Source organism: Bombina bombina, chromosome 11 (genome assembly GCF_027579735.1).
Source record: "Bombina bombina isolate aBomBom1 chromosome 11, aBomBom1.pri, whole genome shotgun sequence".
Classification (NCBI taxonomy): domain Eukaryota; kingdom Metazoa; phylum Chordata; class Amphibia; order Anura; family Bombinatoridae; genus Bombina; species Bombina bombina.
This window is the reverse complement of record NC_069509.1, coordinates 130,329,100-130,401,188: the sequence shown is the minus strand read 5'-3', so window position 1 is coordinate 130,401,188 and position 72,089 is coordinate 130,329,100.

Sequence of the window (72,089 nt, the reverse complement as noted above, 5' to 3'; positions counted from 1 at the left end):
GCCGCCTCTCATCTGAAAGCATTTTGACAGTTTTTCACCACTAGAGGACGTTAGTTCATGTGTTTCACATAGATAACATTGAGCTCAGGCACGTGAAGCTCCTGGAAGTCAGCACTGATTGGCTAAAAATGCAAGTCTGTCAAAAGAACTGAAATAAGGGGGCAGTTTGCTGAGGCTTAGATACAAGGTAATCACAGAGGTAAAAAGTATATTATTATAATTGTGTTGGTTATGTAAAACTGGGGAATGGACAATAAAGGGATTATCTACATTTTTAAACAACAAAAATTCTGGTGTTTAATGTCCCTTTAAGTATTGCGCAATGCTCATGGAAGATATAATTGCGCAGAGACGTGAACATGGGTTTGAGGTTACAGTGGCTTTACTTTAGACATGTTGATCAAATGTATACATTTGTATAAATGTTAAGGATACAGTATGCTGATTTTCAATATTAAAAATAAAATGATCTATACTATCAATCTAATTTTTTAAATGACAGATCAATGTATAACAATTGATGACAATGCAAGAATACATAATATGACTCAAAGGGACAGTCAACATAAAAGCTTTAAAATAAACATATATGATCTGTTTATTTATAAATATATTTTATAAAACAAAGAACTCACATGAATAATAAAATGTTTTACTTTGTCAAATTTAAAAAGAATGTATGATTGTTTGTGTGAAAGTTATAAATTTTAATAATGATATCCAATCCTGATTTAATTTTTACAGATATGGATGTTGGTGCTGGACCCTCAAACTCAGGTTTGTCCCAGTCTGGTATGTCTCATTATACTTCACTTTTGGATTACAAATTTGGACATAACATTGCCTAATACATTCACATTAATCTATATTAACATGTATAACATGTATTTAAAAAGAAAATTCATGATTTAGAGATCAAATTCCATTGTAATCAAAATCTGAATTTAATAGTATTCGAAGATATTCCTCAGAATCTTGCTATCTATAGTTAAATGTTCTTATGGTCTGGCATATTTTGGATTCAGCATCTGGGTAGTGCTCGACAGATGGTGGCTACATTTAGACAACAATTAAACATTTTTACACAGGTGCTGAATATCAAAAGAAACATCTGATATGCTTAGATATTTTATTCTTATAATTAAGATAGAAGGAGAATTAAATATTCATTATGAAAGGAGAAAATTATATATTAGATTGAAATTGCATTCTCTATCCGATTCATTACATTAACATATGGAATAGACTATTCCTTTAGAGGGACAGTCTCAAATATTGATATTGTATTTATCTAAAGATACAAAATATCTTTCAAACCCATTACACTGTTTTGATGAAACAATATTGTGATTTAAATAACATCTTTCCCTCTAGGATTACCTTTATATATAAGCATATTCTAACAGCACCATGATGACATATTTTTTAATATATCTTATGTCTTGCATTATGATCAATATGTGTTGTGTTAGAAACCAAAATACTGTACATTGCACAAACTTATCTACAGGGAGTGCAGAATTATTAGGCAAATGAGTATTTTGACCACATCATCCTCTTTATGCATGTTGTCTTACTCCAAGCTGTATAGGCTCGAAAGCCGACTACCAATTAAGCATATTAGGTGATGTGCATCTCTGTAATGAGAAGGGGTGTGGTCTAATGACATCAACACCCTATATCAGGTGTGCATAATTATTAGGCAACTTCCTTTCCTTTGGCAAAATGGGTCAAAAGAAGGACTTGACAGGCTCAGAAAAGTCAAAAATAGTGAGATATCTTGCAGAGGGATGCAGCACTCTTAAAATTGCAAAGCTTCTGAAGCGTGATCATCGAACAATCAAGCGTTTCATTCAAAATAGTCAACAGGGTCGCAAGAAGTGTGTGGAAAAACCAAGGCGCAAAATAACCGCCCACGAACTGAGAAAAGTCAAGCGTGCAGCTGCCAAGATGCCACTTGCCACCAGTTTGGCCATATTTCAGAGCTGCAACATCACTGGAGTGCCCAAAAGCACAAGGTGTGCAATACTCAGAGACATGGCCAAGGTAAGAAAGGCTGAAAGACGACCACCACTGAACAAGACACACAAGCTGAAACGTCAAGACTGGGCCAAGAAATATCTCAAGACTGATTTTTCTAAGGTTTTATGGACTGATGAAATGAGAGTGAGTCTTGATGGGCCAGATGGATGGGCCCGTGGCTGGATTGGTAAAGGGCAGAGAGCTCCAGTCCGACTCAGACGCCAGCAAGGTGGAGGTGGAGTACTGGTTTGGGCTGGTATCATCAAAGATGAGCTTGTGGGGCCTTTTCGGGTTGAGGATGGAGTCAAGCTCAACTCCCAGTCCTACTGCCAGTTTCTGGAAGACACCTTCTTCAAGCAGTGGTACAGGAAGAAGTCTGCATCCTTCAAGAAAAACATGATTTTCATGCAGGACAATGCTCCATCACACGCGTCCAAGTACTCCACAGCGTGGCTGGCAAGAAAGGGTATAAAAGAAGAAAATCTAATGACATGGCCTCCTTGTTCACCTGATCTGAACCCCATTGAGAACCTGTGGTCCATCATCAAATGTGAGATTTACAAGGAGGGAAAACAGTACACCTCTCTGAACAGTGTCTGGGAGGCTGTGGTTGCTGCTGCACGCAATGTTGATGGTGAACAGATCAAAACACTGACAGAATCCATGGATGGCAGGCTTTTGAGTGTCCTTGCAAAGAAAGGTGGCTATATTGGTCACTAATTTGTTTTTGTTTTGTTTTTGAATGTGAGAAATGTATATTTGTGAATGTTGAGATGTTATATTGGTTTCACTGGTAAAAATAAATAATTGAAATGGGTATATATTTGTTTTTTGTTAAGTTGCCTAATAATTATGCACAGTAATAGTCACCTGCACACACAGATATCCCCCTAAAATAGCTATAACTAAAAACAAACTAAAAACTACTTCCAAAACTATTCAGCTTTGATATTAATGAGTTTTTTGGGTTCATTGAGAACATGGTTGTTGCTCAATGATAAAACTAATCCTCAAAAATACAACTTGCCAAATAATTCTGCACTCCCTGTATATGTGCCAAATGTATTATGCTCTAGTTGTCACCAGTTGTTATTCAAAGTGTTAATTGTCTGTCTGGATTTATTTTGAAACAGGGACCGAGAGATATTTTCAGATTTGCAATAAATGAATATGATAAGAATCGGAAGTCTAATATTTTAAGAAATAGTACATCTGTGAAAGATATCATTTTATTTCCACTCACCTTGATGAACTAATGAATTGAATTGTCATATTAGTGGTCTGGTCTTCAAATTTGGAAAGATATTATTTTAAATTGTTTAGAATACGTATTTATTCATGCCAAATATGTTGTGTTAAAGCAGATGTACAAACTGTGTTACATAAGATTTTATTTATATCATTAATAGTTGAAGTTAATATGACAAGCCCGGAGGGTTCCATCACCAATCCAGACCTGCCTTTGCAGGATGATGGTAAGTCAATTTAAAAGTGTATTAACAAACATTTTTCAGATCATGATTATGATGGAACATTCCATTTAAGAAAAACTTATAATGCACTCCACTAATTATAAATATTTTTTTGTATTAGTTTAATAGTAAAATCTACACCTTTGTGCTTCCGAACATGGATAGCACATGGTGATATTTTGTATAAATGTAGACAACAATCATCAAGCGATACATGACATGATAAGCATTAAATGTTCTTTGTGGTATACTTTTTCATGATATACAAAATTCAGACAATTACATTTAAATATTAATCATCGAGAAATATATATTTGATTTCAATTGCATGCTCCATATAAATTATGAAATGCATTACTTTTGTTCAGTATCTCTTTAATGCAACATTGATGTGTGTCCCTGAGCACCAAACAAACATGTTTTAAGATTTTATTTTAACGTGTACACAACATATTATGTTTTACAGATCTGGATGTTATATATGTGACAGAGGAGAATGATGTTCCTTTGGAGTCTGATGGTAAGTCAAAAAAATATAACAAACAACATGTATATAACGTGTTTTTGTTCAGAATCATATTTTGGAATACAAAGAAAGTCTACAGCTTGGTCATGTTAAAAAATATTATCCCATTAAGTTTCAAATACACTATTGCCCCCCTTTCAATATCATGCAGCATGAACATAGAAATTAAGAATTTATTTGCTAATTTATGTCTAAATTGTCATGAATGACATCATGATGTCACATGCATATTACATCCAATCACACAATAATCATCTTATAATTGTACAGACAGTCATTGCTATTCATCTGAGTGCCTAGATGCAGACCATCTCATTATCTCATCATTGTTCTGAGCTTATCAGCCATTTCTAAGTATACATAGAATATAATCATGTTGAAATTCCATGATTTGATTTCATGATGTATGATCTGTAAAGGGATGTTAACATGATTTATGTGTAGACTGTCCATTTCACTCAAACATTAATATTCCTCTAACCTAAAAAGTTAAATTCTGAATGTGTCTATTAATATTGTGATGACATACATTTAATACTAATGTGTCAGGGTGCCAGGAATCAGACTGAGACGAGAAGTGCAAAAAAAATCACACCTTTATTAATAGCAAAAAATAATTAAAAGTCCACAAGTCAAATAACAAGCCAGGAATCAAAACCAGAGCTGGTAGTCAGACGAGCCGAGTCAGGAGCCAAAGTGAATAGTCAGACGAGCCGGAATCAAAAACAAGGAAAACAGCAGAGTCAGGAACAAGCCAGGGATCAGAAACCAGGAAGGACGTCAGGCAGCCAGGTAAAACACAGGAACTCTCACAAACAGGTCTGAGACAACGCAAAGGCAAAGCATACTGAACAGAGGCCCTTTAAATAATAAGTGATGACATCACAATTCTGAGACTGCATCCTGTCTCACATGGATGATGCACACCAGTCTGGCCATAAAAGGAAGTGCAGGAATTGAGCAGCATCCCCCACAATGCACCATAGTCAGGAAGAGAGGTGAGTAAAATGGCTGCCAGCAGCACATGGCAAACACAACAGGGAAAAAACCCTGACAGTACACTCCCCTCAACGACCCCTCCCCCGCGGGAGGACAAAAGGCTTATTGGGGAAACGGGCATGGAAGGCACGGAGGAGGGCGGGAGCATGAACATCAGAGGAGGGAACCCAAGAGCGCTCCTCCGGACCATAGCCCCTCCAGTGAACCAAATACTGTGCACGGCCCCTGGACATACGAGAGTCCATAATGCTGCTGACCTCATACTCCTCATGGTTGTCAACAAAGATAGGACGGGGACGAGGCAACACAGTGGTAAACCGATTACAAACCAATGGTTTCAAGAGGGAGACATGAAAAACATTGGAGATGCGCATAGCAGGAGGAAGGTCAATAGCGTAGGCCACAGGATTAACCCGTCGGAGTATTCGAAAAGGACCAACATAACAGGGAGCCAATTTATTGGAAGGCACACAAAGGTTCAAGTTGCGGAAGGACAGCCAAACTCTCTCACCAACCTGGTAGGAAGGTGCGGGCAGACGCCTACGGTCAGCCTGGAACTTTTGGCGCTGCATAGAACGATGAAGGCAATCCTGAATCTGCACCCACGTGGAACGGAGTTGCCGGAGATGCTCCTCCAAAGCCGGAATTCCCTGAGACATGAATGAATCGGGCAACAAGGATGGTTGAAACCCATAATTCGCCATGAACGGGGATAACTTGGAGGAAGCATTAATAGCACTATTATGAGCAAACTCTGCCCAAGGTAACAGTTCAGACCAATAATTGTTGTGGTCTGAGAAATAGCAATGGAGGAACTGTTCCAGAGCTTGATTAGACCGTTCCGCAGCCCCAATGGATTGAGGGTGATATGCCAAGGAGAAGGAAAGCTGGATCCCCATTTGAGCACAAAAGGAACGCCAAAATCTGGAGACAAACTGGCTACCCTGGTCCGACACTATCTCCTTGGGTAACCCATGTAAACGGAAGACCTCCCGGGCAAAAATTGAAGCAAGTTCCTGAGCGGTAGGCAGCTTCATCAAGGGAATGCAATGTGACATTTTAGAAAAACGGTCAACCACAATAAGGATAACAGTATTGCCATTGGAAACAGGGAGCTCGACAATGAAGTCCATGGAAAGATGTGTCCAAGGACGCTCACCATTAGCAATAGGTTGAAGAAGACCCACAGGAAGACGTCGAGGAGTCTTATTCTGTGCACAAATTGAGCAGGAGGCAACATACGCAGCAACATCAGAATGAAGACCTGGCCACCAGAATTGTCGAGTGACAGACCAAATAATTTGGTTCTTGCCTGGGTGACCTGCGGCTTTAAGATAGTGGTAAGTGTGCAAAAGTTTAGTTCGAAGATTCTCAGGAACAAAACACTTACCACTAGGTTTCTCAGGAGGTGCATTGGTTTGTGCAGCCAGGATCTCAAATTAGTACGTATGGTAGCCAAAATATGGTCAGGAGGTATAACAGGAGTAGGTACAGACTCCTCCTTGGACAGAGGCGAAAATTGTTGAGAGAGGGCATCAGCCCTAACATTCTTACTACCAGGCAGGTAGGAGACCACATAATTAAATCAAGACAAAAATAGCGCACATCTGGCCTGTCGGGGCGACAAACATTTTGCTTCAGATAGATAAGTTAAATTCTTGTGGTCAGTAAGAATGAGCACTGGCACGCTAGTACCCTCGAGAAGATGCCTCCATTCCTTAAGTGCCAAAATTATGGCCAGTAATTCCCTGTAGCCAATTTCTTAATTGCACTCCGCTGGAGACAATTTCTTAGAGAAGAAACCACACGGATGCAAGGAACCATCAGGCATAGAACGTTGAGACAAGAGGGCACCTACTCCAGTCTCAGACGCATCGACCTCAAGAACGAAAGGCAGGACAGGGTTAGGATGAGCCAGAACTGGAGCAGCTGCAAAGGCAGTCTTAAGACTATCAAAGGCCTTAATGGCAGTATGTGACCAATGGAGTGGATCATTCTCTTTACGGGTCATGTCTGTGATAGGTTTGAAAAAGGAAGAAAAGTTTTTAATAAACTTTCTATAGTAATTGGCGAACCCCAAAAAACGTTGAATAGACTGAAGAACAACTGGGCGAGGCCACTGCAGAACTGCAGATAACTTGTCAGGATCCATGAAGAACCCTGCAACAGAGATAACATAACCTAGGAAGGTTACTTGAGTCTGATGGAACTCACATTTCTTGAGTTTACAAAACAGGCCGTTCTCACGTAGTCTCTGAAGAACCTGTGTAACATCAGAGTGATGAGCCTCAAGTGTGGGTGAGTGTATGAGGATGTCGTCTAAGTGCACCACAACACACTGTTGCAACATATTTCGTAGGACATCATTAATAAATTCCTGAAAAACAGCAGGAGCATTACATAGGCCAAAGGGCATTACAAGATACTCATAATGCCCGCTCCTGGTGTTAAATGCTGTTTTCCATTTGTGGCCCTCCTTTATCCTAACAAGATTGTACGCTCCTCTCAAATCAAGTTTAGTAAAGACCGTAGCTCCCTTGAGGCGGTAAAAGAGTTCCGTAATAAGCGAAATAGGGTAAGCATTCTTAATGGTAAGATGATTAAGACCATATCATCGATACATGGTCTTAACTCGCCACCCTTTTTCTTCACAAAGAAGAAGCCAGCCCCTGCAGGAGAGCAGGGTTTGCGGATGATCCCCCGCGACAGAGAATCTGCAACATACTCCTCCATAGCACAATTCTCTGCAACAGACAGAGGGTACACCCGGCCCCGAGGAGAAATGGCTCCGGGTTGCAGGTCTATGGCACAATCGTAAGACCGGTGAGGAGGCAACGTACTGGCACGCACCTTGTCAAACACATCTAGGAACTCTCGGTACTCCTCCGGCAATTGAGAAACCAAAGAAGAGCACAAGACTTTAACTGGTTTCTGAAGACAAGTGGAAATACATTGCGGGGACCACGACAAAATTTCGGAACAGCGCCAGTCAAGACTGGGATTGTGCTTTTGGAGCCAGGGATAACCCCGAACAACCGGAAAATTCTGAGAGTTTATCACCTGGAACTGGAGGGTTTCGAAATGGAGAGCCCAAACAGCCATGGACAATGGAGCAGTTTTGTGAGTAACGAGTGCGGGCTGAAGTGGTCTGCCATCAATGGCCTCAATAGCAAGCGGAACGGACCGAGTCAAAACAGAAATGGAGTGCTTTGATACAAAAGCACTGTCAATGAAATAGCCCGCAGCACCGGAGTCAACAAGAGCCTGAGTGAATATGGAGGAGTCCACCCAGGAAAGGACAACCGTGACCAAAGGTTTCTCCGTAAGCGGTTCCGGGGACGAGGATAAACCACCCAAGGTCTGTCCAAATTGAGGGTAATTTGAAATCACAGGTTTATTAGTCTCCCACAAGGGATTCACCCAGGCAAGAGCTGTGTCAGAGAGTAACGAGATGAGAAATCCCACCTTAGTTCTGTCAGAGGGAAACTCCTGAGGTAAGATCTCAAAGTAAATGCCCACCGGGTTCAAAAACCCTCTGTACTGAATAGGATCGCCTCCATATCGCTGAGGTAGAGGTGCAGAACCGGACATGCTCCTGGTAGGCATAGGTGCAGCAGCGGAAACAGGAGCAGCCATAACTTGCGGGACACTTTGGTCCAAATGTGCAGTGCGAGTCAGCAGGGTTTGCAGGGCTAGTGCAAATTGATCCAAGCGGTGATCCTGTACATCCATCCTGGAAATGATGGCAGGTAAAGGTGGATTATTAGCACCATCAGGATTCATGGCCTTTGCATAATGTCAGGGTGCCAGGAATTAGACTGAGATGAGAAGTGCAAAAATAATCACACCTTTATTAATAGCAAAAAATAATAAAAAGTCCACAAGTCAAATAACAAGCCAGGAATCAAAACCAGAGCTGGTAGTCAGACGAGCCAAGTCAGGAGCCAAAGCAAATAGTCAGGCGAGCAGGAATCAGGAACAAGGAAACAGCAGAGTCAGGAACAAGCCAGGGATCAGAAACCAGGAAGGACTTCAGACAGCCAGGTAAAACACAGGAACTCTCACAAACAGGTCTGAGACAACGCTAAGGCAAAGCATACTGAACAGAGGCCCTTTAAATAATAAGTGATGACATCACAATTCTGAGACTGCATCCTGTCTCACATGGATGATGCACACCAGTCTGGCCATAAAAAGAAGTGCAGGAATTGAGCATCATCCCCCAGAATGCACCATAGTCAGGAAGAGAGGTGAGTAAAATGGCTGCCAGCAGCACATGGCAAACACATAAGGGAAAAAACCCTGACATAATGTTAAAGATAGATTCATAAAACATACTCTGAAAAAGTAATGTCAGATACCATTCTATTCTTAATAGTTAATCTGAAAGGTTTTATCTACCGTGTATATATTTTGAATAGTAATTGACTGAACCGATAAGAATTTTAAAATTATATTTAAGATTATCAAGGCAATCATCTTAATCTATTTTGTCATCAGTGATTACCTTGTGGATTGGCCATTTATATTAACTCAATCCACAGGCATGTGTCTAAAAGAACTCTATGTTGTTCACATTTAATAATGCACTCGCAATGTGATCCAATGACAAGTACATCACATAAGAGACGGACCTCTATGTCTTTTTGATATCAAATGCATCCATGTGTACTGATATATATTATCAAAAAGAGAAATGTCATATTGTAAAATCATAAAGATTAGCACATAATGTTGACTTTGAAACATGCTTTTAACCCTTTGAGTGCTAATGACAGCTCTGAGCCATCACAGAGTTTCTCACTCTGGTGCTAATGACGGCTCAGAGCCGTCATGAGCACTCTCCCACCTTGAGGGAGATCTAGGGGCTCCTTACTGCTCCTACCCCGGCGATCATGCCTGTAGAGTGACAGGCATAGCTGGGGATTCACGTGATGCGCAGTGACATCATGCGCAATTACGTGATGATGTCACCGCGCAACTTTATTTATACTTAACAATGTTAAGTATAGGAGGAGGGGGCATGCTGCTTAGAAGCCTGTATCTCAGGCATCTAAGCAGATACAGACCCCCAAGATGCATTGTTGGAAAGGTAATCGCTTAACCTTTCCAACAGTGTAAGTATTGAAGGTCTGTAAAAAAAAAAGTTAAAAAAAATGTTTTCAAAAATTTCAAAAATAAAATAAAATATTAACACCCAGGTGGGAAATGGCTTAGCAGCCAAAAGGTTAAATGTATTTATCAAACGTTCCATAATAAAAACCAGTGAGCAAACAGAGTTTCAAGAATAAATGAAAAAAGATTAAAAATTAGACTTGCTTCAAATCAATTAATACCTTTAAACATAGTCATTATTGTGACTTTTTTACAAAATATTCTGAAGCATATACATTTACAGATTTTAAATGATGCTAAATATTAATTTTATATTTAAATTTTAAAAAAATGCATATAATATATGTATTTAAACAATTGTATTATATTTTTCAGATGGACCTTCTACTTCTGAGCATTACCCTGCCACACCTTCCCAACCTCCCCCCCCCCCCCGCTGCTCTTCCCGTCATTCCCGTCCTGAAACCTTACCAAACACACACCCCTCGCCGCTCCCCTTGTCTTGTCCATTCTGTTCCTGCCCCACCTGCACGGGAACCTACTTCCCAGGCCCCACCCTCCCCACCTGAGCAAGTCCCATAACCAGAGCACTGTGATGCACTATGTAACCTTGTCAGATGGCTCCAAAGGGGATGTTGGCCTTTATTTACCCTTGTCAACTCCCTGAAAGGACTGTGATGCACTATGTCACCTTGTCAGATGGCTAGAAATGGGGTTTGTTATCATTCTGACTTATTTGTCCTATTATGTTATTTATTGGCTTATTTGTGTTTTTATGTTTCTTGTTGTGCCTGTTGCACTTTGTTTGCCCTTGTCAGATGTACCCAAAAGGGCTATGTTGGCCTTTGTTTACCCTTGTCATCGCCCTGAAAGGACTGTGATGCAATATGTCACCTTGTCAGATGGCTCCAAAGGGGCTATGTTGGCCTTTGTTTACCCTTGTCAACTCCCTGAAAGGAATGTGATGCAATATGTCACCTTGTCAGATGGCTCCAAAGGGGCTATGTTGGCCTTTGTTTACCCTTGTCAACTCCCTGAAAGGACTGTGATGCACTATGTAACCTTGTCAGATGGCTCGAAAGACGATATGTTGGCCTTTTTTTACCCTTGTCAACTCCCTGAAAGGACTGTGATGCACTATGTCGCCTTGTCAGATGGCTCCAAATGGGGTTTGCTATCATTCTGACTTATTTGTCCTATTATGTTATTTATTGGCTTATTTGTGTTTTTATATTTCTTGTTGTGCCTGTTGCACTTTGTTTACCCTTGTCAGATGTCCCCAAAGGGGCTATGTTGACCTTTGTTTACCCTTGTCATCGCCCTGAAAGGACTGTGATGCAATATGTCACCTTGTCAGATGGCTCCAAAGGGGTTATGTTGGCCTTTGTTTACCCTTGTCAACTCCCTGAAAGGACTGTGATGCAATATGTCACCTTGTCAGATGGCTCCAAAGGGGTTATGTTGGCCTTTGTTTACCCTTGTCAACTCCCTGAGAGGACTGTGATGCACTATGTCACCTTGTCAGATGGCTCCAAAGGGGCTATGTTGGCCTTTTTTTACCCTTGTCAACTCCCTGAAAGCACTGTGATGCACTATGTAACCTTGTCAGATGGCTCCAAAGGGGATATGTTGGCCTTTGTTTACCCTTGTCAACTCCATGAAAGGACTGTGATGCAATATGTCACCTTGTCAGATGGCTCCAAAGGGGCTATGTTGACCTTTGTTTACCCTTGTCAACTACCTGAAAGGACTGTCATACACTATGTCACCTTGTCAGATGGCTCCAAAGGGGCTATGTTGGCCTTTGTTTACCCTTGTCAACTCCCTGAAAGGACTGTGATGCACTATGTAACCTTGTCAGATGGCTCCAAAGGCGATATGTTGGCCTTTGTTTACCCTTGTCAACTCCCTGAAAGGACTGTGATGCACTATGTCACCTTGTCAGATGGCTCCAAATGGGGTTTGTTATCATTCTGACTTATTTGTCCTATTATGTTATTTATTGGCTTATTTGTGTTTTTATGTTTCTTGTTGTGCCTGTTGCACTTTGTTTGCCCTTGTCAGATGTCCCCAAAGGGGCTATGTTGGCCTTTGTTTACCCTTGTCATCACCCAGAAAGGACTGTGATGCAATATGTCACCTTGTCAGATGGCTCCAAAGGGACTATGTTGGCCTTTGTTTACCCTTGTCAACTCCCTGAAAGGACTGTGATGCAATATGTCACCTTGTCAGATGGCTCCAAAGGGGCTATGTTGGCATTTGTTTACCCTTGTCAACTCCCTGAAAGGACTGTGATGCACTATGTCACCTTGTCAGATGGCTCCAAAGGGGTATGTTGGCCTTTGTTTACCTTTGTCAACTCCCTAAAAGGACTGTGATGCACTATGTCACCTTGTCAGATGGCTCCAAAGGTGCTATGTTGGCATTTGTTTACCCTTGTCAACTCCCTGAACGGACTGTGATGCACTATGTCACCTTGTCAGATGGCTCCAAACAGGGTTTGTTATCATTCTGATTTATTTGTCCTATGATGTTATTTATGTCTTATGACCTTCATAAATCATATTTATTATAATAAAATAATAATGTACTTAAAATGTTATATTTATTATTTATTTATTAATGTCATTTCTAATAAAAGTTATTTTATGTTGATAATTCTTAAGTGATGCTGGCAACAGTTATTAATTTATGGATATGCATTCATAAGGTACTTTTTAATATTTTTTATTTTAAAATCAACATACACATATAATATATTTAAAACAGACTATAATCTAAATGTTGACAGCACATATATTCGAATTTTCATTAAATCTTATTGTAGTAGTATAACCTAAGAAATCACTGTGTGTAATGCACACATTTTAGATGATTAATCTCTTTCTATTATTTTTTATTATATTTAATTATCAAACGATATATTGCTATAGGTAACATATAATGTATAAACAATACACATTTCCGTGATGTTAATAGTAGCATTATTTCTATGTTAAACCTTGATGCTTCCTAAATATTTCAGATTCTTACTATTCTAATGAAATATATATTTATTAACAACAATAGATTATATTTCACATATCACAGTATTATGTTATCTAGCGTTACATTATGTGAAGATGTGCATTACATAAAACAAACACGCTTGCTAGTTAACAAAATAACACATGATAATTTTTTAAATAGAAATATATTTGTTATTGACATGCAAAGGTGTAAAATCCATAATTTAATTGGATCACATTGTTCCGCAATATTGGATGCACCATGTTGCTTAAGACGTCACATGCAAAGGTGTTAAATCCGTAATTTGATTGGATTATGTTTTTACGCGATATTGGATTCACCATGTTGCATAAGAAGTCACATGCTTAAGTGTAAAATCCGTAGTTTGATTGGATTACGTTGTTATGCGATATTGGATGCGCCATGTTGGGTAAGACATCACATGCAAAGGTGTTAAATCCGTAATTGGATTGGATTATGTTGTTACGCGATATTGGATGCGCCATGTTGCGTAAGAAGTCACATGCTTAAGTGTAAAATCCGTAGTTTGATTGAATTACGTTGTTACGCGATATTGGATGCGCCATGTTGGGTAAGACGTCACATGCAAAGATGTAAAATCCGTAATTTGATTAGATTATGTTGTTCCATGATATTGGATGTGCCATGTTGCGTAAAACGTCACATGCAAAGGTGTAAAATCCATAATTTTATTGGATTACGTTGTTCCGTGATATTGGATGTGCCATGTTGCATAAAACGTCACATGCAAAGGTGTAAAATCCGTAATTTGATTGGATTACGTTGTTCTGCAATATTGGATGTACCATGTTTGTGAATGAGAACACAAGTTTAAAACCATGATTTTCTAGGTTTATAAATTGTGTCAATCTTGTACATTGTTGAAACATAGATGATAAAAGATCTAAAATATTTCTATTGATTGCTGCCTCATGAAAGAAACGAATAAAGGCAATATGTTGTTGATCCCAAATATATTTTGAGGCAAGTGCTAATCCATGAATGTTCAGCTATAAATATACTCCATCTTCTTTAATATGTTTGTCAACAATATTTTCTTATTAACAAATAATGTATGTGTTGTGTTTAATTGTATACACTGTAATTTCCGAAACATGCAGAATTGGTATTTGAAGTCATTTCTCAATATGCATTCACCTATATCATATGATATATACATGAGATGTATACTTTTTATAGATGTTATGTCCTGATATGTATTCTTAATTTAAATTTTCAATATCGTGTCATGTATCGGTTCAACATTGTTGTTATCCAAATATAGCACTGTGAGCATGAATTTCAAATGTAACTCTTAAAAGGACATGAAACCCTAAATGTATCTTTCATTAGTTATGTTGAACATACAATTTTAACCAAGCTTCCAATTTACTTCTATTAACAAATGTGCTTCATTCTCTTGGTATAATGTGTTGAAGGCGCACCAATACACTACTAGTTTTTAGGTGAACACATGGGTGAGGCAATGACAATCTGTATATATCTGTAGCCACCAATCAACAGATAGAAGCTAGGTTCTTTACTGCTCCTGAGCTTTCCAAGATAAGAGCATTTTCTGCTTTCATGCACCTTTTAAATGAAATAGATATAAAAAATAAGTAAAACACTTTAAGCTAGCTTTAAAAAAATACACTTTATTAAATGTATTCAATGTTGTTAACACATCGAGAGAAATATGGCATACAGGCTTATTAAAAAAAAAACAATATTTGCTTGATTTAACAAGCACATGTAGATATATCAATAAGCCATAATAATTAGTATATGTTAGCATATGTTCTTGTTTAAGCTATGTTGTTTGCATCAACACAGTGATATGCCATCATGTCTAATTGCAAAGGTCGTTGGTTTGTATTAGGAGAACAGGATTGGACATCAGATCACAAAAACCTGCCTCCATGGACCCGGTCCAATAGAAGCCTATTAAATACAAAGTGTGCTCCACAAGTGTAAGAAGACATCATCATCACATACCTATCCTTTACACATTAACTTAAAATTAAAAACAATAATATCTAAACATGATTACTTCTTCCTCCTTCCCTTCTTCCCACGAGACTGATGCTCTGGGGTCGTCTAATTCCTACTCAGACGTGTCCTCATTGGAGATGGTTGGGTAAGAAGGTGAGAAGGAGTACTGTGAATGATTGGGGATTGACCAAGCAGATTAGTAGATGGAGAAGGCACAGGAGCTGATGGTCCAGGAGCTGATGCTCCAGGCTCTTGTGGTCTTCCCATTTCTGGATATGGTCCGCTTGCCACCTCCTGGAGGACCTGAAATATATTATTTAGAACATTGCCAATATTTGTTTGTCCTTCTATCAGGCTGTTCACTGTGATGGTCAGAAACTGTGTGTGTTCCTGTTGTGCCCTCCAGGAGGTCTGCATTTCCTGCAGGAAGACCCTCATCAGCTCCACCTCGAGGATTTTGGGGAGTATGTTCTCCTCAGGGGGAGCTGTTGTACGGGGGGCTGCTGCACGGCGAGCTGCTGCATGGGGGGCTGCTTCTGCATGGGGGGCTGCTGCTGCACGGGGGGTTGGTGCAGGGATATCTTCTGCAGGGGGGCTGTTGCTGCAGGGATATCCTCTGCAGGGGGGCTACTGCTGCACGGGGGGCTGGTGCAGGGATATCTTCTGCAGGGGGGCTGCTGCTGCACGGGGGGCTGGTGCAGGGATATCTTCTGCAGGGATATCCTCCAGTTCTCTCAGAGGTTGTGTGTCACCTTCTGCACCACTCTCATGCCTGGGTGATGGAGGAGCATGTTCCTGCTGTGTTTCCTCCTCACCGGCCTCAGACTTTGTATATTTGAAAATTTAAGAAATAAGAGATATTAGTACAGTTCCAAATAAAGATGTAAATGTTATATTTGAAAGTGTATTAATGAGGGTGCCTTTGTAATTAAATTTTATCCAAAAGCAATCTATACGATTTACGTATTTGCAAACCCATCTTTCGGATATCTAGATGGTCAATATTAATGTATTTTTGTGTGCGTCTTAAATATGTTTAAATGCACACATAATCTGTAGACTAGATACTAATGTGATTTTTTTCAAATCCAATTTTCTCAAGGTAATTCTGAATGCGTTTTCGTAATAATGTTTAAAAAAGCGTAATTGCATTAGTCATTTTTTTGCGTGTGAATGAGTTATGAGGTGGATGTAAAGAGATTATTAAATGTGCTTACCAGCAGATGAGAAGTGCAGGTTCCCGGTATCGATCCCTCCTTCGATCCCGACTAGGGCCACCTCGGAGATGTTGGAAAGCAGCATTTCCTCCCAGCGGCTGTAGACGAATGTCTTATCCGGGCCGCCACCGGTCCAGGTATTGTATTGCCTCTCCCTCAACATTTTTTTTTTAAGCTCGCTTTTGCAGTCCTGGTAGGGGTGCTGTATAGATTTTACATCCCTCCTGAACTCCCCCACTGTATTGATAGCATTTCTGATCTCCAGCCACAACTTTTTCTTCAATGAAGGGGTGGCCTTCTGTGCCTGCAGCCTCATAGCCCTCTCCATATAGGCCGCTATAAGGGCCTCCTTCTCCTCTGTGGTATACCTCTCCTCCCTCTGCCTGGACTTCCCCAGTGATGTGAGCCTCTGTTCAACGGACTGTATTGCGCTCTGTCTGCGCTCCTGACCTGCCGCACTGGGCCCAGCCACTTGTTCATCTTCAACAATGTGGCTTTACCCACCCACCTTGACCTCTACCCCTTCCTCTCTAGTTCCTCTCCCCCTCTCCTGGCTCATCTCCTCCCTAAACTTCTGCCTAAGCTCCTCCATAAGCTCCTCACTAATCTCCTGCCTCTGCTCTTCCCTAGTCCTCCTTCCTGCCATACCCTTTCAGATGGTGAAAGTGCACAAATGAAAGGGGGTCAAAATAATGAAATAAAAGTAAAAAGTGTGAATGGGTTTTATAAAATAGGGTAAGGGGTAGTAATAAACAGACAAACATATAAAAAAGGACTAAATGAGGGTATGTAAACAATAAGTTGGTCTAAAAAGAACAAAATCTAACTATGGGATGGGTATAGGTTTAAAGGGAATATGGTATGGAGTGTATGTGTGTGTGTATGTAGTGTTACTGTTATGTGTATGCATGTATTGAATGTGTTTGCGTGTAAATGTGTTTAACTATATGACAAACAAAGAAGCACTCACACACTCACCCAGACAGATTTGTACACATACTCTCTCTCTCTCTCTCTCTCTCTCTCTCTCTAACGTTTTCTCTCTCACTAACTCTCTCTCTCTCACTAACTCTCTCTCTCACTAACTCTCTCTTTATCTCTGATTATCTCTACCCTCCAACGCCTAGACCTGTACCTGTCTCGAAAAAGCAATACAGTCAAGGAAGCTATGTTTAGAGCGTGCTTATATACCCTGGGTAAATGCTTAATTATGTACCGGTTTGCAAAGTAAATGAGGTCCAGGTGTGCTTTAGTGAAGATTTGTATGTGTGCAACGTGGAGCAGAAGAGTGGAGAGAAGTGATCTCTTGAGAGAGAAATCAGACCACAAGAGAAGTCAATTTAAGGGGGTCACGTTTGTGACCAACTACAGTCAACAATTTGAGTCGATCTGTAAAATTATAAAGAGACACCTTCCTCTTTTGGCAGCAGACGAAGATCTGGCCAAAGTTATATCTAAGGGTTCCAGATTCTCAAATAGAAAAGCAATGACAATAGGTAAATATGCTATCCCCCACTGAACTCCCAAGTAAGAACATAAATTCAGGGTCATTGTTGACCCATAAAGGGGTATATAGATGCAGTAACAGGACTTTTAGAGCCTGTGAGCATCTTGCACCAGGGAACCAATTTAAGAGCGAAGTGAAAGTTAGAACTTTTGAACATAGGGAGGTTTTGAACTGTAGGTCTTGTAATGTTGTCTATCTTTTGACATGTACACAATGTCACGTACAATATACAGGCCTGACTACACGGGAAGTAAGAGAAAGAATATGTGAACATATAACAAACATCAAAGCAAGCAAACTTACAACACACCTAGTCCAACACTTTAAACATTAACATTCCAGTTCCACAGACACCATGAGATGGACATTGATAGAAAAAGTAAGACAGAGACACAGAGGAGGGGATTTGGAATATGCCCTAGCAAAAAGAGAGGTCCTCTGGATTTTTAAATTGGGTACCAGGATGCCCCAGGGACTAAACTCTGAATTTGATTTAGTTAATTTCTGGTATTAAAGTTTTGTTCTGAAACCTAGCTATTAACTACCTAGCTGATTAAGTTAATTCATAATTTTAAATTATTCAAATTAATAAGGCCACTAGTATATGGCAATTAGGTATTCATATCATTGGTCTTTGGAAAATCAATAATTGAAAAAAAAAATATGTGAAGAGTAATGGTATTTAACGTTTTGGCTATAAAGGTTAACCTATTAATTGTATATAGCACTTTGATTCTATGGAGTTATATATAAAGTCTCCTCCTTTCTCCCCTACCTAAGGAATTTTAGCATGATATTATGTACTCAAGCAGAACACTCTGTGTAGGTAATTTTCCTTCTTTATATAATAAACAAATATTATGGTTTAGATTGGAGTTATTCAATTATTACAGCAAAGTTATATGGAGTATGGGATCATGTTCAATAAGCAGTGTGTATCTTCATTTTGTATTAATATTATTGTTACTATTGAAATGAACTAAGAGATTTATTGCATGTTAGAATAATAAGAAATCACTAAGAATTACATTGATATACATCTGTGTCCAGCCTACGATAATAGTAAAACATACTGTGCTGCTGTTCTAATTTAAAGGGACATGAAACACACTTTTTTTCTTTCATGATTTAGAAAGAGCATGCAATTTTAAACAACTTTCTAATTTACTCCCATTATCTAATTTGCTTCATTCTCATGATATCCTTTGCTGAAAAGCATATCTAGATAGGCTCAGTAGCTGCTGATTGCTTGCTGCACATAGATGCCTCATGTGATTGGCTCACCCATGTGCATTGCTATTTCTTAAACAAAGGATATCTAAAGAATAAAGCAAATTAGATAAAATACGTAATTGGAATGTTTAAAATGATATTCTCTATCTGAGTCATGATAGAAAATTTTTAGGCTTAGTGTCCCTTTAAGTTGAGACTGTGTAAGCAGGTTCGGTATTTTGTAATAAGATTGTATCTGTAAGGTGGGCTGGGCTGGCAGCGTCATTATAACTTTTAACCTATCAAAAAGTATAGTGCCGACACTGTTAAAATATAAAAAAGCATATATTTTGCATAGATATTCAACACATAAGTATTAAAAGCATATAGAAGTGTTTGGGATATATGTGAATCTCCAATCTAAAAATAAGCAGCTTCAAAAAATATAATAAATAAAATTCTCGGATATGGCTGTTTGTGGCAGCAGTACCTTAGAAATCGTTAGTAACGATGTGTAGCTGAACAGTCTGTTGAGAGATCGCTGTGATTTGTACAGCTAAGATGTTTCTAATTGTATCAGATTTTATCCGTAGCTTTAATGGAGTTAATGTTCCTCTGTGTTCGGCTAGTAGCCTCTATGCTGATGATGTTAGGAGCTGGGCCGCCATGCGGTTCCAATCAGACTTGTCTGCCAGCGTTGTAGCGATAATCCAAATGTTCATCATGTGCCTTAGTAAGGATGAGGCTATGCTCTCGGGAGGGAACGCGGTGCTTATATCCCGTGATGTCTCCAATGACGTCCGCCTGAGGCTCGGGTATTTTTTATGCATGTATTTTTTCTGCTCGCTCTTTCTTTTGAAACAGTCTTTTAATAATTGTGTTGAATATCTATGCAAAATATATGCTTTTTAATATTTTAACAACTTTTTGATTGTGTTGATATTTTATCCTTAAAGAAATTTGCCATTTTTATCTAAATATAACTGTGCTTTCTACCTAGTGCTTTATAATTCCCTATTGTGCACTACCCCTCCAAAATATATTAGGCTAAATAGCCATGTATATCACAAGTCAGTTTTGCTCTCTAGCAGAGCGCTAACCCACTGCTCCCAACTTTTTTCCTAGTCCTTTACCACACATTTTTTGAGAGATTAGTGTGGTATTTTGGGTTTAGCATATATTCTGACAACGGAGTAGCTCTCATACACACATCCATTTTATAACTTTTAACCTATCGTAGAGGCTTTGTAGATTTTTAAGGTCTGGTCCGGATAGGCAGGTCATACAGCTATGACTATGGCCATTGGCCAAAACGCATCATCTGGCCTGTGACGCTGCCGGCACAATCCGGATACTCTGTGGATCAGTGTGAGATTTGGAGACGCTTTTTCCAGGCGTGTTTTAATGCAACCAAATAAAGGATATTGATTTTATACAAAACGGACTCCCCGGTTGTAGATTTCTTTGCATTGACTCTTTGCCTGCTACCAGGTGGAGTTTAGAAGAGACGGTGGTCTGGGACAAGAGATATCCCTACAATACCGGAGAAGGAATTAGGCTACAACACCTGAGTCTACCCTGAGGAGGGGAGGTGAGCAGTGGACTGTAAACCTCACTTAGATTATTACTCATTCTCTGTGGACCGGGGTTAGACTCATGTATATGTTTGTTTATGGTGACATAGACTTTTTATGTTAACGGTACACTGTGTCAGAGGGCTCTAAGAAACTTTAATTGTATCAAAAGTTTCTATTTGCAAGGGTATACTCCTGGCTTTGCAATGTGGAGTAGTTGTTTTAATTTGCGCATGCTCATATTGAGTTTATAAATCCACATATGTTTTTAGGGAATGTGTACTGTATAATGCAATGATGTCATAGTGATCGTTTTGCATACCATTATCATAATTTAGTATAGCAAAATCCAAATGATGATTTTTGATCGTATCGTATTTGTTAACTGTTCTAAATCTTTATTTTTAAGAATCTTTCTTAATAGCCAATGAGAATGTTTTGTTTGTGTATCAGTGTGTAATTTTTTTTTCTTGTTCTTTTGTTCCATGATGCAGATCCTAACGTATTTTCAGAATCCACTTTTCTTTTCTTTTTTTTAATTCTTTTTATTGAAGAAGCACAGGTACAATTGATCAAATGCATACACCGACATGGAGAGTTACAGCAACATTACAATCGATATTATGGGATAAGCATAACATTTTACATATAGATACAAAATCAACAGTGGTACCATTGCTATCACCAAGTGCAATAAGAGACTGCAGTTTCTTTTCATAGAGCATAGTACACATGTATTCTACACGTTTAAGATTAAAGCCATGATATAATATAGAATAATCCCTGCCATAGAAGTCATAGCAAAATTAGTTGATCATTATCTCACATTGCACCCGTACCTCTTAGTTTTATATTAATACAAACCAAGACTAATAACACAACACATAACAAAACAATAACATATAACATCTAACCTACACAAATAAACTAAACAAAAACAGGACAGAACCCTATTAGATTCAGGAAATATGCGGACAGCTGCTGTAATAGGAGAGAATCCCCAGTTAGATATGTATAGGAAATATCAGTACACTGACTAATCAACCTTAATTAAATTATACTGCCAGGCAAACATCATCTAGTAAACATCAACCTGGAGACTGACTGTGCAAATGACCCAGTATGGAAAGTGAGGCTGCTTTAGTATTGCATGTATGTGGTTACTTAATAGTTGCTTGATAAATATAAGTGGAATATGCATATGCACGAGCTACTTAAAATGATTAAATATGTCTCATTGTAATTCGAAGCAGAAGCTTGTATGTGTGTTGAGACCTCAGGTTGCATAGACTTTTTAGTTCTCAAGGATACAATTAATAAAAGTAATGTTAACAATGACCATATTTTTAGGTGTCAGAATCTAGTGCTAACCAAAGTGCTACTAATAGGCAGCATCTCATTACCTGACAACTCAAATAAACAACACAGAGGCAGAGAGATACGGCATATACCCCTAGAGAGGTTGATATACCTAACAATGAATTAGTTCAGCAGCTGCCCCTAGATGCTTTCAACCTCCGTGTACTATGGTTAGTTATTATGCTTTCCAATAGGTATAGTGAGCCTAGATTAGAATGAGTTGATGTGCCTAGGAGAGCAACATATGTGACAAGCTTTAGTATCTTAGTATTCCCGGGGTAGTGTGCAGACGGATGTAAAGCGCAACAACAAGGGACACGAAATAAAAATAAAAATAAACACATATGAAGCATATCCACCTAAGGAAGGGAACGGTAGAGAGAAATTACAAATACTAGCAAAAGAAAATTAGATTAAACCATTTATAAACCTGAAAAAGGTAAGTGCAGTGTTTATATGTGGCAATTAAGTGATTGTATTTGTTTCTGTAGAGGAAAGAGAAAGCACATACATTAACAGCATAGTAAGGATACAAATACATGCAAAACCATAAAGTTCCAATGTACAACTGACCTTATCTACAGGGATATCCCCAACACAGCAGCCCATTTGTTTTCATGTATATATTAGGAAGAGTACATTCTTGTAATAAGCTGCTGCTAGATCGTTTCACTTTGCTCAAGAACTGAACTTTCCCTTTATATTGGAATGTAATACCACAGTAACCACCAGAGGTCCTCATAGATTAACGATCTTTAACAAAGACCTTCTGCAGCCTCTTCACATAAAAAAAGACTTACCAATATTCAAATAATGAAATGTACTTGTGTGTTAACAAATGATCCAGCCTAATAAATTGATAAATTGATATCCCCCAGGGGGGATGGGGACAACCTTCCCTCTCGACAGTATTAATATATGAAGCCCGGGTGCATAATTAATATAATTGCGATAAGAGAGATGACCAATCAGAGACAGCATATTAGATATCAAATATAGTTGTGCAATATTGAACATTCGCTATCTGCTTATGCCCTGGTTGTTAAAAATTGAGTTGGGGGGTTGGAGGCTCCTGTAAAATGTAAACTTATTGCGAGAACTATTGGAATCCAGGTGTGGTATAAAGCATGCTTTCTTTTTAGAAATACTATTAAAAAATAAAATTAAATTTAAAAAAAACAAAAAACAAACAAACATAATAAAACAACACAAGTGGCCAACAGTGCCAAAGTTGAGAACCTCTATGAAACTTGAACAGTGTACTGTGGCAGGCTTACAGGCTGGTTTCCAGTTACTTTAGTATGAGTCCCAGCGTGCAAGGTCCAAATTAGCCAGTCCGGATTACAATACCATTCTTAGATTAAACACAAATAAATAAAAAATAAAATAAAAAAATATATGAAAAAATAAAAATGCAAACACAGCATAGGCGTTCATCTACTGTAAGGAAATGGGGTGAGAGTATGCCAGAATAAGAGTTCTCCCGAAGTGTCATGTATGCAGGATCATCCAAAATCACTACTTTCGTCTTACTGCAGATTATCAGAGCGGTGACCCAGACTCATCCCACCCCTACTTGCCTACGTTGAGGCTGATAAGATGACTCTCTCAGGTATCCAGCGCTAAGCATGAGAGAATTTTCCCAATGTGTTTCATATCCAGCATTGGGAACCTGCGCCATCAAGTTTCTGAGTAGTGCCAAATCATGGCGATCTTGTAATTTCAAAGTATGGTGCCAAGCAGAATTCAATTCAGGCGAATCTCCTGTTTCCCACTGATGTGCTGTTTGGCTGTGTTGTTCATGAGCTAGACCGGGTATCTCCTTCAACGCAGGGCCAAATCTGCGGTAAGAGTTGTTTTCCAGCAAGATGGGTATACCGGAATTAAAAAGCCACTCTGTGTTATCCCCTAGGTAAGACTCCACGCTGTCCATCCATGCTGCGTCTACGTCCCAGGAGAAGTGGCGCCAAGGTGGGTTTGGGGCTGGAGGGTCTTCCTCAACCTGCATGATCAGTGGTAAATGCAGTCCTTGAAGGGTTTGAATCTCTTCATGAAGCGCCAGGCAGGATTTCATCAGTTTATCCAAGCGCGGTAGAAATGTAGCTTTAAGTTCCTTAATGAGAGAGTCCATCTTGGGTGATAGGAGACACCGTAACTGTGTCCCTTAATTATCTTTCAGAATGCTTTCCGGGGGAGAGTAGGTGTTTATTCCTCTATCCACAAAGGTTCTCAGACACAAAAAAATTGTCAAGAGAGACGTGGATGGTTTAAGATTAAGGCTGCAAAAAGATCGTTTTCAGGGAGCTTCAGTATCTTGCTGCCATCTTGCTGAGCCGCCCACCGGAAGTCCAGAATCCACTTTTAGTGTAAATGTTCTGTAGTATTTGTTGTAAACGATTGTGAATGTTGAATACGAATGTGCTATGTTGTGTGAGCGATTGTTGTTTGTACATTTGACATGATTTTTCCTTGTGTACATTATATTGTATGTTTGATGTGACAGAGCAATGTGTAGTTCTCGCGATAAACATTACGCGTGCTCTAGTTGCGCACAGCCATTACGCAAAACTCGCAATCTAGCCGTTTGTTAGGTGATCATTGCAGTAACAATGGTTACCACCGTGATCATTTAGATAAAATACTTAAATAGATATTTTTCTTTTAAAGAGAAATTAGTTTATTTTAGGGAAATTAATACTGGGGTGTCTAGGCAGTTTTTATTTCTCTTTATTTATGTGCCTTTAGCGAACCCCTTAATAATAGTTTTTTTTTTTTTTTTACATATATTGTTTTATAACTTTCATATCTATTCTCTTTACCCTAAGAGTTACACCATTGGAAATGTTATAAAATTACATTTTCAATGGTGGGTCTTGGGGGTCCATAGCTGCTTAGATGTCTGAGATACAGCCATCTAAGCATCGGCCCATATATTTCTATCACTGGCACAGACTTGACAGACTAAGCTGATGTGTTTCGGCCCCAAGTGGCCTTACTCATAGACACTGTTGTCTCCAACACCTGTAAGGCTTTAAACACCTCCTTACAATCTCATTGGTTGTTTCAAGTCTGTGGCTTTTTCTTTTTTTTATCTTTGTGAGCCATGTTTTAACAATTTTTTTGAATAAAGAAAGCTTTTTCTAATTAAGGTTTTTCTGACCGTCAGAAAAAAGTCCTTATGACCATATGGCTATGACCATTAGTCCTAACACCAGCGGTTTGGGGGTTCATTAGGTGATTATTGATGGTTACCATTTAGCAGGCTTTAATCTAATAACAATCTTCCATACCTGTATGGGGGTTGATTAGATGATTATTAATGGCTACCATTTAGTAGGCTTTTATCTCCTAACCACCCCCCAAACCTGTAAGGGGGTTGATTAGGTGATTATTGATGGTTACCATTTAGTAGGTCTTAATCTCCTAACCACCCCCATACATGTAGATATGTAGGTGATTAGGTTAGGGCATCTTAGAGTTTAATAACATTTCTCTACAATTTTTAAAATATTATACATTCTTATGTATGATGCATATTATTTTAACTATTGTATATAAATTAATATGTACTTGTTGTGTGTTTTTTTATTGTAAACATAAATGTATATTTTAAAATGTATATTATTTTACAAAAGGCATTAGTATTACAATTGTATTATTACAATATGACTTTATTAAATGCCATAATTATAATGTAATTATCTTTTAGAACATAAATATATATTTAAAGGGACAGTCAAGTCCAAAAAAAACTTTCATGTTTCAAATAGGGCATGCAATTTTAAACAACTTTCCAATTTACTTTTATCACCAATTTTGCTTTGTTCTCTTGGTATTCTTAGTTGAAAGCTAAACCTAGGAGGTTCATATGCTAATTTCTTAGACCTTAAAAGCCGCCTCTAATCTAAATGCATTTTGATAGTTTTTCACCACTAGAGGGCATTAGTTCACGTGTTTCATATAGATAACATTGAGCTCATGCACGTAAATTTACCATTGAGACAGCTCTAATTGGCTAAAATGCAAGTCTGTCAAAAGAACTGAAATAAGGGGGCAGTCTGCTGAGGCTTAGATACAAGGTAATTACAGAGGTAAAACGTGTATGATTATAACTGTGTTGGTTATGCAAAACTGGGGAATTGGTAATTAAGGGATTATCTATCATTTAAAACAACAAAAATTCTGGTGTTGACTGTCCCTTTAAAATAATAAACGGATCAAGCAAGAATATCATTTTAATTTATATATCCAATACTTAAACTAATATGCATTATACATGCCCGTGCATTTTATTTCAAACATTGTAGATATCATGTAGTCAGGCCTTGCATTCATATTTAATATTTAAAATGGTATACATGTATATTGTATAGTGTTTTAAGTATTGCATATATATTAAAATGTATTTATGTTAGCTTGTGTTTATTAGTGATAACATAGATATATATGTTAATATATGTTTATGTTATAGTAGTCAGTAGCATTACATTATATTTTTACATAACATAGAACTACAATTGTAATTATACTGTCTTTAATATCAAATAATTAACACAATAAGCAACATTAATTACATTTGAATTTATATGCAAATATTTAAACAATATGTATTCTACATAACAATGCACCATTTTAGATTTTGAATATTTATGTGTATGGCCTTAACTTCTACAGCTAATTTTAGGTTATGATAGTTTAGAGGTCAATGTTTAAATGATATGTATAGTCATGAACAATGCATATTATTTAAAGCATTGTAGGTTTTGCCGGCCCTTACGGAGGTCAGCTGCCTGCATTTTAGCACATCTCTGTGACACATTATTTAAACATTAATTATAATTTTAGTGACATAGCTTAATAGTTATAATGGGGAGGTTTACTGTTTAGTATAGTTTATTATAGTGAGGTATTTTTCTGACAGTAGGAAGAATGTGGAATTTAGCTTGGATGTTCCAGGGGAGTGTAGGATAGACATTTGGAAAGTGTAGGTGGTATAAAGGACCCCATTCCAGGGGTGTGTAGGTTAGTCGTGACATAGGTGCAGGTGGTAAGGGAGTATTAGCTTGGCGGTGCAGGGGGAGTGTAGGTTAGCTCTGATGTATGTGTATGGAGTCGGTGGGAGGTAGCAAGACGGTGCAGAGAGGGTATAGGTTACATGTGACGTAGGTATAGGCATTCAGGGGTTGTTAGCAGGGTGTGCTAGTGGGAGTGACCTGCATTTTGATTTAGGCACATCGACACGAGATAGATATTTTCAAATCAGCAAAGTGCATGTCGTGAGGAGAGTAGCAGCAATGTTTGTCTCTCCAGCTATCAGCTGTCGAGACTACATCGCCCAATGTAGTTAGAGTAGGTGTAATAAAACTTAGGTCCCACAGGCAATATTTGGAGTGTGCCTACACAGAAATTATTTTTAGTTTCAGTGAGCACAATGTCTGAGCTGTGTAGGCCCACTTCAATTAGTGCCCCCTTCGGTCACAGCAAAATGCTGATGTCGTCATCAGCCAATTAAAATGGATATATGTATATTCTGTGAATTCTTGCACATGCTCAGTAAGAGCTGGTGACTCAAAAAGTGTAAATATAAAAAGACTGTGCAAGTTTTGTTAATAGAAGTAAATTGGAAAGTTGTTACTGCTCTATCTGAATCATGAAAGTTTAATTTTGACTTGAGTGTTCCTTTAAGCAATAGATTGTGGTCGACCCCATAGTTATGCATTGGCGCAAACACTGCTGCCATACAGTTCTCATGTCATGTGTACACTACTTAAAGAGACAGTAAACAGCTTGTAATTAGTAGACATTTACATTGTGTTGCTATAGAATAACATAGCAAAGTTTTAATGTTTTTAAAACAAATGAACATCCCTTTTACTGCAATTGAGTTTAAATAGCCAAACTCCACCCAGCTTTTGCCTTATTTCGAGGAGCCATTATGTGCTTTAGTCAGCAGACAATAAGGCTAGCCACTGTCATAAAGTTAATATAAAGTGCATTGTTTTGCCAGATGCACACTCCCTTGCAAGTCCTAGGACTAGCATACTAATTGGCTGCTTAAAGTCCCTTTACAATGGGATGTGCATAGGGAGGAAAATTTGACCATGGGCATTTCATAAATTCCACTAGGTGTCTAGGTTTTGTACACGTTATACTTCATGATGCTGCCCAAGACAAATAGGATAACTTTAGAGACCTTGAGTCATTTGATGATCATCAAACTACTTTAAAAGTTTTTTGCACATAATCGGGCACCATCAGGCTTGAGAAGTCATCAGCTAAGGTAAAAATAATCTGGGTGATGGCTTCAGAATAATTACCTTACTGATTACTTCATAAGCATTAACAGCCAGAGGATGCCTCTAAAGTCATCTCATTTAAAAATGTCAGCCCGGGCATTCTTCAAGATGACTTTTGATGGCTAGTCTGGAGTCATCGATTACTTCAGAATGACTCCAGGAAGAACATCCTTTTTGACTAGGGCATTCAGAAAAGCTGACTTAGAGCGAAGACACTCTGAATTTTGAAGATATTATTGCCTTAAATTGTATCTACTTTGGGCATTTTGAGACCTTTCTTTTCTTCTTTTTTTTTCCTTTAAATTGCAATAATAATCGTAATAATATGGTACATGGTGTGTATTCTTTGGCTCATAAGGACAAGTGCCATAGATGGAGCGTGATAATCATCCCAAACATTAAAAAACAAATAGAAATTAACAAAAAAAAATAACAAACAATTTCTATATATTGGTTCATATCCATGGACATTGCTCATGAGTGAGACCACTCCCCATATCAATAGGGACAGAACAGACCACTCTTATATGTAAAGATATAAATATGACCCCATACCAAGCTGTCTTCCTACTCTGTTATGTCCAGAAAGGTGGACAATATTAGGGGGAAGCCTGTCCAATACTTATAAATGAGATAACTACAAGCAGTGTAGTAAAAATGGGTTGAAGAAAATAATCAAGACAGACTTGAATATGATGGAATATATACGTTTATTTAAGAATGCACAGAAGACAGGACTTTTAGGCAAAATCAGACTGGGCATCATCCAGATGATAATGAGAAATGAAAACATAAGGTAAGTTCCATACACACTATGACATCATCACTGTGGCATTCCACTGACTGCACTTTATGATGACATCCCATTGTAATGCATTGTTATAAATACAGTAACATTTCATAAACAATCATTTTACTCTTCTTCTCTTGAACGAAGACGTCTCTCTGTGCTTTGTGAGTCAAACTTTACAAAACATTGTTCAGCTGGATAATATTAGTGCCAGGTTCGCTATGATGAAGATTATCCTATTCTGTCTCCTGTTTATGAACATCACATCAGGTAACTAAAAGGGCATAACCACTTATAACCAATGTAGTGAATTTAAATTTATGACATTTTAGACTTAGCTTTTTTTTTAAAATTAATTACATTTATTTACATGATATGATAAGAAAGCTTGCTGTCTATACGGGTTTGTGTGCAATTTTGCCAAGAAAACACAGGAAACCAAACTATTTATGGGTTTTGAGCTTTTGAGGTTGAGCTTCAACTTTAAGTTTAATTGTATAGTTGGGAACTGAATCTATTTCTACCTAAGGTTCATTATACAGTATATGTATGTAAATGTAACCCTTTGTTTTTGTGTATGAAAATGTGTTTACATCTATTTCACATCACTGTAACAGATTTTGTAGGGCTGTATGTTTTTTAAACTGTTATTTACAGTTTAGCATTGAGAATTGAGAAATTTAAAAAAATGCTGTATATATGTATGTGTACATACACACACCCCACACACACATATACACACACATACACACACATACGTACACACATACACATGCACACATAAACACACACGTAGACACAATCGTTTTAATAGACAAATAATGAGCAGGAGGATTGATGTCTGGGTAAATGAATAATGTAAATGTTGAGAGTAGAAACCCTGAGGTATTTTTATGAAACTATGAATTAGCTATTATGATACGCACATATTGCATATACACATGCACACTCACATGTCACACACTGTATACATGAAAGCAAGAGAAACCCATATTTTATTCTTATAGATTTCTTAATCTTATTATCAAGGGGAAGATATTTCTGGGAAACATTTATAAGCTGTAACATAAGGAGTAATGGCATTTTTTCCTTCTTCTAGCACTGAAGATACAAACTGTTATCCTGCCAGTGACTGAGATTGAGGTCCAAGTTGGGTCCCCTGTAATCATCCCTTGTACCTTCTACACGGACAACCCGTTTCAGAAGCTGAGACATCTGATTGTTGAGTGGGTGTTTACTCCTGAGGGGAATGACACCTATAGACCTATTCTAAAATTATTTGACAACATATCTGAGCAGCTGGATACCTCTAATGCAAGAGCTGGGGCATTTGTATCACTTCTCCCTGGTGGAAACTGCTCACTGGCCATCAACCCTACCAGCACCAAAGATTCGGGCACGTATAAAGTGTACCTGAATGTTGATGGCGAACCCTATGTCAACTCACCAGCAATCAGTCTCAAAGTCTTTAACGAAGGTAAGATCTAGAACGTCTACTTCTACTTTTATTTGTGATAAAAAAAATTACAAATATAACATTTCATAGGAAATAGATTTACACTGCACATTTATAGGATATCATACTAAATTAAACTATATGAAAAAGCAGTTATTAAATGTATTTTTTTCCTGAAAAAACAGAATTTATGTTTACCTGATAAATTACTTTCTCCAACGGTGTGTCCGGTCCACGGCGTCATCCTTACTTGTGGGATATTCTCTTCCCCAACAGGAAATGGCAAAGAGCCCAGCAAAGCTGGTCACATGATCCCTCCTAGGCTCCGCCTACCCCAGTCATTCGACCGACGTTAAGGAGGAATATTTGCATAGGAGAAACCATATGGTACCGTGGTGACTGTAGTTAAAGAAAATAAATTATCAGACCTGATTAAAAAAACCAGGGCGGGCCGTGGACCGGACACACCGTTGGAGAAAGTAATTTATCAGGTAAACATAAATTCTGTTTTCTCCAACATAGGTGTGTCCGGTCCACGGCGTCATCCTTACTTGTGGGAACCAATACCAAAGCTTTAGGACACGGATGAAGGGAGGGAGCAAATCAGGTCACCTAAATGGAAGGCACCACGGTTTGCAAAACCTTTCTCCCAAAAATAGCCTCAGAAGAAGCAAAAGTATCAAACTTGTAAAATTTGGTAAAAGTGTGCAGTGAAGACCAAGTCGCTGCCCTACATATCTGATCAACAGAAGCCTCGTTCTTGAAGGCCCATGTGGAAGCCACAGCCCTAGTGGAATGAGCTGTGATTCTTTCGGGAGGCTGCCGTCCGGCAGTCTCGTAAGCCAATCTGATGATGCTTTTAATCCAAAAAGAGAGAGAGGTAGAAGTTGCTTTTTGACCTCTCCTTTTACCGGAATAAACAACAAACAAGGAAGATGTTTGTCTAAAATCCTTTGTAGCTTCTAAATAGAATTTTAGAGCGCGAACAACATCCAAATTGTGCAACAAACGTTCCTTCTTTGAAACTGGTTTCGGACACAGAGAAGGTACGATAATCTCCTGGTTAATGTTTTTGTTAGAAACAACTTTTGGAAGAAAACCAGGTTTAGTACGTAAAACCACCTTATCTGCATGGAACACCAGATAAGGAGGAGAACACTGCAGAGCAGATAATTCTGAAACTCTTCTAGCAGAAGAAATTGCAACTAAAAACAAAACTTTCCAAGATAATAACTTAATATCAACGGAATGTAAGGGTTCAAACGGAACCCCCTGAAGAACTGAAAGAACTAAATTGAGACTCCAAGGAGGAGTCAAAGGTTTGTAAACAGGCTTAATTCTAACCAGAGCCTGAACAAAGGCTTGAACATCTGGCACAGCTGCCAGCTTTTTGTGAAGTAACACAGACAAGGCAGAAATCTGTCCCTTCAGGGAACTTGCAGATAATCCTTTTTCCAATCCTTCTTGAAGGAAGGATAGAATCTTAGGAATCTTAACCTTGTCCCAAGGGAATCCTTTAGATTCACACCAACAGATATATTTTTTCCCAAATTTTGTGGTAAATCTTTCTAGTTACAGGCTTTCTGGCCTGAACAAGAGTATCGATAACAGAATCTGAGAACCCTCGCTTCGATAAGATCAAGCGTTCAATCTCCCAGCAGTCAGCTGGAGTGAAACCAGGTTCGGATGTTCGAACGGACCCTGAACAAGAAGGTCTCGTCTCAAAGGTAGCTTCCAAGGTGGAGCCGATGACATATTCACCAGATCTGCATACCAAGTCCTGTGTGGCCACGCAGGAGCTATCAAGATCACCGACGCCCTCTCCTGATTGATCCTGGCTACCAGCCTGGGGATGAGAGGAAACGGCGGGAACACATAAGCTAGTTTGAAGGTCCAAGGTGCTACTAGTGCATCCACTAGAGCCGCCTTGGGATCCCTGGATCTGGACCCGTAGCAAGGAACTTTGAAGTTCTGACGAGAGGCCATCAGATCCATGTCTGGAATGCCCCACAGCTGAGTGACTTGGGCAAAGATTTCCGGATGGAGTTCCCACTCCCCCGGATGCAATGTCTGACGACTCAGAAAATCCGCTTCCCAATTTTCCACTCCTGGGATGTGGATAGCGGACAGGTGGCAGGAGTGAGACTCCGCCCATAGAATGATTTTGGTCACTTCTTCCATCGCTAGGGAACTCCTTGTTCCCCCCTGATGGTTGATGTACGCAACAGTTGTCATGTTGTCTGATTGAAACCGTATGAACTTGGCCCTCGCTAGCTGAGGCCAAGCCTTGAGAGCATTGAATATCGCTCTCAGTTCCAGAATATTTATCGGTAGAAGAGATTCTTCCCGAGACCAAAGACCCTGAGCTTTCAGGGATCCCCAGACCGCGCCCCAGCTCATCAGACTGGCGTCGGTCGTGACAATGACCCACTCTGGTCTGCGGAATGTCATCCCTTGTGACAGGTTGTCCAGGGACAGCCACCAACGGAGTGAGTCTCTGGTCCTCTGATTTACTTGTATCTTCGGAGACAAGTCTGTATAATCCCCATTCCACTGACTGAGCATGCACAGTTGTAATGGTCTTAGATGAATGCGCGCAAAAGGAACTATGTCCATTGCCGCTACCATCAACCCGATCACTTCCATGCACTGAGCTATGGAAGGAAGAGGAACGGAATGAAGTATCCGACAAGAGTCTAGAAGCTTTGTTTTTCTGGCCTCTGTCAGAAATATCCTCATTTCTAAGGAGTCTATTATTGTTCCCAAGAAGGGAACCCTTGTTGACGGAGATAGAGAACTCTTTTCCACGTTCACTTTCCATCCGTGAGATCTGAGAAAGGCCAGGACTATGTCCGTGTGAGCCTTTGCTTGAGGAAGGGACGACGCTTGAATCAGAATGTCGTCCAAATAAGGTACTACAGCAATGCCCCTTGGTCTTAGAACAGCTAGAAGGGACCCTAGTACCTTTGTGAAAATCCTTGGAGCAGTGGCTAATCCGAAAGGAAGCGCCACGAACTGGTAATGCTTGTCCAGGAATGCGAACCTTAGGAACCGATGATGTTCCTTGTGGATAGGAATATGTAGATACGCATCCTTTAAATCCACCGTGGTCATGAATTGACCTTCCTGGATGGAAGGAAGAATAGTTCGAATGGTTTCCATCTTGAACGATGGAACCTTGAGAAACTTGTTTAAGATCTTGAGATCTAAGATTGGTCTGAACGTTCCCTCTTTTTTGGGAACTATGAACAGATTGGAGTAGAACCCCATCCCTTGTTCTCTTAATGGAACAGGATGAATCACTCCCATTTTTAACAGGTCTTCTACACAATGTAAGAATGCCTGTCTTTTTATGTGGTCTGAAGACAACTGAGACCTGTGGAACCTCCCCCTTGGGGGAAGCCCCTTGAATTCCAGAAGATAACCTTGGGAGACTATTTCTAGCGCCCAAGGATTCAGAACATCTCTTGCCCAAGCCTGAGCGAAGAGAGAGAGTCTGCCCCCCACCAGATCCGGTCCCGGATCGGGGGCCAACATTTCATGCTGTCTTGGTAGCAGTGGCAGGTTTCTTGGCCTGCTTTCCCTTGTTCCAGCCTTGCATTGGTCTCCAAGCTGGCTTGGCTTGAGAAGTATTACCCTCTTGCTTAGAGGACGTAGCACTTTGGGCTGGTCCGTTTCTACGAAAGGGACGAAAATTAGGTTTATTTTTTGCCTTGAAAGGCCGATCCTGAGGAAGGGCGTGGCCCTTACCCCCAGTGATATCAGAGATAATCTCTTTCAAGTCAGGGCCAAACAGCGTTTTCCCCTTGAAAGGAATGTTAAGTAGCTTGTTCTTGGAAGACGCATCAGCCGACCAAGATTTCAACCAAAGCGCTCTGCGCGCCACAATAGCAAACCCAGAATTCTTAGCCGCTAACCTAGCCAATTGCAAAGTGGCGTCTAGGGTAAAAGAATTAGCCAATTTGAGAGCATTGATTCTGTCCATAATCTCCTCATAAGGAGGAGAATCACTATCGACCGCCTTTATCAGCTCATCGAACCAGAAACATGCGGCTGTAGCGACAGGGACAACGCATGAAATTGGTTGTAGAAGGTAACCCTGCTGAACAAACATCTTTTTAAGCAAACCTTCTAATTTTTTATCCATAGGATCTTTGAAAGCACAACTATCCCTATGGGTATAGTGGTGCGTTTGTTTAAAGTGGAAACCGCTCCCTCGACCTTGGGGACTGTCTGCCATAAGTCCTTTCTGGGGTCGACCATAGGAAACAATTTTTTAAATATGGGGGGAGGGACGAAAGGAATACCGGGCCTTTCCCATTCTTTATTAACAATGTCCGCCACCCGCTTGGGTATAGGAAAAGCTTCTGGGAGCCCCGGCACCTCTAGGAACTTGTCCATTTTACATAGTTTCTCTGGGATGACCAACTTGTCACAATCATCCAGAGTGGATAATACCTCCTTAAGCAGAATGCGGAGATGTTCCAACTTAAATTTAAATGTAATCACATCAGGTTCAGCATGTTGAGAAATGTTCCCTGAATCAGTAATTTCTCCCTCAGACAAAACCTCCCTGGCCCCATCAGACTGGGTTAGGGGCCCTTCAGAAACATTATTATCAGCGTCGCCATGCTCTTCAGTATCTAAAACAGAGCAGTCGCGCTTACGCTGATAAGTGTTCATTTTGGCTAAAATGTTTTTGACAGAATTATCCATTACAGCCGTTAATTGTTGCATAGTAAGGAGTATTGGCGCGCTAGATGTACTAGGGGCCTCCTGAGTGGGCAAGACTCGTGTAGACGAAGGAGGGAATGATGCAGTACCATGCTTACTCCCCTCACTTGAGGAATCATCTTGGGCATCATTGTCATTGTCACATAAATCACATTTATTTAAATGAATAGGAATTCTGGCTTCCCCACATTCAGAACACAGTCTATCTGGTAGTTCAGACATGTTAAACAGGCATAAACTTGATAACAAAGTACAAAAAACGTTTTAAAATAAAACCGTTACTGTCACTTTAAATTTTAAACTGAACACACTTTATTACTGCAATTGCGAAAAAACATGAAGGAATTGTTCAAAATTCACCAAATTTTCACCACAGTGTCTTAAAGCCTTAAAAGTATTGCACACCAAATTTGGAAGCTTTAACCCTTAAAATAACGGAACCGGAGCCGTTTTGAACTTTAACCCCTTTACAGTCCCTGGTATCTGCTTTGCTGAGACCCAACCAAGCCCAAAGGGGAATACGATACCAAATGACGCTTCAGAAAGTCTTTTCTAAGTATCAGAGCTCCTCTCACATGCGACTGCATGCCATGCCTCTCAAAAACAAGTGCGCAACACCGGCGCGAAAATGAGGCTCTGCCTATGCTTTGGGAAAGCCCCTAAAGAATAAGGTGTCTAAAACAGTGCCTGCCGATATTATTATATCAAAATACCCAAATAAAATGATTCCTCAAGGCTAAATATGTGTTAATAATGAATCGATTTAGCCCAGAAAAAGTCTACAGTCTTAATAAGCCCTTGTGAAGCCCTTATTTACGATCGTAATAAACATGGCTTACCGGATCCCATAGGGAAAATGACAGCTTCCAGCATTACATCGTCTTGTTAGAATGTGTCATACCTCAAGCAGCAAGAGACTGCTCACTGTTCCCCCAACTGAAGTTAATTGCTCTCAACAGTCCTGTGTGGAACAGCCATGGATTTTAGTGACGGTTGCTAAAATCATTTTCCTCATACAAACAGAAATCTTCATCTCTTTTCTGTTTCTGAGTAAATAGTACATACCAGCACTATTTCAAAATAACAAACTCTTGATTGAATAATAAAAACTACAGTTAAACACTAAAAAACTCTAAGCCATCTCCGTGGAGATGTTGCCTGTACAACGGCAAAGAGAATGACTGGGGTAGGCGGAGCCTAGGAGGGATCATGTGACCAGCTTTGCTGGGCTCTTTGCCATTTCCTGTTGGGGAAGAGAATATCCCACAAGTAAGGATGACGCCGTGGACCGGACACACCTATGTTGGAGAAATGTGATTTAAAGCTATTTTAAAATTAAACACAGCAGTAACAAATGAGTTTTTTCTTTCTAATGCATAATTACGGATAGGTACCATAAATATACACTCCTATTGACCAATGAGCTTTAGTAGGAAGTGCCTATCATCCAATGGGTATTAGCAGGAAGTATCTATCATCCAACAAGTACTAGTAGGATGTACACTACTGATACTGCTGTTTTAATTTCAGTTTAAATCTAATTAGCTTTTAATTTAGAAACAACATATTTAAATGCTGTTTTTTCATTTGGATCATGAAAACATTGTGTGTACAGTTTCCCATTAATGGTTCAAGTCACATATATATTTAGTAATATTTCATGGCAGCCAATAGCCATCTTCCATCTATATAACTGTTGCTTCTGTTTATATAACTGTGCTTTTTCATAGTAATAATAACAGAAGAACAACAAAATAATAATTAACATGTTTCATTTATCATTTTAATTTCAGATCCAGATGTAGTTTCACTGATCCGTATTTACCAGCGTTTGAAAGCCAGTGGAATGATGACCATCATACTGATTGCTGGAGGAGTTGTACTTTGTTTGTTGATAAGCGGATGTTTGGCTGGATTACATTATCAGTAAGTTTCTTTATGAACTAAAAAACAAACAATGAAAACAAACAGCTCAAAGTATTATTTGAAATCTTCAACCTAATGATACCAATAATTGCTATCAGAGAATTTGCATTACAGTGTTTCTTATCATTAACATTTGTATTACTACTCTACAATGCACTTGTTAATACAGTAAGAAGAGGAAATTAGCTAGAACAGGTTTTACTAAAGCTGGAAGCTCTAAACCAGTGATGGCTAAACCTTGGCGCCCCTGATGTTTTGGGAACATTTCCTTTGAGACTCAACTAAACTGCAGAGTACCTAAGCATCATGGGAAATGTAGTTTCAAAACATCTAGGATGCCAAGGTTAGCCATCACTGCTCTAAAGAGTATTCAACAAAACTAATGTTTCCTGATATTGTTAGCAGCATAACTAGAACCATAGGCCCCTGAGCAAAATATAACCTATACATAAACATTTTTATCTTAGCAAGTTACACATAAGTGTCCATGTACTAACAAACTGACATTTTCTCTTCAGGGGTCAATATTATAAATTAATTGGACCATCCCAACCATCTGCAGATGAAAGGCAAAAGGAGCCTATGGTCCGAATGGAGGAAGGGTTCTCAAGCAGCGGTGAAACAGAATCTGACAGCCGCTGATGCTACAGTAGAGATTTCATTTCCATCAGAAAACTCTGCTCGCCCTTGTTCTCTATATTAATAAAATATGTTGTCATAATTTTAGTTTGTGTCTATGATGTTCAACCAACCTTCTTTATCTTCCAATCCTTCCACGAGATATACTTTTTTTTTTACAGCATATAATATTTACACTTATATAAGGCTCACTAAATTTGCAAAAGGAACTTCATAAATTTCACTATGGATAAGTAAAAAAGGAAAGAGTAAAAAAAAGAGAAACATTGTCATCAAACTAACGCAAAGACATTTTTTTATAGTATAAATTTAAAGCATAATACATAAAAGAAAGAAAATACAAAAGTTATTATTAACTATATTAAATCACAGAAACATAACGCATAAATTAGAATAATACATTTCATTCCCCCTTCAGTAAATTCTATCACTAAGACCAGGGACATTTCATACCTCCCTCTTGTGCATCTGTCGGCCGTTCATCTTTGTTTGCTGCCCCACAACACTTTCCTTTGTTAAAAAGGATGATCTTCCTGGAGTCATTTTGAAGTAATGGATGGCTCTAGATTAGTCATCAGAAGCCATCTTGAAGTTTGCCCACAGGCCGAAATATTTAAATGAGATGACTCTAGAGTCATTTACTGGCTGTTCATGCTTGTGAAGTAATCAGTAAGGTAATCTGCTAATCATTCTGAAGTCATCATGTAGACTTTTTATTGGTGAGCCAGAATTTTTTTATTGTGAGTGTATATTTTATTTAATTGAAGTCACCTTGTAAGGGCGAGATTACAAGTGGATAGCTAATTTATCTTGAGCCCGCAAACGGGCCAATTTGTGGGTGCACAATAAATAACCAGCCATTACAAGTGGCTGGTTATTGCTACCACGAGCTCACGGTAGCAATTAGCGCTTATAAAATTAACCAGAGATCAGATCTCTGGTTAATTTTATAAATATGCCCAAAATGCTCCCGAAATACAGTGTAGTGTATTTAATTAAAAAAATAAAAATGGTAGCATTTTTATTTTTAAATAAAATAACTGCACTAAGCAGTATTTTGGGGGTAAAGTTGGCGGGAGTGGGGTATTAGGAAAAAAAAAAACAGCACTGAAAAGTGCTTTTACATTGTGGTCTATGGGAACTGTGTGTTCCCTGTAAAAATATATGTATATGCTTATATACATATATATTTAGGTGTTGATATGTATACACATAATAATGCCTAAATATATATGTACTAGTCCTAAAGCCCGTTCACACGGGCCATTTTTTGCTGTACAGTGGTCCCACCCCTTGTGTTCTTTCCCTCCCACTCTCTTTTGCTTTCTCTCTCTCCCCCCTCTCTTTTGCGCTCTCTCTCCCCCTCTCTTTTAAGCTCTCTCTATCCCCCTCTCTTTTGCGCTCTCTCTTTCCCCCCCTCTCTTTTGCACTCTCTCTCTCCCCCCCTCTTTTGCACTCTCTCTCTCTCTCTCTCTATCTCCACTCTCTTTCTATCTCCCCTCTTTCTTTCTCTCTCTCCCCTCTCTCTCTCCATCTCCCCTCTCTCTTTCTCTCTCTCCCCTCTCTCTCTCCATCTCCCCTCTCTCTTTCTCTCTCTCCCCTCTCTCTCTCCATCTCCCCTCTCTCTCTCCATCTCCCCTCTTTCTCTCTCTCCCCTCTCTCTCTCTCTCTCTCTCTCTCTCTCCCCCCTCTCTCTCTCCCCTCTCTCTCTCCCCCCCTCTCTCTCCCCCATCTCTCTCTCTCCCCCTGTCTCTCTCCCTCTCTGTCTCCCCCCTCTCTCTCTCCCTCCCCCTCTCTCTCTATCTCCCCTCTATCTCTCCCCTCTCTCTCTACCCCCCCCCCCTCACTCCCCTCTCTCTCGCTCCCCTCTCTCTCTCCCCTCTCTCTCTTTCTCTCTATCTCCCCTCTCTCTCTCTATCTCCCCTCTCTCTCTCTATCGCCCCTCTCTCCCCTCTATCTCTCTCTTCCCTCTCTCAACCTCTCCCTCTCCCTTCCCTCTCTCAACCTCTCCCTCTCTCCCCTCTTTCTCTTCCCTCTCTCTCTCCATCCACATCACCCCTCTTTCTCTCTCCCCTCTCTCTCTCCCTTCTCTCTCTCCCCCATCTCTCCCCTCTCTCTCTCTCCATCTCCCCCCTCTGTCTCTCTCTCTTCCCCCTCTCTCTCTCCCCTCTCTCTCCCTTCTCTCTCTCTCCCCTCTCTCTCTCTCTCCCCCCCCCTCTCTCTCTCTCTCTCTCTCTCTCTCTCTCTCTCTCTCTCTCTCTCTCTCCCTCTCTCCCCTCTCTCTCTATCTTCCCCCTCTCTCTCTTTTTCTCCCTTCTCTCTCTCCACATCTCCCCTCTCTTCTCTCTCTCTCTATCTCCCCCCTCTCTCTCTCCCCTCTTGATCTCTCTATCCCTCTCTCTCCCCTCTTTTGAGCTGTTTGAGCTCTCTACACGGTCTTTGACGGCCCCGCCCCTTCACGCACCTTCATGCTAGGCTCCGCCCTCTTCACTGTGCTTCACGCTAGGCTCCGCCCCTTCACAGGCCTTCATGCTAGACCATGCCCCATTCACGATTGGCCACGCCCCAACGCATGCTCAACCACGCCCACTTCTGCTTGCGGCAGTCGGGAGATCAGGTAGGGATTTAAGGTGTGTTTGTCCTCGTGCTGTCTCTACTGCGCATGACAGCTTCGGACAAACACACTTGGCCTTTTATAGTATAGGATATAATCATATACATATATGTTTATATTTGCTGCCCATCACTGTACGACTTACCTCCTTCGCTGGGCTTAGGTTCTGAAGCTGTCTTTGATGGCATCAGAACGAGGCTCCCATTGGAGCCTATGGAAGCGCACTTTCGGGTTGGATTGCTGACAACTTGTAATACCAGTGCACATTAGCGTGCGCTAGTATCTCTTAGTGGAACACTAATATCGCTTTCAAGAAAGCGATATTTAGCATTCCACTAGGAATCTGGCCCATATTGTACATTTGCTTGATTATAACACATAAATGTGTTACATTTATAGAGACAACTGTTTTTAATTAGGCACTCTTTCAGGTGCTACACATCCTTTATTCTATTGCTATTAAAGAACCAGTAAATATAGTAGATATGCAAAATCAACATATGCTTTATATAAAGACAATGCAATAGCACTTAGGCCCCGATGATCGAAAGGTCCTTTGGTCGGTGATGCTGGCTATAGACAACACCCAGCATCCCTGCCCATAGTGGCAATGTATAATAAAGGATACTTTGCAATAGAACTGCCATGCCTAACCACTAATGCTAATGCCCCTAAACCGAAGTACTCCATGATCACAAACTAACACTACACTAACAAATATCTAAATCGCCACATACCCACCGCAAGTATCTATCCTATTAACCCCTAAAGCGTCACATACCTACTTCAAGTATCTATCCAATTAACCCCTAAACCACCACATACGCACCGCAAGTATTTATCTAAACTATTAACCCCTATTCCACCACTAGCCCAGTGCAAGTACTATTCTGTTAACTCCTTTACTGCCACATACCCACCACAAATATCTATACTATTAACCCCTAAACCGCCCCAGACCCACCGCAAGTGTCTATGCTATTAACCCCAAACCGCCACATACCCACCAAAAGTATCCATCTAAACTATTAACCCCTATACCAGCACTAGCCCACTGCAATTGCTATCCTATGAACCCCTATACTGCCTTACCCCCCAGCAAGTACTGCCCTATTAAACCCTATACCACCACACACCCCAAACTAACTTAACCTACTCGACCTAACTCCCCTCTAAACTAAACCCCCTAAGTTACTTTAAAAAAAGTCTAAGTAACTTAAAAAAAAAAAAAAAAAAAATATTAAACCTAAACCACCACAATACCAAACTCAATCTACTCTACCTAACACCTAACGCCCCCTTTAAACTAAAGCCCCCAAGTTACATGAAAAAAAGTTACAAAAAATAATAAACTACAGTAAAAAACCCACCATTATACCTAACACTAATCTAGTCTACATGCCCCATAAAATAAAAAACCCACCCAACAAAAAAATGAATAAACCCTAACACTAAAATAAATTACAATATCCCTTAAAAGGGCCTTTTGTAGGGCATTGTCCATAAGAAATTTCAGCTCTTTTATAAAACAAAAATCTATTTCAACCCCCCCTCTTTACAATAGAAGTAACGCCCCACCCCCCAAAATAACAAAATCTACCTAAAAAAAACTATCATAGAAAATAAAAGTAAAAAAATTAAAAAGCATATTCTTAAAAATAAAAAACCCACCCAAATAAACCCTAACTAACCCCAAAAGTTGTACTCACCTTTCGAAAATCCGGCAACTCTAGATCTGACCTTGGGCCCTCTTTGTCCCGGCTCCTGATGCCAGTGGCCCATCTTTTATTTGTTTATTTTATTTATTATAACTTGTGTAAGTGTAGTTTTAGTTTGCATTTGGAGGTAGTGGTTTGGGGGATGATTAGGTGAATATTGATGATTACCATTTAGTAGGCCTTAATCTCCTAACCACCCCCATACCTGTATAGGGGTTGATTAGGTGATTAGGTTAGGGCATCTTAGGGGCTAATAACATTTATCTACTATTTTTAAAATATTATGCATTCTTATGTATGATGTATATTATTTAAACTATTGTATATAAATCAATAGGTATTTATTTTTTCTTGTGTTTTTTCTTGTAAACTTAAATATGTACTGTATAATTATATATATATTTATTATTTATTTACACCAAGATTACAAGTTTTGCGCTATACCGGGTGCGTAAATAACGCAAATTAGCGATAAAAAAAATTAGCGGCATCTTTCCATAGCGTTGCCATTACAAGTTAGGCCAAAACCTCTTGTTGTGCGGTACGGTGCAATAAGCTCCATACCGCACAAAACCCATGGCCTGACTTTACATGCTCATGCACGCTTTCCCCCATAGAGATCAATGGGGAGAAAGTGTCAGAAAAAACTAACACTTGCGATCACAGAATGGCGATCACCATAACGCAACCGCATTGATGTCTATGGGGAAAAGAAAGTTATGCTAAAACCTAACATACAAACATAAACCCCTAGTCTAAACACCCCTAATCAGCCGCTCCCCCACATCGCCAACACTAAATAAAATGATTAAACCCTAATCCAACGCCCCCAATATGGTCGACCATAAATAAACCTAATAACCCCTAAACCGCCGCCCCCCCACATCACTACTAATAAAATAAACCTATTAAGCCTTAATCGACCGGCCCCCCACATCGCTACTAATAAAATAAAGCTATTAACCCCTAAACCGCTGGCCCCCCACATTGCTACTAATAAAATAAGCCTATTAACCCCTAACCCACTGGCCCCCAACATCGCAACATACTAAACTATTAACCCCTAAACCTAACATCCTCCTAATTTTAAATTAAATTGACAATATAACTATCTTTAAATAAATAAAGACTTACCTGTGAAATTAAAAAAACTAAGTTTAAACTATAAAGTAACCTAACATTAATATTTTAAAACAATAAAATTAACGAAAAATAAAAAAAACTAAATTACAAATTAAAAAAATCCTAACACTACGAAAAATAAAAAAAATTACATTACAAAAAAATATAAACTCTAAAATTACAAAAAAATAAAAAAACTCTAAGATATCAAGGCGGCAATATCTTCATCTATCGTGGTTGCATCTTCTATCTTGATCCCGCAGACATCCAGCATGGAGGATCCTCCTCATACGATCACCGCCGATGAGAGCTACTGAAACCCTATTGACTGATTTGAACAGCCAATAGGATTTCATTTCAGTAGCTCTCATCCTAATGGCTGATTTGAAAATGTCAGCCAATAGAAATGCAAGGTACCCCATTTTTAAACTACCTTGCATTCAAGCTTCAGTGTACGGTGGTGATCATATGAAGAGGATCCTCCACGCTGGATGTCCACGCCACTGGCGACGATGCTCCGCACCTCCAAAGCTCCATGCCACCACCGGGATGAAGATAGGAGATGCCCCCGCGATGGATGAAGATATCGCCGCCTAGATGAAGACTTCTTGCCGCCTGGATGAAGATGGATGTCCGGACTTCAGGAACTGTGAGTAGATTTCCTGGGGTTAGTGTTAGTTTTGTTTTTTTGGGAGTTTTTTTTTTTAGATTAGGGCTTTGAGCACAAAAGAGCTGAATGCCCTTCTAAGGGCAATGCCCATACAAATGCCCCTTTAGGGGCAATGGGTAGCTTAGTTTTTTTTAGACTTAGGATTTTTATTTTGGGGGGACTTCTGGACCGCTAGTGAGAAGTAAGGGTTGTGCTGTCTCTGTGGTTATGGCCTCCAGGAGGTCCCCCTCAAGCCCCCAGGATTGTTGACCCAGATCTAAAGATTGACCCATACACACAAGTCTTGCTGTTCCAATGAGACCCCTCTTCAGTTGAGTGTTAGATAGGTTCCCCCACTCACTGGTATGAGTAAGCATTGAAGAGGGATCCATTTTTGTCAGCTGGTGAACAGTTGGCATCTTTGTAAGCTCTGTTACAGATTGTAGGGTAGAATGTTCCAAATTCGAAGGATCCAGTATTAGGAGATGGAATTCTGCTTTAGTGTCACTTTCACACCCGCTTTTAGTTGTCTTGTAAATGGCAGTCGACTTGGGCTACAGAGCTTTTAATGCCGGCATGCTATAAGGCTGTGAGAAGTTACCGGTTACTGAATCCTTAGACTGGTCGATCTCAGCTATCTGTAAGGCTGGGTCAGACTGTAGGCCGTTGATTCTTTTTTTCTTCTGATTTGACGTTTTCAAATCTTTTTATAAGGAGTTGTAGATTGCGTTCTGAGATCGCCTTTTCTATAAGATTTTGTAGCATCATTTGCAATTTGGCGAATCGTGAGTCCATCTTGTTAGAAAAATCATTGGCCCACGTGGCGATATCTGAGTGCAGCATTATCCTCAGTGGTATGATTCTGCTGGGACTTTTTTGTTTTTATATGGGTATTAGATTAGGTTTAATTGTTATTATTTTGGATAATTTTGTTTATTATTTTTTGTACTCTTAAAGAGTTTTTTATTTTTCATATTTTTTTGTAATGTCATTTTTTTTTTTTTTCGTATTGTTAGGATTTTTTTAATTTGTAATATAGTTGTTTTTTTCCGTTAATTTTATTGTTTTAAAATAGTAATGTTAGGTTACGTTATAGTTTAAATTTAGGCTTTATTTATTTCACAGGTAAGTTTTTATTTATTTAAAGATAGTTATATTGTAAAGTTAATTTAAAATTAGAAGGGTGTTAGGTTTAGGGATTAATAGCTTAATTTAGTGTGTTTTTTGCGACGTGGGAGGCCGGCAATTTAGGGGTTAATATGTTTATTTTATGAGTTGTGATGTGAGGGGACGGTGGTTTAGGGGTTAATAGTTTTATTATAGTAGTAGCGATGTGGGGGGCTGGCGGTTTAGGGGTTAATAGCTTTATATAGTGTTGGCTATGTGGGTGGACGGTGGATTAGGGATTAATAAATTTAATATAGAATTTGCGATGCAGGAGGGTGGCGGATTAGGGGTTAATAGGTAGTTTATGGGTGTTAGTGTACTTTGTAACATTTTAGTTATGAGTTTTGTGAAACATTTTTGTTTCGCAAAATCCATAACTACCGATCCTATATCGATCAGGGCGGTATAGGCTATAACGCAAGCATTTTAGCCGGACTGCACAACCTGTAATTCGGCGCTATGGAAATCCTGCACTCAAATGTCATTTTTTGAGTGTCGAATGGATCGTTGTGTTACAGGCTAAAACGCTTGCGGTAAAGCTATACCGCTGTGACTTGTAATATGGGAGACCTGCCATTCCAAGCGCAATGGCCAATTTTTCAGCAGTATAGCTGTACCCAGGGCCGTTTCTAGAGGTTTCAGCTCCCAGGGTGAAATTTCAAAATTTGCCCCCCCCCCCTCATTCTAAAGTGCAACCTTTTCCCGTCTACCTTCCATGTCTCACTGCCATTTAATTTTAATTTAAATCTGTAAAGTGTACATGAAAAATAAATACAATACAGCAGATACATTTTCTTTGAAATTGCGGAATACAATACAAATAGCAATTACCATGCCACAAAAGAAACTAAGTCAGAAATACTCCAAATAAAATAATAGCATCATTACAATTACAAGTAAGTCAACTAAAGGTTAGGCTGAAACCTCCTTTTTGTATAGACCTCCTATGAAATCAAGAGGCCACGCTTGGACCTGTGTATAGTAGGTTAATAATGTAGGTAAACTAACTAGCAAGGTTAAGGCCATTCTTGGGCCTTAAAAAGGCAGAAAAACAATTTTTACAATAAAGCAATAATGTCACATTTGAAATAAAATAAGCAACAGCCAACAGCAAATGTCATCATAAGCAAACTTACACAACATATTATTATATAATACAGGAGAGCCCTTTGTATGTGCAAAAGAGGTTACTTTCAGGTCATATATAAAGAAACAACATGAAAAAAAGGCTCAGCAACAGCTTTTCCTACAGTATGAACATTGACAACCAGGTCAAGTCAAACTTTAATGAACAGACAACTAAAATAAATGAAGGTCTAAACAAAGGCTACTTTTCTTGATTTAGCAGCTGCAAAATTGTTTATTGCAGTAGTGTAATCAATTTGCTCTGACAGTTCACTCTCTATAGACAATAGAGCAAGAGCTGAAAGTCTTTCTTCTGCCATTGATGACCGTAAATAGGTTTTAATCAGTTTTAGTTTGCTGAAGCTTCTTTCACAGTTAGCCACAGTGATTGGAATGGTGAGTAAGATCCTCATGGCTACCCAAATATTAGGAAACAAGCATTTAGTATTAGTAGATTGAATGTGCTGTAAGACTTCAAGTGGTGTGACAGATTCCTTCAGAATAGTAGGTATAATCTGTGTCAGACAACTGGAAGCCATCTATATCACATTCAGGTGCTGATTGATTATTATTAGCCAATATATGCTCCAGATCTTTGCATAAATTTAGCAGTTTATCTTTCTCTGGTAATGCCATTATGTTATATAGAAAGCCCCATCTTTCATTGTGTACTGATAATTGACTGAAACGGCGTTCAAGAGAAGTATCATTTTGTCAATAAGAGGGTAGTACACTGCAGACTTAAAATGTTGTTCTTCTTCTGCAGGAGTTCCATCTCTGCTCTCATATGCAAACATTCTTTTTTTCATCTTCTTCCTCTTGTCTGCTTTGAAAGTGGTTTCATAACCCAAACCTAAAGCGATTTCCTTTGCAGTTACTTTGGCAGATTCATAGCCAGAATCTCTATAGTTTTGAACAAAACTAATGCATTTCTTTAGAATATCATTGCAGAGTGCCAAATTAAATTGTCTTGACTGCATAGACTTGCTTACAATGTTCACTTGGAATAGAAGGTCATACCATATAACAAGAGTTAAAATGAAACTGAAATCCTCCAAATGCAAATTAAGTGACTTTGCCTCCAATGTGATTACTGGGTCACTGATGTCTTCTTCTAGGCTCATAAGAGCATTATTAATGTCTTCAAATTGATACCGTACAGCTTTAAGGCTTTCAATTCTGCATTCCCATCTTGTTTCACAGACTTTCTTCAGTGAAAGATTTTGTACATGATCAGATAGAATACACCAGCGTTTTGTAGATGCAGCAAAAACATTGTATAGTCTCTGAAGTATTCCGAAGAGGGACACTGATTTTACAGATGATTTAGAAGCATCACCTATCACTAAATTCAAGCTATGACACCCGCACGGATTAAAAAATGCTCTGGAGTACTTCTCCAAAACTCTTTTTTTGGACACCTTTGTTTATGCCTATCATGTTTGCTCCATTATCGTAGCCCTGACCCCGGCACTTGTTCATATCCAGACCACAATCTGACATTTCACAAAAAAGGTCTGAAAGTGCTTCGCCAGATGTTTCATTTGCTATGCGGTAACCTAAAAAGTGCTCTTTTATTGCAATGGTTTCTTCTGTGATATCAACAAATCTGATGGTATACGATAATTGCTCATTATGGCTAACATCAGGTGTACAATCTAGCATAACCGAAAAATATTTTGCCTCTTTAGCCTTTTGCAAAATGTTTTTTTTTCACTTGAGATGCCATTAAAGTGATTAACTCATTCTGAATAAGATTTCCACAGTAATGAGTATGGATATCTTTAGATGTCACTCGCCATAAGTGATCCATCATTACGGAGTCAAATTTTCCTAATAATTCTATTAGGCCCAAGAAGTTTCCGTTATTTGGAGAGAACAATTTGTTAGATGTTCCTCGGAAAGCCAAATTATTTTTTGCTAAATAAATTACAACTGACATTATTCTTTCTAATACAGCTCGCCAACGACTGGTTTCTGATTTTATCTGTTCTTGTAATTCTTTGTCAATGCCTTTATTTCCCAAAAGACATTTTTCTGCATTAAGCCACATTTTGCTTGCTTGAAAATGTTCGAGAGCGCCTTCATGTTTGTTCAGATAATCACCTATATGCTGCCAGTTATTAATGCCATCTTTCCCAAGCATAGATTTTGGCTTTGGGTCAAACAGCTTGCAGCAAAAACAATATACTTTATCTGAGACAACTGAATATTGTAGCCACCTTCTTGTTGTTCTCTCCTTATTTGGTAGTATACGGAACAAATACGAATTTGAAAAGTGCCTTTTTTTGGAATCTTTTGGATATCTATAATTTGATGATGGTAACGGTTGTGGCCCATCTATAACAATGAGATCTCTTACTTGTCTGTTCATTGATGATGGACCTGGCCATAAAGAAATATCTTTAAAAGACATATGTTCGGTAACATTTTCAAATGTATCTTTCTTTTTTTCTATGATTAGGCTAGTTAAGTTGTCACAGGTTATAATTTCAATTTCACCTTCCTGTATCTCATCAACATGGCTAGTTGAAGGTTCACACATTAAATTTTGTGGGGTGGTGAACTCAGTTAAAACCTCTTCCTCTGTAGCAGTATTAGTTACAATGTGAAGCTCGCCAACTAATTGCTGCTTGTGGGTATTTTCTTCCTTTCTTAAGAACTTAGACATTACTTTTGCACTTTTAAGATCTTCCTCTTTTTCCATACGAACTCTTTTATGGTTTTTTGCTCCCGAGGCTTTTTTGTTTATTAAGGACATTGCGCGCTCGTCAAAACGTACTCTAGAATATATATTTAAACATATATTTACACGGATACTGAGAAAACTACACTGAAATAATGAGAATACTATACTATATAATGAGTACACTACATTACACATTGATGCAGGGTATCTACACACTGATAAAGAGTACACTACATTACACAATGATGCAGGGTATCTACACATAAAAAGATATATATATATATATATATATATATATATATATATATATATATATATATATATATATATATATAAGCCTTAGAGGACATGTAGTAGAAAAAACACCTCCAAAATGGACTGCAAAAAATATTGATTATCCACTCTTAATAATGTACAAAGACAAAATTAAAGACACTCATACATACACCCATACTGACTCACACAAAAAACTCATATAGACACACACATATACAGACACACACATAAACTCACACACACAGATATATAGACATACACATATACAGACACACACATAAACTCACACACACAGATATATAGACATACACATATACAGACACACACATAAACTCTCACACACAGATATATAGACATACACAGGCACACACAAACTCACACACACAGATATATAGACATACACATATACAAAAACACACATAAACTCACACACAGAGATATATAGACATACACATAAACTCACACACACAGATATATAGACATACACAGGCACACACAAACTCACACACACAGATATATAGACATACACATATACAAACACACACATAAACTCACACACACAGATATATAGACATACACATATACAAACACAAACATAAACTCACACACACAGATATATAGACATACACATATACAAACACACACATAAACTCACACACACAGATATATAGACATACACATATACAGACACACACATAAACTCACACACACAGATATATAGACATACACATATACAAACACACACATAAGCTCACACACACAGATATATAGACATACACATATACAGACACACACATAAACTCACACACACAGATATATAGACATACACATATACAAACACACACATAAACTCACACACACAGATATATAGACATACACAGGCACACACAAACTCACACACACAGATATATAGACATACACATATACAAACACGCACATAAACTCACACACACAGATATATAGACATACACATATACAAACACACACATAAACTCACACACACAGATATATAGACATACACATATACAGACACACAAAAAACTCACACACAGATTCATACACACACACACTCATATACACACAAAAACTTAAAAACATACATACACACAAACTCATACATACACACACACACACACACATACAAACGTATACACACACACACACAACCCTTTAAACAAAGCTAAAATCATCCCCAAAAGAGTAATGAACTACTGGGACAAAGCTGAACACATCTGTTGAGCCAATAACAAGAGGAATGTGTGCCAAATAGCTAGTTCCCATTTGGCACACATGTTAACACTTCACCTTTCTTCGCCACTCTCACCAAACCAGACTACAGTACTAGCCATAAGTATAAATGGTTAATAGATAAGAAAAGAATATAAGATACATGTGTGGTCACTTCCTGTTGGAGGCGGAGCATGCAGGTAGCTGCAGGTAGCTGCAGGTGCTGTGGAAGCTACGCACCTCTGTGTGAGGCCTAATACACCACCAACAGATGCCTTTTTTGCCCTTGGCCACGCATAGGTCTGGGCTACAGGACTTTGGTCCGGCATGGGAAGTTAACGTTTTGCAGCCTAGGAGTGCACGCTGGCTGGTGCACACCATTTCTACATGGGCCTGCAAACATTGGAATGAGACGCTGTCAGATAAGCATTTCTAACGCTCTGCAGAGCTGTATATCTGTGGCTACGAGTCTACCTACTTAATGCACCTGCTACCCAAACTCCGTTTTCTAAAGAACCTCCTGAGCCTACCTGCACAAAGACTGGTTTCTTTATAAACAACACGTTTTGGAGGCAGGTTATACTAAGCCGCTGCCGCAGCACTCACCTGGCAGAGCAGCTGCTACATGCGAGCGGAAGGCTCTTCTTGTCCCCACCAAGCCTGGACCTGCATCACGAAAGACTCCGGTATTGCGAGTACACCAGAGAATACTGGGAGCATGTGAGCGGAGTCCCTCTCCCTGGATGAGAGTTGCGAGTGGCAAGAAGCCCGAATCTGAGCCCCCTGGATGGGCATGCTGCCAAAGCATTAGCTCCTCCCCCATCGTGAGGTACTGGAAGCGTTTCCATACAGCGGACTTGGCTACCGCTTGGCTGGCGCTCTTTTTTCCTTGCAGGCTGTCCCCGGAGCAAAAGAAGAGCGAAGAAGATTGGCTTGGGCGGCTGCATGATTGACTCCCGCTTCAGTGCGGGCAGGCTGGTTTACCGTGCAGGTATTTGCTCATCCGGAGTGCAGCCAGAGTTCTCCTAGCTCTGGCAGGTCGCATCTTATGACGATCGAGTGGGTACAGATCTCAAGGAGGCTCCAGATATCTGCCCCGAGGAACTCCATCTAGGTTTGTCTATCGGTTCTCTGCCGACGGAAAAAAAAAAAAAAAAAAAAAAAGGTACTTTAATGCTTGCTCATCATACAGGTTTGTCCGGGTGTCCTGCTGAGTACAGTACATAGTCTCAGCACTTGCTGGATTTATTGTCTGCACTGACACCCTCAATGGACTGTGCAAATTGCTACTGTAATATTGAACTGGGGATGATGGACTGAGATTGGGGCCAATGACACTCAATTTGGGGTTGGTAGGACTGGGATCCATATTTCATCTAAATGTGCATAATATATCTTGCTGGTCCTCCACAGGTCTGTTAATTTTTGAGCATCATAGGTCTAAGCAGAAGGGTTTGTTTCCCCTGGAAGCAAGAGTATGGAGATGAGCACTTATATGAGTAACTTGCTTTGCGGTGTTATCTGAGGCAAAAACATAAGGGGCTGATTTTTACAGATTTTCTTTTGCTGACAGTTAACTCGTGCTAGAGAGTGTTGAGGTTGATTTCTATGCATGGTAGATAAATGATATAAAATGGGCAGTATGCCACACAGGCTTTGATAAATTCATTCTCTCACCGGAAAGCTATTCTTAAGTTAATAGTACTAAATATTAGGGCATTGAAGGATATTCCCTTCAGTTCAACCTTTAACTACAAATTATTGCAAATTTAATTTGGGGCAGGTAATTCCTTGTGGGGTGGCTATATACCAAAAAAATATCTATCTACAATTTTTATATCTCCCTATTCTATATTTATCTGTATAGCTAAAAGTCTTGTATTATGAGGTTTAAATCGACACTGTAACATACACCAGAAGGAGTTTAGAAACTGAGAACAGCGTTTTCAGAAAACATAGTATTCTAGATAAAAATTAAATTTCCAGGGAACTTTGGGAGTGTAAGTGAAATAAAAAACACTATATCACTTGTAGAGCACACGTTGGGGTTTTTTTTTTTCTTTTTGTTTTTTTTTTTTTTCTATATTTTTTTTTCTTTTTTTGTACCAATTGTATTACACATATAATATAGAGGGTTGCTGCATGAAATTTATCATCTAGTAACAATTGGTTAGAGCACTATAAGTATTTGTTTGAGAATTCAGAGTTGTCTCCCTTATCTTTAAGCTATATAGATAGTAACTGTCAGAGCACAGACAAGTTACAGTCACGTCCTGTCCATGGACAAATACATTAATCCAAAAAGCTCACCCTCCAATATGCCTCCTAAAGCAAGGGACAAAAAAGGGGGCAGCAGGAATCTGGACTCCAGTATAGTCTCCCCACTGGAAAAAAGTATCCCCAATCCCTTTCCCATTAATATGCCAGAATTTGCAGCTGAAGTTGCTAAATTACTTATACCTCAATTCGATATGATCAAGCAGGAGATCAGAAGTGAGATATCAAACCTCACTTTAGAGGTTAGGCAGTTTTCCTCAAGACTTGAGGAAATAGAGAATCGGATCTCGGATCTAGAGGACAGACTTAATGTAACGGATCCTACAATGGACACTCATAGCAAAATCATTTCGTCCTTGCAGGCCAAGGTGGAGGACCTTGAGGACCGATCGAGACGTAATAATCTTAAAGTGATCGGTCTGCCTGAGTCCCCTGAATTTCAAGACTTAATGAATTTTGCCACCATTATACTACCCCAGGCTTTACAGATTCCGGCTCCTGCTGCTCCCTTTTTGATCGAGAGAGTACATAGGATAGGTCAAAGGCGTGAGCACAGTGAGGCCGCACAACCCAGGCCAGTAATCTTTAAGTTCGTGAACTTCCAAGACAAGTTATTATATCTCAAACATTACAGGAAATGTGGCGCTCTCTCCGTAGGCCCCCATAAACTACTAATGTTCCAAGACTTCTCCTCTGAAACACTAACTAAGAGAAGAGATATGTCTTTTTTTTATGGGAGACTACAGAAAGAAAACTACAATATCAGACTGATTTATCCCGCAAAGCTAATAGTACAGAAAGATGGTAATACACACACACTCAATAATGTTATGGAGGCAGAGACCTTCTGTAGGGAAACAGGGATACCATGACCACGTACCGAATTGTATTAAGGATATGCTTTTTGATCTTAGAATTTAAACATTTAATTATTAAGAGATATGTTTTTGATGGCTATATGTTTTTCACAAGTGCAAATAAGAGACATGTCTTTTTTCTATGGGAGACTACGGAGGGAGAACTACGATATTAGATTGATTTACCCCGCAAAGATAATTGTACATAAAGATGGTAATACACACACACTTAATAATGTTATGGAGGCAGAGACTTTCTGTAGGGAATCAGGGGTACCCTGATCACGTATCGAATTATATTAAAGATATGCTTTTTTTGATCTTAGAACTTAATCAGTTAACTAACATGAGATGTTTTTTGGCAGGCTATATGGTTTTCATAAGTGCAATCTATGTTAGCTATAGTAATGGTGGTTTTTTTTTTAAAAAAAAATTTTTCCCTTTTTTTTTTTTTTTTTTTTTTTTTCTCTCCTTCTCTCTCTTCTCCTCTCCGCTCCCTTTCCCTCTCTTCCTCCCTCCGCCCCCTTTTCTGTCTTGACTGTCACCTTCCGGACAGCGGTCCCCAGTTATGTTTTAGAACTTATGGAGCACCTTCTGAGGGTAGGGGCTAGTAAGTTGAATAATATTGATGGCATATAATCTTAAGTTTCTATCATGGAATGTAAATAATATTGATGGCATATAATCTTAAGTTACTATCCTGGAATGTAGGGGGTATTAATTCACCAATTAAAAGAAAAGCTATAATAAAACATTTGGGGAAATTTAACCCCGATATAGTTCTCTTACAGGAACTACATCTTAATAACACCGAAACCCCCAAACTTAAATCTAAGTGGGTAGGGGAAGTGGTAGCAGCTCCATTCACTTCAAGGAAGAGGGGGGTCGCAATATTGATAAACCGGAGATTGGATTATCATATAATTAATATGGAGGCTGATCCCGAAGGGAGATTTTTAATACTTGAAATAGGAATTAAGCATATTAGATATATAATTTGCAACATATATGGACCCAATCAAATTGACCATACATTCTGGTCAGCTCTGACCGTAAAGCTCCATAAATTTATTGGATTAAATCTAATTATTGCAGGAGATCTTAACTTGCTAGCTGACCCCCTTTTAGATAGTTCTAATAAAAGAGCTTTAATCAACAGAGGCAGGAAGGTACGCATCTTTCAGAAATTATGTTCGCATCTGGGCCTGGTCGATTTATGGCGGGTACAGAACCCGGACGATAGTACCTATACGTGTGTATCTCATGTCCAGCGTTCATTCTCCCGGCTTGACTATTTTCTGATATCAGAAACAATGCTTGGCCGAAATTGGATCTCTGGAATCGAAGATATAGTTATCTCTGATCATGCTGCTATTATACTAAAGCTTGACACTAGCCAGATGCGGTCGGGAACAAATTATATTTCCTTCCCCAGACATCTATGTAATAACATAAAATTTCAGCAACACGTACGATCGAAGTGGGCAGATTACCAAAATAATAATGGCAATTATATGGATAAAATTGAGACATTCTGGGAAGCTTCCAAGGCCGTCTTACGCGGAGAGATTAAATCTTATACACGCTTCTGGTCAAAACATTGTAGCTCAGTGACTAGACAATTAGCTAATCGCGTTAAGAACGCTTATAGAGCCTATGTCAGTAAACATACCAGAGAAACTTGGGAGGCCTACACTACAGCTAAGACTCTTCGAGACACACACATGAAACAGATTAGTGCCCAGGAAGAAATTAGATTGAAAGCTAGATACGGGGGTTACACGGGCAGATCGGCGAAATTCTTAGCGAGATTAGCGAATTTTTCGCCTAGACAGGCTATCACCGCTATCAAACATGGAGATAAGAGATATACGAACCACCCAGATATTGAAAGAGTGTTCTCTGAATTCTTCCAGACTTTGTATGAACAAGATCCCCTTGATGTAGATAAGAAAGAGGCATTCTGGAGCAAGATCAAAGTACCACGTCTGGCTTTAGAGGCCAGAGACATTATTAACACTCCCATTACGGAGGAGGAAATATCATGGGCAATTAAGAAGGCGAAATCTAACAAGGCTGCCGGCCCGGATGCTCTTCCTATTGAGTACTACAGAATTTTACAACCACAGGTATTACCTATATTGACTAAGTTATTCAATTTTTATTTTTCAGAGAACACTCGATGTTCTTCTCTCTTTGCTTCTGCAAATATTTCGCTGATTCTAAAAAAGGGTAAGGACCCTGAGCAACCCAGCTCCTTTAGACCTATCTCGGTCCTGAACACTGATTATAAACTGTTAGCAGCTATCATAGCCTCACGACTGAAACCCTTTATGGGCGAGCTAATTCATGAGAATCAAACCGGCTTTATGCCTGGACGCAATCCCGTAAAGAATACGAGGAAACTTCTGATTTTGCTCGAATCTTTCTCTAACAAATACAAAATTGCAGAATCTGGCGACAATATAGACAGGGCCATTCTTACGGTTGATGCCGAGAAGGCCTTTGATAGGGTCAGTTGGGATCATCTATTCTTTGCGTTGGAACGTTTTGGGTTTTCAGGATTTTTTACCAACTACATACGCCTGATTTATAGTACCCCCTCCTCTGCGGTGATTATTAATAATACTTCTACACAACGATTTGGTCTATTCAGAGGGACTAGACAGGGTTGTCCGCTTTCACCTTTCCTGTTTAATCTTAGTATAGAACCCTTAGCTATCCGATTACGACAAGAACTAGAAGGGATTACATGGGCGGGGGAGAAACTGGTGCTTCTCCAATACGCAGACGATCTCCTTATATTTATATCTAATCTTAAAGTATCGTTGCCTATCCTACAGAGGATAACCCAAGAGTTTGGGGAAATATCCGGATTTAAGATCAATACCTCAAAATCGGAATTAATGTGGATACATAAACACTTAGTATCACGGGTGAAGCATCCCTTTCAAGAAGTTTCCCAGATTACTTATCTGGGTTTACGTTTATCTAGAAACGCGGAAGATTGGTATAGCCTAAATCATAGGTCTGTGCTGGACTCCTGCAAGAAAAAGCTCGAGGACTGGACTAGGTTACCAATTTCGCTGACCGCTCGTGTGACCCTGATTAAGTCAGTGATTTTTCCAAAACTCCTCTATATATTGCAAAATATTCCGTGGTTTTTACACAAAAGAGATATTACTATATATAATAAAGCTTGCTCCAAATTCCTTTGGAATGGCAAGAGACCATGGATCTCCGTTCTTAAGCTTATGAATTCTAAGTTAGCAGCTGGCTTGGCACTTCCTAACATTCAGACATATAACCTGGTTATTATAGCCAGATTTGCTTTAGATTGGCTAACGGAGAAGGATCAGATTACATCTTTCACTTGGGAATCTAAGGCTGTAGCCCCCTTTAAGTTAAAGGCTCTATTGCATTGTCCCCTTACGTCCCTGCCTTCTAATATATTCTACCTAGGCACCTTTAAGAACGTCATTGTAGCCTGGCAAAGACTGTGTACAGAGGTGGGAATCCCGCCTCATGTCTCACAATATTTACCTATAGTGGGCAATCCAGAGTTTAGCCCTGGTATTTATAATCAGATATTTAGAGATTGGGAGTCAAAGGGCCTTCAGACCCTGGGTCAAATTCGAGATACAGAAGGGCAGCCAGTCACATTCCATGAAATTGCGACACGATTTGCTTTAGGGGCGCGAGAATTCTATGCCTATCTTCAAGTTAGGCATCTTCTCTGGGAGCTGAACAGGAAACATGGGAATGAATGGACTCTGGGTGAATTACAGCCCAGGATTATCATCTATGCGGCAGGAATATACGCTATCTCCCCCTTATATTTAGTGCTAAATCAGAAAGCTTCAAATCTGCAAATTAATGAAATGATTGCTAGGTGGTCTACTTTATTTCCAGAAATTGATGAGGAGACTATTGTTGGGAGTTTCAAAATAATCCAGCAGAGCTGGGTCCCGACAACGTGGAGGGAATCACAGATGAAAATTGGGCTGCAGAGATACCTTACACCTGCGGTCCTCTCTAAGTGGTATAAAAGTAAGGTGCCATGCCCCAGATGCTCATCTATAGGGTCGGACCTATTCCATTGTTTATGGAGCTGCCCCAAAATAGGTCAATACTGGGGAAAGATTGCATTCTGGATGATGGTGGTTTTAAAGCTGAATCATAACTTTTCCCCAGTAGAAATCTTCTTTCTGGTGAAGTACCAGGGCATTACTAAGAACTATAGTCTGATAAATACTATTATACTAACAGCACGTAGTCTCATTTTTAAGGCATGGAAAGCATCCTCGGCACCTACTATGGCCCAATTTAAAATGGCCCTCTGCAATCAACTTATAACAGAACAGTATAATATACCATTCCCGCAAGATAAATACCTAGAAGTATTTTTTAAAAAATGGGAACCCTTTGTAAAATCTCTGCCTCCTTTACAACAAAATAAAATAATCAAACCTTTCAGAAATTCAGAGTTTGTTCAGCTTAACATCCTAGGGGGCCGCTTTCCCGGAAGAATGGGCAACGGATGCCGAGTGAGATGATTTGGGGGGGGGGGGGAGAGAGGGGAGGGAGGATCCTTATTTCTGTTATGAAGTAATGATATAATATAAAAAAAAAAAAAAAAAAAAAAATTTAATTTTATTTTTTTTTTTTTTTTTTTCTTTTCTTGTTCTGTATGGTTGTGTTTTGTTTTATTTTGTTATTATGGTTTGTTCTGTTCTTTCTAATGGGGGAGGGATAAAAGGGGGAAACTCCAGAGACAAAGAAAGACTAGATATTGTATAAAGGTTTATCTGGTTACACTACGCATTTCTCTATGTTCACTTTTATAATTATTAGTGCACTATATAAATTTGAATGATGTATAGATACCTTCTCTTTTTTAAAAAAAAAAAAAAACTAATCCATATGTTTTTTTTATGCACTATGTATACTCACTGTGACACATGTTTTTATACTTGGTAACCGAAATTGTAATAATCTTCTCTGTCTCTGTCATAAATAAATATTTAAAAAAAAAAAAAAGATACATGTGTGGATGGGGGAGTTTTTATGGTTGGTTAACAGATAAGATACATGTGTGGATGGAGGAGTTTTTATGGTTGGTTAACAGATAAGATACATGTGTGGATGGGGGAGTTTTTATGGTTGGTTAACAGATAAGATACATGTGTGGATGGGGGAGTTTTTATGGTTGGTTAACAGATAAGATACATGTGTGGATGGGGGAGTTTTTATGGTTGGTTAACAGATAAGATACATGTGTGGATGGGGGAGTTTTTATGGTTGGTTAACAGATAAGATACATGTGTGGATGGGGGAGTTTTTATGGCTGGTTAACAGATAAGAATAGGAAAGAATAGAGGAAGCTGCAAGAGTCACTCCATACTTATTATTACAATACTTAGTCTTACTGTCTGTCTGACCCACACCACCCTGTGTGTCTGTAGGCTTAGGCTAATTTACTTACACTGACTGACTGTACATGCAGTGCCAGTGGCCATAAAGGTATATGGGGTTAGGGTACGGTATTTTAGGCTGGACTGACCCTGTGTGTCTGTGTTGCTTACACTGTACATGTAGCTGTGTGCCTAATAGGTTATCAATGGAAATGGAATCCACATGGATTCATGATTCAACAGTCAACACTGTGTACTAGTGTACCAACCATTAACTTAGTGCCAGTGCAGCCCTGGCTGCCCCCAACCCCCCACCACTAAAAATAATAAATCTTTTTTTTTTTTTTTTTTTTTTTAAAAAGGTCTATTTTTTTTAAACAGCCTTTATTATTAGCCATAGGCGCCCTATTAGCTGTTGCGCGCCCTGTGTGCACTGAGTGTCAAAATGAGTATGAGGCTGAGGCTGACTGTAGTTAAAAGTGCTTCTGCTGGCCTGTGACTTTGTGAGACAGAGAGGGTCCGGGCGGGTGGCGTGAGTGAGAGCGGGGGGTGGAATGGAGGTCGAGGAAGGATGATGAAGTGAACTTTAGTACTTACCTAAGTCTAGTAGCCTGGCCTGGCTGCAACTCTCTGCAGAATGCAGAATGGTCTGACGGTCTCACGGTTGTGTCGGCACGGCAGCTACCCTGGGAGTCCCTGATGGGCTGCTTCACTTGCTGGGGGTAAGGTGGCACGAGTCCTGTTGCTGCTGCAGTGCTGGTAACGGTAAGTAACCAACGCACGCCTGGCTCACACACACTGGCACTAGGACGGACCAACCGCTTCCGCTTTTTGAGGACTCAGGACAGGAGTCAGGACTCTCCCTCTGTTACCGCCCGGCGCCTAAGGCTAACTGGGAGACCTGTCTGTCTCTCCAGTCTCCCCTGTCGCCACTCGCCACGCCCACTCCACACTGAGTCAAGGATAGACAAATTAGACAGTATGTGTACACACTGCGAAAGTGTGGGAAAAAAGGAACCAACTTCCTCCCGCTATAACACTACTGCCGCCTGTCTGTCTCTGACTCAGTGGGTTTCCAATCCATATTCCATGATTCTCTCTGAGTCTGGCGGCGCCCCCAGTCACTGCCGCACGGTCTCTGTCATCTGACTGTCTACTCTACTCTCTCAGTCAGTTTTTTAACAGTTTAAAAAAAAAAATTTAATTGCTCCCTCACAATGCTGCCTTTTGTGCCTATTGCGCCCCGGGCCACTGCCCGGTCTGCCCGCCCCTAGAAATGGCCCTGGGTGTACCGCACCATACAGCAAAACTTGGAATTTAGGTGTAGCTTTTTATTATACATTTTCTTTATTTAACACATACACAATTTGTCAGTGTTTAATAAAGTTGTGTGGTAATGGGCATGACGTCACTGCACTGAGCATGAAGCCTCGGGCCTGGCAGAATTATCTGGGTACAAGAAGATGGAGGTCCTAAGTGAGTGCTAGTGTCAGTACCTCAGAGGGAATGCTAGTGTCGGCTCCATGCCAACACTTACATTCTAGTAAAGGTTCAGTTTTGAGCCCTGATATTACTATGAACGTGAGTGACTATTTGTCTTATGACCAAATATCCCCCCCCCCCCCTTTTTTCCTTTTTTTCTGCTTACCGCTGAGCTTTTTAAGTTGAAAATAAAAGTTACTGTTTACCCTCTGGTGCTATTCGTATTCTCTCTTTTTTTTGCAAATATCCTATGACCATATGTCTTATGACCAAAAGTCCTATAACCAAAATATTACTATGAGCAATAGTGACTACTTGTCTTATAACCAAAAGTCAGTTTTGAGCCCTGATATTACTATGAGCAATAGTGACTATTTGTCTTATGACCAAAAGTCCTTTGACCAAAAGTCCTATGACTAAATGTCCTATGACCAAATGTCCTATCACCATATGTCTATGACCCAAAGTCTTATGACCAAATGTCCTATGATCAGATATCCTATGACCAAATATCCTATGACCAAATGTTCTATGACCAAGTGTCCTATGACCATATCTTTCTGTCACTGACAATTTGTCAGTGTTAAAAAAAGTTGTGCAGTGACATTGCTGCATTGTGTGAACCCCCGGGCCTGGTTCCGTTTTGAGCCCTGATATTAGTATGAGCAATAGTGACCATGTCCTATGGCCAAATGTTCTATGACCAAATGTCTTATGACCAAATGTCCTATGACCAAATGTCTTATGACCAAATGTCCTATGACCAAATGTTCTATGATCAAATATTCTATGACCAAATGTTCTATGACCATATGTCTTATGACCAAATGTCCTATGACCATATGTATTATGACCATATGTTCTTATGACCAAATGTCCTTATGACCATAAGTCCTTTTGACCATATGTCCTATGACCAAATGTCTTATGAGCCTTAGTCCTAACACCGGCGGTTTGGGGGTTGATAAGGTGATTATTGATGGTTACCATTAAGTAGGCTTTAATCTCCTAACAACCTTCCATACCTGTATGGGGGTTGATTAGATGATTATTGATGGTTACCATTTAGTAGGCTTTTATCCCCTAACCATCCCCTAACCACCCCCATACCTGTATGGGTGTTGATTAGGTGATTATTAATGGTTACAATTTAGTAGGCCTTAATCGCCTAACCACCCCCATACATGTAGGTATGTAGGTGATTAGGTTAGGGCAGCTTAGGGGTTAATTACATTTATCTACAATAGTTAAATTATTATGCATTCTTATGTATGATGCATATTATTTTAACTATTGTATATAAATTAATATGTACAGGTTTTTATTTTTTCTTGTGTTTTTTCTTGTAAACATAAATATATATTTAAAAATTTTATTTTACAAAAGGCATTAGTATTACAATTGTATTATTACATAACAGGCATGACTTTATGTAATACCATAATTATAATGCAACTATCTTTTATAAAATAAATATCTATTTAAAATAATAAATGCATCAAGCAAAAATATATACATTTTAATTTATATATCCAATACTTAAACTAATATGCATTATACATGCCCATGCATTTTATTTCAAACATTGTAGATATCATGTAGTCAGGCCTTGCATTGATATTTAATATTTAAAATGGTATGCATGTATATAGTATAGTGGTTTAAGTATTGCATATATATTAAAATGTATTTATGTTAGCTTGTGTTTATTAGTGATAACATAGATATACAGGGAGTGCAGAATTATTAGGCAAGTTGTATTTTTGAGGATTAATTTTATTATTGAACAACAACCATGTTCTCAATGAACCCAAAAAACTCATTAAAGGGACAGTCTAGTATAAATTAAACTTTCATTATTCAGATAGGACTTTTAATTTTAATCAACTTTCCAATTTACTTTTATCATCAAATTTGCTTTTTTCTCTTGGTATTCTTAGTTTAAACTAAACATAGGTAGGCTCATATGCTAATTTCTAAGCCTTTGAGGGCTGCCTCTTATCACAGGCTTTTTAAATCTCTTTTCAACACAAAGAGACAGAAAGTACACGTGGGCCATATAGATAACACTGTGTTCAGGCACAGAGGGTTATTTAAGATCTAGCACAAAACAATGCTAAATGCAAGACAATAGAAAATAACAAGTCACAGTCATGTGATCAGGGGGCTGGAAGAAGGTTCCTAGATACAAGGTAATCACAGAGGTAAAAAGTATATTAATATAACTGTGTTGGTTATGCAAAACTGGGGAATGGGTAATAAAGGGATTATCTATCTTTTAAAACAATAACAGTTCTATGGTAGACTGTCCCTTTAATATCAAAGCTGAATAGTATTGGAAGTAGTTTTTAGTTTGTTTTTAGTTATAGCTATTTTAGGGGGATATCTGTGTGTGCAGGTGACTATTACTGTGCATAATTATTAGGCAACTTAACAAAAAACAAATATATACCCATTTCAATTATTTATTTTTACCAGTGAAACCAATATAACATCTCAACATTCACAAATATACATTTCTGACATTCAAAAACAAAACAAAAACAAATCAGTGACCAATATAGCCACCTTTCTTTGCAAGGACACTCAAAAGCCTGCCATCCATGGATTCTGTCGGTGTTTTGATCTGTTCACCATCAACATTGCGTGCAGCAGCAACCACAGCCTCCCAGACACTGTTCAGAGAGGTGTACTGTTTTCCCTCCTTGTAAATCTCACATTTGATGATGGACCACAGGTTCTCAATGGGGTTCAGATCAGGTGAACAAGGAGGCCATGTCATTAGATTTTCTTCTTTTATACCCTTTCTTGCCAGCCACGCTGTGGAGTACTTGGACGCGTGTGATGGAGCATTGTCCTGCATGAAAATCATGTTTTTCTTGAAGGATGCAGACTTCTTCCTGTACCACTGCTTGAAGGTGTCTTCCAGAAACTGGCAGTAGGACTGGGAGTTGAGCTTGACTCCATCCTCAACCCGAAAATCTTTGATGATACCAGCCCAAACCAGTACTCCACCTCCACCTTGCTGGCGTCTGAGTCGGACTGGAGCTCTCTGCCCTTTACCAATCCAGCCACGGCCCATCCATCTGGCCTATCAAGACTCACTCTCATTTCATCAGTCCATAAAACCTTAGAAAAATCAGTCTTGAGATATTTCTTGGCCCAGTCTTGACGTTTCAGCTTGTGTGTCTTGTTCAGTGGTGGTCGTCTTTCAGCCTTTCTTACCTTGGCCATGTCTCTGAGTATTGCACACCTTGTGCTTTTGGGCACTCCAGTGATGTTGCAGCTCTGAAATATGGCCAAACTGGTGGCAAGTGGCATCTTGGCAGCTGCACGCTTGACTTTTCTCAGTTCATGGGCAGTTATTTTGCGCCTTGGTTTTTCCACACGCTTCTTGCGACCCTGTTGACTATTTTGAATGAAACGCTTGATTGTTCGATGATCACGCTTCAGAAGCTTTGCAATTTTAAGAGTGCTGCATCCCTCTGCAAGATATCTCACTATTTTTGACTTTTCTGAGCCTGTCAAGTCCTTCTTTTGACCCATTTTGCCAAAGGAAAGGAAGTTGCCTAATAATTATGCACACCTGATATAGGGTGTTGATGTCATTAGACCACACCGCTTCTCATTACAGAGATGCACATCACCTAATATGCTTAATTGGTAGTAGGCTTTCGAGCCTATACAGCTTGGAGTAAGACAACATGCATAAAGAGGATGATGTGGTCAAAATACTCATTTGCCTAATAATTCTGCACTCCCTGTTTATGTTAATATATGTTTATTTTTTAGTAGTAAGTAGCATTACATTATATTTTTTTGCATAACAAAGAACTATAATTTTAATTATACCACTGTCTTTAATATCAAATAATAAACACAATAAGCAATATTAATTACATTTGAATTTATATGCAAATATTTAAACAATATGCAATCTACATAACAATGCATCATTTTAGATTTTGAATATTTATGTGTATGGCCTTAGCTTTTGCAGTTCATTTTAGGTTATGATAGTTTAGAGATCAATGTTTAAATGATATGCAAAGTCATGAACAATGCATATTGTTTAAAGTATTGTAGGTTTTACCGGCCTGGCGGCAGTCAGTCGCCTGCGTTTTAGCACATCTCTGTGACACATTATTTAAACATTTATTATAATTTTAGTGACAGCTTAATAGTTATAATGGGGAAATTTACTATTTAGTATAGTTTATTATAGTAAGGTATTTTTTCTGACAGTAGGCAGAATGTGGGAATTAGCTTGGATGTTCCAGGGGAGTGTAAGTTAGACATTAGGTAAGTATAGGTGGTATTAGGGACTTAGCTGGAAGTTCCAGGGGTGTGTAGGTTAGGCGTAATGTACAGTGGGGCAAAAAAGTATTTAGTCAGCCACCAATTGTGCAAGTTCTCCCACTTAAGAAGATGAGAGAGGCATGTAATTTTCATCATAGGTATACCTCAACTATGAGAGACAAAATGTGGAAACAAATCCAGACAATCACATTGTCTGATTTGGAAATAATTTATTTGCATATTATGGTGGAAAATAAGTATTTGGTCACCTACAAACAAACAAGATTTCTGGCTCTCACAGACCTGTATCTTCTTCTTTAAGAGGCTCCTCTGTCCTCCACTCATTACCTGTATTAATGGCACCTGTTTGAACTTGTTATCAGTATAAAAGACACCTGTCCACAACCTCAAACAGTCACACTCTAAACTCCACTATGGTGAAGACCAAAGAGCTGTCGAAGGAGACCAGAAACCAGGCTGGGAAGACAGAATCTGCAATAGGCAAGCAGCTTGGTGTGAAGAAATCAACTGTGGGAGCAATAATTAGAAAATGGAAGACATACAAGACCACTGATAATCTCCCTCGATCTGGGGCTCCACGCAAGATCTCACCCCGTGGGGTCAAAGTGATCACAAGAACGGTGAGCAAACATCCCAGAACCACACGGGGGGACCTATTGAATGACCTGCAGAGAGCTGGGACCAACATAACAAAGGCTACCATCAGTAACACACTACGCCGCCAGGGACTCAGATCCTGCAGTGCCAGACATGCTTAAGTCAGTACATGTCCAGGCCCGTCTGAAGTATGCTAGAGAGCATTTGGATGATCCAGAAGCGGATTGGGAGAATCTCATATGGGCAGATGAAACCAAAGTAGAACTGTTTGGTAGAAACACAACTCGTCGTGTTTGGAGGAGAGAGAATGCTAAGTTGCAACCAAAGAACACCATACCTACTGTGAAGCATGGGGGTGGCAACATCATGCTTTGGGGCTGTTTCTCCGCAAAGGGAACAGGACGACTGATCCGTGTACATGAAAGAATGAATGGGGCCATGTATCGTGAGATTTTGAGTGCAAACCTCCTTCCATCAGCAAGAGCATTGAAGATGAAATATGGCTGGGTCTTTCAGCATGACAATGATCCCAAACACACCGCCCAGGCAACGGAGTGGCTTCGTAAGAAGCATTTCAAGGTACTGGAGTGGCCTAGCCAGACTCCAGATCTCAACCCCATAGAAAACCTTTGGAGGGAGTTGAAAGTCCGTGTTGCCCAGCGACAGCCCCAAAACATCACTGCTCTAGAGGAGATCTGCATGCAGGAATGGGCCAACATACCAGAAACAGTGTGTGACAACCTTGTGAAGACTTACAGAAAACGTTTGACCTCTGTCATTGCCAACAAAGGATATATAACAAAGTATTGAGATAAACTTTTGAAATTGACCAAATACTTATTTTCCACCATAATTTGCAAATAAATTCTTTACAAATCAGACAATGTGATTGTCTGGATTTGTTTCCACATTTTGTCTCTCATAGTTGAGGTATGCCTATGATGAAAATTACAGGCCTCTCTCGTCTTCTTAAGTGGGAGAACTTGCACAATTGGAGGCTGACTAAATACTTTTTTGCCCCACTGTAGGTGTAGGCGGTCAGGGAGAATGAGCTGGGCTCTGCAGCGGGAGTGTAGGTTAGCTCTAACGTAGGTGTAAAAACGATAAAAAAATCAGCAGCAGCACCAGCACCAGCAATGGTTAATCTTTAAAGCTTTTATTGAGGACAAGAGAAAAAAACACAACGTTTCGGGACTCAGCCCTAAATCATGTGAACAACAAACCTGTGGTTCACAGTCTCCTTTATACCATAAATCTATAATATAAAAGATAGAGGTTGCAACATGGTGCAGGTCAAACTAAAATCGGATAAGCGACAATGGTGGATAGATGATCCTACTCACGTGATCCAATGCACTAATGTGCAGTACAGGCAGGCCGGAACCAAAGAGTCACCCGGCAGACTCCCAGGCAGCTGGAAACTGGTCAGATCCTCGTTCCAGCAGAGATTGTCCAAAGGTGCAGTGTTAATCCCACAGGATATCCGTGGCCACAGCAAATGAAGTGGCAAATAAGGTGGCAAATGATCTCCTGGATATAGTAGTCAATGTATAAATCCACAAGTGGGACAAAGGTTGATAAGTCCAATAAAGTAAAGTGCCGCAGCAGGTAGCAAAGTGTATATTTATTTAAAAGGTTAAAAACAACACCAGCAATGCATTTCTCCGTGTCACAGCACGGTTTCCTCAGGCTATACAAACATTTGCAAAGCTGCTACACTTATAGTAAATAGTATCCAATCGGCATGCAGTAAATTTACACTCCCACAAGTTACACAGCTGTTCAGAGTACAGATTTTAACATCAATGTGACCGATCATACTATATATAAAAGAAATGAATTCCAATAATTCAGGGATCTATATTTCCACAGGACAACAGAATCATTTACTTTGTAATAATTGTAGTATAATGTATCTAAATTCACAAGAGCAACATTGTCATAAATTTGTACAAAAGGGAATAGTATCTGTTATCAAAAGACGTCATCTCTTTAGAATATCCAATTATATACAAGGGGTGTGCATAAGGAAATGCAGCACGTCAAAATATTGAACATATATACCATACAATACACACCATCCCTCAAAGTGATCGAAATAAAGAAATTAAAATAATCATTATAATGTGTAAAATATTGAATGTGTATGATAAGAAAACATATAAAGTGTGTCATCAGAACAACTGTAAATAATCTGAACAAAAGCGATTGCGGGACAAGTTGATTAAATATCCATAGCACCCAAGCAATAACGCGACGGATCTAAGTATCAAATTCTAAAATAATAATATAAGAAAGATGTAAACTGCATGATTTATAAATATAACAGGACTAACAATTAATCATAACGTCAGAAGTTCCACAACCAATGAGAGACGGGGACAAAGGGAAGAGAAGGGTAAGGTGTGATTGGAGAACCATTAGTCAATAAGAAGAATGGGGCGTGTATGTTAAAAATGACAAACAGACAGACGAGAACTGATAATAGTGTCAATTGACGTACACAATAGTGACCCATGAGCCAATAGAAAGAGGAAAAGGAGGAACGTGAAAATAGACAATAAACCATACTAATTATTGACTAATTACAGACAAAGAATGTCAAAAAGCCATGACATAAAAATTATAATACCAGCATATGACAGACTAAATAATCCTTAACATAGCTGAATAGTGGACATATGAGGGAAAAAATATAAAAAACGTGATAGATCACGGATACGAAGTAAAGTTAACAAATAACTAAGTATTAGCTATAGAGGTCATATTGTGCTCCGTAAGATAGTCATGATCGACAAATATCTCATGGTCACAATTGGTATGCTAACAATTGGCTCTGACGTGACATATAATAACTGATAAAAAACAAAAATAAAGAGGCGGAGCCTGACCACGCAGGAAGATGGTCGCACACTGAGAAGGCTCCTGCTGCCAAAAGCTGACAAATGTGCTTAATGTAACTCTAAAGCTCTTTATTTAAGCTATCTGCCTTGTATAGTCGATTGGGAGGATGAACCCTATAACAACTTAATCAATCTTATCGGGAGAAGCTGCTATACGGATAACTCGCACAGACTAACTGCACGGGAGCTACTAATACCACGTGGTGGGCCTATTCTTCTAACATAAGCAGCGCAAGTACGGTAATCCATAAAGGGAGGAAGCAACAAGAGTCCGGCAACTTAAAGGGGTATCCCCCCTGCTCAAGCGGTAACTTCAGTGGATGGAGGAAGCGGGGAGTACTGGAGTCACACAGGGCCGCTGGGGTGGCTGAGTAAAGTGACCAGAGGAGCAACCGGAGCTAGTTTGGCTCATTGGCAGTGACTGCGCAGAGACGTCCCCCTATACTTACCTTCTACAGCGTTTCCAATATCTCACAACACGCCGCGGAAGTCCGGTGACATTCCTGAGGGTAAGATTCCAGAAGCGGCACACTCACTAATCTGAGCAGAGGGGAAAAAAAAGCTACGGCCTATAACACATAGATAGGTACACAAAGGATTCAACCCCCATACCTTAGGCAAAACACTGGTTTGAGCTGCGGTCCCTACAACAGCCATTATCGCTTTCCATTCCACAGGAGCCGGCGCTTCACCTATTGCCAAGCACCGGTGGTTGCAGGGAGAGGCACTTATCAACCGGGCTGAAACATAGCAATCAGTCAAGTTGCTCATATACAACCCTTAACTGTAAAAAGTCATATTTAGTCTATTACCCCCCTGGGGTCTTTAATATAAAAGGCCCGGTTTTGAAAGACATTGGACAGTTTTGAGAACTTAGGCCTGTACTCGTGGCCTATCTTTAATACTCTGGCGCAGCATCCTTAATAACACCAATAACATCTCTGTTAAGGAAGCCTGCTAGCCCTGAACCCAGGTGTATGCAGCAACATTGGTTATAGGGCATGCCTAATAAAAGAACCAGCAGGGTAGATAAATCAGGTGTTTCTAAGCCCATGAGCCACTACCTTAAGCCCATTGATACTGTCAAAGATTCAGAAGAGAAGCAAATGGAAAGTCATTCAAATAACCCAGTTCCTGCTGGGCCTCCTAGTAGCAATGATATGTCTCAATTTGTTACAAAAGATGACATTCTTCACCTCTCCTCAAAAGAAGATATAAAAGGGGTTATGAATGAAATGAGGAGCTTATTTGGGGACTGAAGAAAAGATTTCTCTGCTCTGGAAGGGAGAGTTTCCTCAGTAGAAAAGACCTCAACAGATAATGCCACTTCTCTGAAACAACAATCAGCAGACATTCAAAGTCACTCAGACAACTTACAGTACCTCAATGATAAGCTGGAGGACTTAGATAACAGGGGACGCAGGAATAATCTGCGCTTCCGAGGAATATCTGAGGCCATAGCACCGCAAAATATAGAAGGCTATTTGCAAGCCCTGTTCAGGATCATTAAAGACACTCCTTCTTCTCAGGAAATCCCGTTAGAAAGAGCCCATAGGGCTCTTAGGCCCAAGCCGCCAAGCAAGCCTCCCCCAAGGGATGTTATTGTCCGGTTCCTCTGCTTCAAGGACAAAGAGGAAATTCTTCAAGGAGCAAGGAAAAAGCATCCCATCATGCATGCAGGAGAAGAGATTCAAGTTTTTACAGATTTGTCACCGCTGACCCTGCAAAAACGCAGGGAGTTGAGCCACATCACATCTTTCCTGAGGAATCATATGGTTCCATACAGATGGGGATTCCCAGTATCTATCATCGCTACCAACAATAACAAAACTGCCATTTTTAGGCCCGGAATGGATCAAAGGCTCTTTTATGAGAACCTTTCACTACAAGCCTCCACAGAAGAAGAGCTACATCAGAGGAGAGCAGATTCTCCTGTCCGCCTGAGAGGAGACCGACCTCGGGAGCAGCCCATTGGGTAATGTACATTTAGGCACTTTGTGCTGATTTCCAATCTCTTTTGGGTACTGAATGAGGTTCATGGACTGTCATTTGGACTCTGATACCGTTCAAAGACTTCCTTGTAAAATTGCACTGTTTTTTTTTTGTTTTTTTTTCTTACCCTCTAGTGGGCTGAAAGCATTATATGGAGACCAGACTGTCGTCTAAAGAAATTATCTCTCGAGAATGTTCCTTTTTTCTTATGTACAATAATTTAAGATACTTTTTTATTACAGGTTGGCTCTACATAAATACTGATTTTATAGTTTTGTCTGGGCATTAGGATATCTCAATCTTGGGTCTGGGTAATGGGTATTATTGTATAGATTTACTACTGGATATATTCCGTATAGCCTTAAGGTTTGACAATGTTTAGTAATAACTGTGATAGAGGGATGGGATCAGATCACAGGAGAAGAACTGTCAGTTTATTGAAGAGTATTCATATTGCAGAACCTCTATACAATGATGTTTATAGGTTAGCTCCATTTAACCTTTGTTCTGTGTGTTGTGTTTTGTGGCAACTTGTTTGTTTTTTTACAGGTGAAGGGAATCGGAGGTATGGTAATGACGTGTTATGAGCTATTTCCTTTAACACATTAAACAAGGACAATGCCTGGCAAAGGTTGATATAGAGGGGAGGGATTATCTCATTTAGGCGATAATATTGATATATTTCTGAAACGCCTCCCATAAAGTATCCCTATAGACTAATGTTTGATATATAAGGTTACGCACTGATGAGATAAAAAGCTGACATATTGTCATCTACAAATACCCCCTTGGAGAGGAGGTGTTTTCGCCATGACACATAATGTTAGATAAATCTTTATAGCCGATAAAGGGGGATCGGATAAATTAGACGGCCTATACTACTAATTAATGAACCATTGCCACAGAAAGCGGTCTGCTATAAAAATAGGCAAAATTGAGGATTTTAGATTTTTTCTGTTAGGAATAAAATCCCAGACCCTTTAAATAAGAAACAAGACAGTTGATAATCCCCTAGCTCTAGTAATGTCCCTAACTCCCATACTCAAATTGACCTACATTACTGGCATTTATATCTGTAACTTATATTGAGAGTCAACAGAAATAGATCCCCATTAGGGGTAAGTTTACCCTCTAGCAACCCTCTTCGCCAGCACCCATATGGTCCACATTAAGATAAAAGATAAATAGCTTATTTCGCTCTCAGCTCCTGTAAGAACCCGATAGACATTGCAAGGTTAAGATACGTTACAGTTTTAAATGTGTTACTAATATGTTAATAATTTTATAACTTACGTCAGTTACGGGGCTATTTCCCTGTACTTTTCCTTTCACTTTATTTTTCCAGCCTGTTTAAGACAGGTGGGATACTGCTGTTCTCTAGCTAGTCTAGATTTTTCTAATAAATTACTGTCTACTTTTATTTCTATCTTTCTCTTATATTATATTTTCTTTGTTCTCTGTTCCCGTTTATCTTTCTGTGAATTTTCCCCCTTTTTTTTTTTTTTTTCCTCTCCCCTTCCCATTCCACTCCCCTTTCAAGCTCAGATAATGCAGTCCAAAACTAGCAAATTTGGAGACCACTCCATTAATATTACCACTATCAATGCTAAAGGGTTGAACAATCCTGGCAAGCGCTCTATAGCATTTAAAGAACTAAACAAATCCCATAGCCACATAATCCTCGTACAAGAAACACACTACAAAAAAGGTAAAGAGCCTAAATGGCATAACTCCCAATTCCCTACTGCTTATTTTGCTTCAGGTCAGAGTAAGAAAGGAGGGGTGGGTGTCCTA